The sequence below is a fragment of the Gallinula chloropus genome (assembly GCF_964237585.1).
Source record: "Gallinula chloropus genome assembly, chromosome: Z".
NCBI classification, from domain to species: domain Eukaryota; kingdom Metazoa; phylum Chordata; class Aves; order Gruiformes; family Rallidae; genus Gallinula; species Gallinula chloropus.
Genome location: NC_140089.1, coordinates 69,938,034 through 70,006,187, shown reverse-complemented (window position 1 = coordinate 70,006,187; position 68,154 = coordinate 69,938,034). Strand labels below are relative to the sequence as shown.

General features: G+C 42.5%; 2 protein-coding genes across 2 annotated transcripts in view; one reads left to right on the top strand and one right to left on the bottom strand.

Moving 5' to 3' along the window:
• The window catches only part of IL31RA (interleukin 31 receptor A), a gene marked incomplete at both ends in the record, with an annotated part of 24,044 nt that extends 22,343 nt beyond the window's left edge, over positions 1-1,701 (top strand). Inside the window, 2 exons of the mRNA XM_084278276.1 lie at positions 405-483; positions 1,105-1,701. Of these exons, the coding sequence (XP_084134402.1) occupies positions 405-483; positions 1,105-1,701 (676 nt within the window). The remainder of the gene's footprint in view (positions 1-404; positions 484-1,104) is intronic.
• A 19,545-nt stretch (positions 1,702-21,246) lies between these two features.
• On the bottom strand, positions 21,247-56,055 carry IL6ST (interleukin 6 cytokine family signal transducer). The gene is made up of 16 exons (XM_084277885.1): positions 56,017-56,055; positions 48,397-48,477; positions 45,568-45,873; positions 43,262-43,394; positions 41,864-42,024; positions 41,376-41,527; positions 39,810-39,969; positions 33,036-33,118; positions 30,943-31,162; positions 28,939-29,115; positions 28,187-28,288; positions 27,526-27,672; positions 25,937-26,077; positions 25,047-25,143; positions 23,623-23,704; positions 21,247-22,753 (listed from the first exon to the last, which is right to left on the bottom strand). The coding sequence occupies exons 2-16, from the start codon at positions 48,461-48,463 to the stop codon at positions 22,028-22,030; spliced, it is 2,754 nt and encodes a 917-aa protein (XP_084134011.1). The 5' UTR covers positions 48,464-48,477; positions 56,017-56,055; the 3' UTR covers positions 21,247-22,027.
• Between the last annotated feature and the right edge of the window lie 12,099 nt (positions 56,056-68,154).

Genomic DNA, 68,154 nt, shown 5'->3' with positions numbered 1-68,154 from the left:
AGTTTGGTGTGGAGATGGGGACACTTCCCTAGAGAAAGTTTTCCTGAGGTTGGTTTTCTCTGAACCATCCTGATACATGATCATAACAGGTTTTGCATACAGCCTTACTTTGGCATGTTACTCTCTGATCTACTAAATATTATTATTGCTGTTGTTGTTGCGCATTTGGTAAAGTTTTCTGTGATGTCTTTGTAGCCAAAGATTTTTACTTGCTGGGATATTTTGTAATAACAAGCAACATGATGGAAAACAGTTTTTGTTTAAAACCTGTGTTGATACAGGAAAGACTTCCTTTGTGAAAGTTGGGTATTCTAGCAGTATCTGGGTTTTCTGGAGATTTATTAATTTTATTTTTAATAATCTATTTTTCCATCATTTGACTAAAATTCCTTTCTCAATGATAGATTTAAAAAGGTATGCTGGCCTGATATACCCAATCCTGCAGAGAGCGTAGCAGTGGAATGGCCTCTTGATGCATCCATGGTAATTACTGCAATTTTATGTGTTAAAAAAGGGATCAAATGGAGAGAAGTCCTTCTCTGACAGTCATTTTATGACTTAATAAAATTCTTCTGCTTAAGTGCTATAAAATGTTCTTGATTTTATTCCAATCTAATAGAAAAGATGCATCTAGATTTGGTATGTTATTGTACTGACACTTCTGTATTTTTTTACTGTTGGGTGATACTTATTCCTTATCAAAGTTTTGATGTTTATATGAATGGAGTTGATCAGATTCCCATAGGAAGTGTAGACATGTTCAGAATGGGATTTAAAATTTTGTCTGAAAAATTGCTAGTCAGAGTGGGAAAGACAGACAGTCAGAGCTTGATTCCACACTTTCACTGAAAGTCTTATTTTATCAAGCTCAGAAAACCTAACAGGAAAGTGTGTAATGAATGGGCAGAATAACTGTCACTTTTAGTACTCACTCAAATATAACTGCATCCCCACTGAAACACAGATGAACTCTTTATTAATGACCTTTCAAAGAGTTAAAAGAATCAAACAGAGTGCAAATGGCAGTATTTTATATATTAAAGAAATAAACAATATATTATCCAAACCTATATAACTTTCTGATGTATCTCTTTGTACTGACAGAATAATTCATTTTTGAAGGGAGCAACATCTGAGGCTAAAAACTTAGATTTTGAAGACATAAGTGTTTTGGAAGATTGTTTTCCTGAAGAGAGCCAGGAAGAATCATTACTCGTGAATTGTGAAAACCGTGTTTCCGGATGTGCTGATATTAATACAAAAGGCATGATTAGTGGGGATAAAAAGATACTCTGCAATGAAGAAAATGAAGTTGCTAAATGTTTTTTGCCATCCATGCCTTATGTAATTAACGATCAAGATGTCAGTAGTCAAATGCCTTCAGCTTTGATGCCAGCAAAGGAAATCCAACCCACAGAAATGCTGGAAGATGATTTATGTGAATTGCAACAGACTTCGATTAAAAACGAAGAACACGATGATGAAGCTTTAAAGCTGGAAGATTTCAGTGGGAAAGCACTGTTCAATCCATACCTTAAAAACTCTGTAAAAACAAGGGAATTTCTCGTTTCTGAGAGTTTGCCAGAGCACAGTAAGACTGAACCCAAAAGCCAGTCAGCTCTCTTACCTCCTTTTCCACAAAATGTCTCAGGACAATCCTATGTAACACTGGACATGTTTGGACTGGCCTCAGCTCACTAGTGTGAGAAACCTTTTCTTTGTAAAGCCCCCTTGAGAGGTGTATCTTGGCACTGCTGCTCATGTGTATTTGTACAGTCTATCCAGGCTGATCTCACTTAGTTTGGATGAAAACACCCCGTTGTTTTGCAGAGCTGTGGAGCAGTGTTTTTGCACTGAGTTGATACCTGTCAGAGCACACTTGCAGTGTGGGGTGGGGTTGGTTTTTTCTGGGTTTTCTTTTGGTTTGTTTTTTTTTTTACCAGCTAATGTGTTGGTAGTGAGGCAAAGGAGACAGCTTTTCATATTTCTCCTTCCCTTTCGGTCTCTAAACCAAACGGATCTTTCCTGCAAGAGCATCCAGCAGTACAAGCAGCTCACTGCTTTCTCCCCATGCAACCACTTCCTACTGCTGAGCTCTGCTGGGAAATGTGGACTGACTTGAACAGAGCCAGGATCTGCTGAATCCTTCCTTACGTCACATGGAGTAGAGCTACTTTCCTGTTCTTATTTCCCTCGATTGTTTCGTATTTGGTTTTCTGTAGAGTGCTCCTCCTGTTTCACAACCACTTGGTAAATTTCAGTAATTGTCTATTTGCATCCTGAATCAGTGGTTTGGTTCATAGTTTGCCTTCAATTAAAGGGCATTTGCTGTGTATTGACTGATCTGCGTTTTGGATTATGGGTTATGCTCTCATTCCTGCTTCCTCCCTTTCTCCTGTGTTTTTAATCATGCTCTGCATTATGTGCTGCTTTTTCTCTCTGCTCCTTGTTTGCTGCTTTTTAAAACTCTCTGCTGCGGGGTATCTTCATACCTTCCTTGTCCTTTGTCTCTAATCTCTCCCAGTTTAAAAATGGTTTTGCAGTTATGTTTTGATATTTTGTACTGAAAAAAAATTCAGCTAAATATAGTATCTTGGCACTGATTTTATATTTAGGAAATTACTTTTCTGGGATGTACTGAAAAACACTAAGTCCACAAAATATCCTCAGATACCCTCTGGTAACCGATCAAGGATTAGAGATTTCCACACGAAGGCTGTAACTTCTGCAATTTGTTTTATGATTTTGATAATTCGTAAGACTACTTGTATTTTCCACTTCATAGAGCAGAAGTTAAGCAGGAAACTCCATCACTTTTTTTTTAATCAGGAAAGAAGCTGTTACTCTAAAATTCTTACTGACATATTTACTCTTTTAAATGACAAGTTAAATAAGAGAGATGGAGAGTCAGGTCTAAGTAAAATGTGTTAAAAGGGGGTTGTTCAGTATGGCACATAGGACATATAGTAATTTTAAGACTTTAAACCACATTCACTGTATTTAAAGGCTTGATGTCAACAGTCTTGTTTACGCATAAATATAGACTTCTCTGGGGATGAAAAAGATACAGGAGTCATGGGGATAGAAAAAGGAGAGACAAACGTGAATATGAATGGAAAGCCTTTCTCCTCTTTCTGTGCAGGAAGAGGAGCAAGAGAATGGAAAATGTATTGTTCAGCATGAATGAGGAGGCTAAGCCTTACCCTGCATGTACTGGCTATTACTTGTGTTGGGTAAGGCAGGGTAAAGTTTGTGTTTAGGCTTTTCATCTGTACTTTGGAACCTGCTTTTCTAATAGCAAAGTTTGTTGAGTTTGCAAGAAAGGATGAGAAAATGATTTCTGTAAATGTTCCTTGTACAGCAATGGTTCCTGCCCCCACCTGAGTTTGTTGGCTCACTTTCTCAACCGCGATGCTATACAATGCCAAATAAATGTGAGTTTATTCTTGGAAGCCCTTGCTTACTTAGTTAAGTCACATTCTGAAATGAGCATAGGACACAGCTTTGGCTGGGTCAGTGCTCCTGCTGCATCATTTGCTTCTGGACATCTCACAGCTACACTGCTGTTTCCCAGGGCTCAGAAGCCACTGACTCAGTACACCAGGACTTTTCCCCTTAAATTTCAGTATTTGTTTTAACATGAGTAGATTTAAAATAAACAGATATAGAGATAATTTGGGGCCTATCTAGGAATTTGTGGTGGTTTTGCCCCACCTGAGAGCCAGGCACCATACAACCGTTTGTTCTTTAAGGGGGGGACAGGATGGGACAAGGGGAATTGTGGGAGGGAGAAGAAAACCCAAGAAACCAAAACCTCACAGGTTGGGATAGGGATAGTTTACTGGTTTAGCAGAGAGATAGATACAATAATAATAACAGGACTTTATAGCAAAATATATGAAACTGGTGATAGACAATACATTTTCTCACTGAACTGCACAACTCAGACCATACAGACCAGAGCCATCCCGTACCTGGACCATCCCCAAAAAATCGTGTGTTCCTGGGGCTGCCTGCTCCTCCCCTCACCAGCCTCCCTTTATGCTGAGCATGATATAATTGGCATGGAATACCTTCTTGGGTCAGTTCAGGTCCCCTGTCCCTCCCAGCTTCCTGAGTGTGTGTCCCCCTCACCCGGCCTTAGCAGGGAAATAGGAACAACTGAAAAGTCCCTGATTGCTTGGCAACAACTGAAACAGCAGTGTGCTGTCTGCACAGCTCTCATCCCAACCCCCAAACACAGCATTCCACCAGCTGCTAGAAAGAAATTAACTCTATCCTAGCCAAAATCAGGACAGAACTGTTTAGCAGCCATATGAAAGCTGAGTTGTATGATTGAGTGCAGTGGAAAAAAATGTGACCTTTCAGAGAGTGGTTTGGGTAGGATCTCACAGTAACATCTCTTAGCTTTCCCCCTCATTTTATTTCCTTTTCTGTTACTATTCTGTGTTTCCTCAGTTCTAATTTCCTTGCCCATTATTTTCTCTGAGTAATGCAGTAAGTAGGCTCAGTATAAATTAGGGCTGCCTTTTGCCCATGCTTTGGGATACCAGGTTCTTGGACTTGATTTGTTTTGTATTCACAGTTGTACTCTTTCAAACCCTTTACAGTTTGTCTTTCAAACTAATGCTGTGAACCATGGAAAAAATAAAACTGAGAACATATGAAAAAGTTTTTATCAATTTATACAGACAGATTTTCATGTTAATTTAGAAATGTGATCCTGTTTTGAGAGGGATACACAAATAGGTGTTTTTCCACTTTTGCAATGTCAAGTGGCAATGACAAGTTGAACATCACAATACTTTAATATTTTTGGTACTTCTTAATAGAACAACTCGTGTTTTTCATTCCTACTAGATTTCATTTCATTTCACTATCTCTGATCTGTAAAAATCCCCATTTCTACAGTTCCTTAAAATGCCAAAAATTATTCTCTCAGATATATGGGTCTTTTCAAGGTTAATAGACATCAGCTTGTGGCATAATTTCAAGAAGATATTGATGCATCTTCACAGTTGTAATTCTTCTGTGTATTGCATAAGTAATTGCTTTCTGATGTTAAGGTTTATGGCCTACAAGTTATGAATAGGTCATGTTTTTCACTTACCAGATTTTTAGCTAAATTAAATGTCCAGTCTCTTGTTACTTCATTTGAACTTCCCCGAATTTTTAATTCTTTGAACAGGAATCCCATAAATGTTGATGTAACAAGAGTACTTTATCCAGCTCTGGGGTCCCCAGTACAAGAAAGACATGGAGCTGTTGAAAGGAGTCCAAAGGAGGGCTACAAAGATGATCAGGGGGCTGGAGCACTTCTCCTGTGAAGACAGGCTGGGAGAGTTGTGGTTGTTCAGCCTGGAGAAGGGAAACCTTATAGTGGCCTAACAGTACCCAAAGGGGCCTACAGGAAAGCTGGGGAGGAGTTGTTTACAAGGGCCTGGAGTAATAGGACAAGGGTAATGGGTTTAAACTGAAAGAGGGTAGGTTTAGGTTAGATATTAATAAGAAATTCTTTACTGTGAAGGTGGTGAGGCACTGGAACAGGCTGCACAAAGAAGTTGTGGAGGGCCCTTCTCCCCTACCTTCTTGAAGTCTTCAGGGCCAGGTCTTATTCATTCTGGACTCACTCCAAGAGGTCTGTGTCTTTGCTGTACTGAGGACCCCAGAGCTGGACACCATACTCTAAGTAGAGTCTCACCAGAGCAGGGCGGGGGGGCAGAATCACCTCTCTCAACCTGCTGCTCTCAATCCATTCCCCACCCAGCCTGTAGTTGTGCTTGGGATTGTCCTTTTGTTCAACTTCATGCAGTTCACATGGGCCCACCTGTCAAGGTCCCACTGGATGGCATCCCTTCCTTCCCGCGTGTTGACCGCACCTCACAGCTTGGTATCACTGGCAAACTTGCTGAGGGTGTACTTGATCCCACTGCCCATGTTGCATCTCTAACAAAGATGTTAAAAACACTGCTGGTCCCAATACTGACCCCTGAGGAACGCAACTCATCACTGGTCTCCACAGGGACATGCAGCTGTTGACCACAACCCTGTTGTTGAGCATGACGGTCCAGCCAACCTTACCTGGTGAGTTGTCTGTTGTCAAATCCATGTCTCTCCCATTCAGAGAGAAGGATATTGTGTGGTGCAGTGTCAAAGCTTTGCACAAATACAGATAGACAACATCATGTGCATTTCCTTTATCCAAACACTGTAGCCCTGTTACAGAAAGCCACCAAACTTGTTAGGCATGACTTACCCTTAGTGAAGCCGGTCACGAGTGGCGTCCCCCAGGGCTCAGTCCTGGGTCCAGTCTTGTTCAACATCTTTATCAGTGACCTCGATGAAGGGATTGAATGCTCCCTCAGTAAGTTTGCAGATGACACTAAACTAAGAGGAAGTGTTGATCTGCCTGAGGGTAGGAGGCTCTTCAGAGGGATCTGAACAGACTGGACCGATGGGCTGAGACCAACGGGATGAAGTTTAACATGGCCAAGTGTAGAGTGCTGCACATGGGACATAACAACCCCATGCAGCACTACAGGCTTGGGGGAGACTGGCTGGAGAGCTGTCAGAAAGAGAAGGACCTGGGGCTGTTGGTTGACTGCAGGATGAATATGAGCCAGCAGTGTGTCCAGGCAGCCAAGAAGGCCAATGGCATCTTGGCTTGTATCAAAAACAGTGTGGCCAGTAGGTCTAGGGAGGTAATTGTTCCCCTGTACTCAGCATTGGTGAGGCCACACCTTGAGTACTGTGTCCAGTTCTGGGCTCCTCACCATAAAAGGGACATTGAGGTCCTTGAGCAAGTGCAGAGAAGGGCAACCAGGCTGGTGAAGGGGCTGGAGGGCAAATCATATGAGGACTGGCTGAGGGAGCTGGGGCTGTTTAGCTTGGAGAAGAGGAGGCTGAGGGGAGACCTTATCACCACCTACAACTAACTGAAGGGAGGTTGTAGAGAGGTGGGCGATGGTCTCTTCAGCCAGGTGACAAGAGATAGGACAAGGGGAAATGGCATGAAGCTGTGCCAGGGCAGGTTTAGATTGAATATTAGAAAAAAGTTTTTTACTGAAAGAGTTGTCAGGGCCTGGAACAGGCTGCCCAGGGAGGTGGTGGAGTCACCTTCCCTGGATGTGTTGAAAAAAGGGTAGATGAGGTACTTAGGGATATGGTTTAGCTTAGGATGGGAATGGTTGGACTTGATGATCTTGGCGGTCTCTTCCAACCTTGTGATTCTGTGATATTTATAACAAAACATAAACCATACCCTTTTTTGTACATGTGCTTCCCTTTCTGATAACTTAGGAGGGAGGATCTAAGCAAAATACTATCTTTTAATTCTTCACATCTTTCAGTTTTCTTCACAGTTTTCCTACTTAGCAGAAAATCACTACTTTTTTTTCCAGAAAGTCACTATTTTTTCACTATTTGACAAAAATGTAACTATTCCTGTGAACTTGGATTGGTTGCTGACTTTTCCTGGACTTTCCTATGATTATTTTGTTTGCTCTTTTTTCCAAGAGTAAATAAAATTTTCATTCCCAGCTCCATTTTATGTAGATATTCTGGACTGAAAACATGAAGAATGACGATCCAAAAATTTGAACAGTTGTTTGATCAACGTTCTTCTGTGACATAGATGGTATTTTGACAGAATATCAAAACATGAACAGACACAGATGTGCATACATATGGTGTAAATTTTCTTGGGAAGTAAACATATGGTGGTTATTTGACGCTGCCCATTCCTATACTCTACTTTCTTCAGCTCTTAAAAGACAACAAATTTGTAGAAATAATCTCCCCAGTTGGAAAAGGGAATAGTTTCAAACCAGTCATGAATGTAAATGTGTTTGACAGGGCAGGCTGCCCTGAACTGCCCCAACTATAGCGTAGTAATGTCTGTTCCCAGGGTCCTGGATTATTTAGGTGAGTTTTGGGAGCGTGAGGGAGGGTGGAGGGTTACCCCACCGCTCGTTTGCTGTGGGATGAGGGTGCTGGGAGAGTCACTGCTGCCTGGTGGATGCTTGGTAACAGAGCAATTCATGTAAAACTGTGGGAGGCTTGTGTGTCCCATTTCTAACAGTCAAAGAAACTATGCTCTTACGTGGTGTTTTATATTTGAAAAGTGCTGTTTTAACATTGACTAGTCCTCCTCAGTAATGAGGTCAACACTTCCAGGTTTGAATGTCCACCACAAGCATTTTTCTCATTGTCCTGATTTTCAGGCATTGCTCAGCCCCTTGCTGGTGAGCTGCAAGTGGTCACCAATGCGAGTGAGCTCACCAGCCTGGGCTGCAGTGGTCATGCACTGGTGCAGTTCACCGTCCTAAGGCGTATGAACCAAATTACAAGTGTAGTCAGGAACCTGAATTTCAGGAAAGCTGACTTCCAGCTCTTCAAGGAGCTAATCAATAGGACCCCCTGGGAAATGGCCCACAAGGACAAAGGGCTGGCATAGAGCTGGCATCTTGAAAACATCTTTAAGGATGTTTTCAAGAGACTGCAAGAGCTTTCGATCCCCAGGTGTAAGAAGTCAGGCTAGGAAGGCAGGAGACTGGCATGGCTGAGTTGTGACCTACTGGTCAAACTAAAAGGTAAGATGGAACTACACAGGCAGTGGAAGCAGGGACAGGTATCCTGGGAAAGTACAAGGATGTTTCCTGGTTGTGTAGGGATAAGGTCAGAAATGCCAAGGCACTCTTGGAGCTGAACTTGGCAAGGGATGCCAAGAAAAACAAGAAGGGCTTCTACAAGTACATGAACCAGAAAAGAAAGGTTAAAGAAAATGTACTTCCCGATGAGTGGTAACAGTGAACTGGTGACAACACATGAGGAAAAGGCTGAGGTTCTCAACAACTTTTTTGCCTCCATCTTCACTGGCAACCTCTCCCCTCACCACTTTTGAGTTGATGGCTTGCAAGATGGGCACCAGAGTCCTTCCCATTGTTAAGTGAAGATAAGATTCATGACCTGGAACCTGAATGCACACAAGTCCATGGGACCTGGTAAGCTGCATCCCAGAGTCCTGAAGGAACTGGCTGGTGTAGTTTCCAAGCCACTCTCCATGATATTTGAAAAGTTGTGGCGGTCAGGTGTAGTCCCTAGTGACTGGAAGAAAGGAAACATCACAGCCATTTAAAAAAAGGGCAGGAAGGAGGACCCTGGGATCTACCAGCCTGTCAGCCTCACCTCTGTACCTGGGAAGATGAAGGAACAGATACTCGTAGAAGCTATGCTGAGGCACGTGGAGGACAGGGAGGTGATTCGAGATGGCCAGCATGGCTTTACTAGGGACAAGTCCTGCTTGACTAGAAATCTAGTGGCTTCCTACAGTGGAGTGACTGCATCAGTGGGCAAGGGAAGAGCTACAAGTGTCATCTCTCTGGATTTCTGCAAGGCCTTTCACACAGTTCCCTACAACATCCTTCTATCTAAGTTGGAGAGATATGGGTTTGATGGGTGCACTGTTCAGTGGATAAGGAATTGGCTGGAAGGTCACATCTGGAGGGTGGTGGTCAATGGCTCCAAGTCCATATGAAAGACTGTGACAAGTGGTGTTCCTCAGGGGTCTGTGCTGGGACTGGTGCTGTTTAATATCTTTATTAATGATATTAACAGTGGGATTGGGTGCACCATCAGAAAATCTGCTGATGACACCAAGCTGAGTGGTGAGGTTGATGTGCCAGAGGGATGGGATGTCACCCAGAGGGACTTGGACAGGCTGGAGAAGTGGGCCTAGGTGAACCTCATGAAGTTCAACAAAGCCAAATGCAGGGTCGTGCATGTGGGCCAGGACAGCCCCTGTTTGCCCATGCAGGTTAGGAGATGGTGTGCTGGAAAGCAGCCCTCAGGAAAAGGGCTTGGGAGTACTTGTGGTGGTTTGACACTGGCTGAAGGCCAGGCACCCACCAAAGTTGCTCTATTACTCCCCTTTTCAGCTGGACGGGGAGAAAATAGATATTGAGAGGCTTAGGAGTTGAGATAAGGACAGGGAGAGATCATTCCACAATCAGTGTCATGGGCAGAACAGACTCAACAGGGAACAAAGGAAAGAAAACTCTCTAATTCATTACACTGCACTGCACACCCAGTGACACCAGAGTGGGGTAATGAGAAGAGTGACCAGATCTTAAAGCATCTCCCCCCACCCCTCCCTTCTTCTCATCCTTTTCCATGGGCTGCGGGTGACACCTGCTCCACCATGGGTTTCTGGGCTGCTGGGGCAACTTTCTCTCTGGCACCTGGGGCACCTCCTCCCCCTCTCTTCACTGGTCTTGGTGTCTGCAGAGTGTCTTACACTTGGTCACTCCCTTCTCTGGTGGCAAAAAGTGTCTGCCAGCGGCTTTTTTCTCCTAAATATGATTCCCAGAGGCACTGTGACCATCGCTGATGGGCTGGGCCTTGGTCAGTGACAGGTCCAGCCTTGAGCCGGCTGGGGTTTGCTCTGTGGGGCCTGCAGAGAGCTTCTGGCTGCTGCTTGCAGAAGCCACCCCTGCAGCCCCCTCCTCCACCAGGACCCAGCCACGCAAAATTACACTACTTGAGGATAAGAAGCTGGACATGAGCAACCAATGTGTATCTGCAGCACAGAAGGCCAGTCAGATTCTGGTCTGCATCAAAAGAAGTGTGGCCAGCAGATCAAGAGAGGTGATTCTGTGCTGTGGTGAGACCTCACCTGGAGTAATGTGTCCAGCTTTGAAGCCCTCAACACAAGATGGACCTGGTAGAGTGTGTACAGAGGAGGCCACAAAAATGATCAAAGGGTTGGAGCACCTCTCCTATGAAGACAGGCTGAGAGAGTTGGTCTTGTTCAGCCTGGAGAAGAGAAGGCTCCTGGGGGACCTTACAGCCTTCCAGTACCTGAAAGGTGCTATCTATAAGAAAGCTGGGGAAGAACTGTCCTTGAGGGCATGTAGCAATAGGACAAGGGGTTATGGTTTTAATCTCAAAAAGAGGAGATTTAGGTTGGGTATTAGGAAAAAATTCTTCACTATGAGCATGGTGGATCACTGGAACAGGTTGCCCAGAGAGGTCGTGGAGGCCCCATCCCTGGAGATATTCAAGGTCAGGCTTGATGGGGCTCTGAGCAACCTGTGAAGATGTCCCTGCTTACTGCAGGGGAGTTGGACTGGATAACCTTTAAAGGCCCCTTCCAACCTTACACAGTCTATGATTCCAAGTGTTTTATCATTACTGAAAGCCTGCTCAGCCAAGTTTTGTATTGTCTAGATTCCAGTGTGTGGCTCAATCGAGCTGCAGCTCTGAACTGAGTACTTGTTTCTCAGAAAAGCAGTTTTAGATTTCCTGCTTCTGTCTTTGCTGTCCTCAGAGCACAGTGCTGACCTAACCCAGAGCAGCTTCTGCGGAATTTTCACCATTACATGAGCATGTATGTCTAACGGAGGTTGATGAATAACACATTTCAAAATCGTGGAAAGATTACTCAATAGTACTCAGGGATATCAGAAACAAAAAGCATAAGATCATAACAGAGGAAATGCTCTGGGATATCCACTTAGAACATCACATAGTTAAAACCAACAATTTTTTTCTGTGTCTGTGGGGGAGGGGGGAAGTTTGATAGGCTTTCTAGAATGATCCTATGGCAAATTATGTCCTAATGTAAGAGAATGAAAGAAATTTCTGCTTATCCTTAATTCTAACAAATGAGCACAGCACAGTTCTGAAACACATCTTCTCACAGTGAGTGTCTGATAAGTCTTGAGCATGGCTTATAGATTTTATCTCTGCTACCATCTTTAACTCAGTTAAACTGGGGGGGTGGAGGGGAGGGTAGTTGAGCTGGGAAGGGGTTTAGGTTTAGGTTCTTTTTCCTGGTTTTTAGTTTTGGGGTTTTCAGTCTCTCCCCCTCCCCCGCCTTCTTTTGAAGTAGAAATATATGCTAGCATCAATCGTTTCTGAACTCCAGATGGTTTTATTTACAAAATGTGTTTAAGAATTCTCTAAACACAGGAAGAATTAAACAGCGGGGGATAGTGTCTTTGCTTTTAATGTAAAATTTATAACTAGCACACTGCCTGGAAAAGCTGCTATGCAGCTGACTCAAGGCTTGCTGCCTTTGCTCTCTGTTGCCCTAAATGATCTTTTGAGGTCCCTTCCAACTCCTAATGTTCTGTGATTCTCTGATTCCCTCTCCCCTGAGCTTACAGCTCCTTCAGATATGTTCCCTGTGTTTGCTTTCATCATCAGTAATTATATTTTTTACATTTGTACAGGTTGGGTAACAAATAGCCCCTGAGTTTTGTTTGTCTTTAGGGACTGTGTCCTTCTCCTGGTTTTGCCTTTATTTTCAGAAGCGCTTAATTGCTTTTACACTTCTGATGGAGGTTATCTGCAGTTTATGAACCTAACAAGGTTTCACAGTGTCTGTGTTGAGAAAGGAAGGAAGCAGGCAAGCATTGAAGCATTTTGGGTGAAAATGGACATGCGGTAGTTTAGATTTTGCTAGTATTCACCTTTCTTCAAGCCCATAGGGCTGGTTCTCTGTAAATACTGTCTTTGTTAAGGATGATCCTGGTTTATAAACTGTGTACCACACTTCCTGATATACTGGGGTGTGAGGGAGGGGAGATGCTTGATCTCAAATAGAGACAACTCTATCCTTTTCCCCATCTCTCCTCTCCCTCCCTGTGCACATTCCCACTTCCCCATCCCCTGTCCCAAGGAACATCTAATTTCCTTGTGCCAGTGGTTAGTGTGACTGGTTCAATGCAAAACCACCAAAGTTGCTGTGAAGTTTCCTGAGCCCTGGATTTTAGTATCTATCTGGTCTGCTAGTGTGTAGACATGGCCCAGGTTCCTCATCTGAGTTTAAGGTCGGAGTGAGATAACTCACTTCTCAGTAAAGGTGAGTTGGTAAGGCTGCATCTAATAGATGTGCAGAGAAAACCCCTCACGTGCTCCTGCTTAGTTTGTGGTGAGTGGTTTTTGTAGCCATGTCCTCAGTTCAGTTTTTGGATTCGTTGTCTCCAGCTTTGTGGTTGTTCTGTTCCCACCGCTGAGGTTTTTGTCTTGAAAGAAGTGGGTTTGTTTCATTAATGTTAGGGCCAACTAACTTGAGTTTCTCTCTAGACAGAAACATGTTGCATGAGGTATCGCTATTCACTCCAGCTTTTATGGTTTAGTCTCGGTTTCACTGTCTTTAAAGGAGTTTGTGCTCGGCAATGTTTGTTCGGCAATGTTTGTTTACTTTTGGCGTTTCTATGTTGACATTCTTATTTAAGTTACTCCACACACTGCACTCTCACAGAGCCTGACCTCTTCCCTGCATTCCATTCAGGCTACTTTCAAAGGCTGATAAGATTTCCTTTATTTTTCACACATAATGTTTCAATTTGCTTTGTCTATCTATCTGTGCATTATCTACTTAAATGGCATTAATTTACGTTAATAAGTAAAATGAAAAGGCTACCTGACACAGACAGACAGGACTGTTGCTATTTTCAGTTAAGGAAGGTATGTCCAGCAAGCAGGTAAGTAAAAATGCATGCAGCAAACAGAGAAGAGCAGGGACTTGCTGAAAGAGCCGTGCCCTGAGCAGGCTCTGGAGGCATCTGCTTTTGCCCTGGGACTGACAGCAAGTGCTTGTCTAGATAAAAGGCTGGTAGAGGAAGCTGAGAAAGGAAGAAAGGAGAGTCGGAGCCTCTTTAGACCTCTCTGACTCAACATGTGGTAAGCTTTACATAAACCACTAGTAAATGGCAGCTGGAATATGCTTTAGGGAATACTAAAGTACCCTTATCTAGGAAAATTTGTCTTAGTACCAAAATAGCACCCTTGCCTCATCCATGCCCAAGTCTTGCAGTAGTGGTGGCAAGAGGCAGTCCGCATGGAGGGGAGGTCCCCGTGGCTCTTTGGTGCACATGCAGCCACACATGTTCTTTCTCCAGGGCGCAGTCTCCTCCAAACAGGGGAAAAAGGTGCATCCGTCCAAGCAGGAAGAGTTTCGCTGTCACAGGTCTGTCCAGCAATGGTCTTCAGGAGCCCCGTGCTTGTTCCCAAAGTGCATGGGAATGTATATTGGTAACAAACGAGGGTCAGCGGGGATTACTTATCTGGATGGTGCAGTGCAGTGATTCAGGCAGCAGCTATGCATGAGAACTGACTTCCTATTAGTAAATCCCAGCATGCTAGTCAGCCCGCAGGGACAAGGAGCCGGTAATCTGGGCCTGTTCCGTGTGGCCTGGCTATTATGGAGCCCAGCCAACAGGAATGAGTGCCAGAGGGCACAGGGTTGCTGACCCGCCTGGCAGCAGGCGGGCTCTGGGCCTGCTCACTGCTCTGGATTTAATGTCCCACACAGGATTGCTGGCCATGGAAGCCCGAAACCAGGGTCAGAGCTTGTGCTGCCAAAAGGAGCAGCAGGAGAAAAGCCAAGGGGACTTGCTAACCCATCAGAAAGTATTTAAAAAATACATGAGCAATTTGGCCACGTGTAGGAGCTGGGGTTGTGGTAGTGTGCTCGTCGAGGCGAGATGCTGCTGCCATCTCCTGGCGTGTCCCCGGTGGGCTGAACAGCCCTAGGGTGCTGGGCCCAGGAAGGGCTGCCCAGGACCTCCTAAAAACGTGCCTGGAAGGCAGGAGAGGGGCCAGGCCGAGCTGGTGAGAGCAACAGATCTGTGGTGCTCTGGGTCCTCCACTGATGGTCAGGTTGCTGCCCACAGCCATGTCACCAGGCTGTCCCTGGTTGGATGAGGTACTAAGGGACAAGGTTCAGCAAGTAATATAGACGCTAAGGGGATGGTTGGACTAGATGATCTTGGAGATCTTTTCCAACCTTAATGATTCTATGTGTTTCTGTGAGTCTCTGCTCCCAGTTAATTTTGCTGGCAGGTGTCTTGCTGCTGTTTCCTGGAGCCAGTGAGTGCCCCAGGCACTTGCAGCACTGAAGAGCATTTTCTGAGGAGCTTTACTTACGATTTTGCTGCCTCAAACTTGCTGCAGGGCATTGTGTGCTCAGGATAATGGACTGTGCCTCCACTTGCAAAGGTCCAGCTGAGTGCTGGTAGATGGCTTCCGTGGAGCTGTCCCCTCACCACATCTGTAGCTGGCCCCGACCCAGCTCAGTGCCCATAGCCTACTGCATGACTTGCCTGTGATTGTAAAAGGAAAGCCAGTGACATGCCTCCCACACCAGAGTGCAGTATGTTTCCATTTTATCGGCAAGCCTGGATTACTCTGAGTTTTGTCCTGTCCCGCCCCAAGGGGTCATCCGTGTTCAGAGACTCAGTAGCAGAGCCAGGAATTTCCTAGCTATTTGCAGGGGCTGGGAGGGATATTTTGGCTCTGCTAGTTAATGAGACTGCTGGGAAGACATGAAGGGTGTGGGCTGCTCTACCATGAACAGCACAAATGTCTGGAAAATACACGTAAGATGCAGTGTTTCTGTATCAGTGGTCGAGACAAAGCTGCAATCACCCAGCAGCCCTCCATGCACATCGTCCTGAGGTGCACAGGGCTGGCAGGGCTGTATCCATTTCTGCTGCTCCACGGCTGCGGTGCTGCTGCCCAGTGCCCATGCCAGCTGGACAAGCCTGGGCTGTCCCAGGGCAGCGGCGCATCCCCAGCTCATCTGCAGTGCTGCTGCCCAGCGCCCATGCCAGCTGGACAAGCCTGGGCTGTCCCAGGGCAGCGGTGCACCCCCAGCTCATCTGCAGGCCCTGCTGGGCCCGAGCCATGGGGAGAGATGGAGTTCCCAGGAGCCCGGCCGCTTCTGGCACTCTGCATGCACTGCACAAGTATGTGTTTCCTGTGGAGCGCAGGGCATTCCCGTCACTCGGCGTCCAGCTTTATTTCCTTTGTTTATTTTAACAGTTACAGGAAGGGATTTTGCTCTGCCAGCAGTCAGGCACTCTATGAAGCTGCTCTGCTACCTCCTTCTGCCTGCACTGTGTCCTGCAGTTGTGAAGCACACTTGTGCTGCTGCTCAGCAGCTGGGAGCCCAGGTGAAGAGAACACGAAGGTGTTAACTGCACAGTGTGTCTGGACTCACTCTTCTGTGCCAGTCCCAGAAACAAGTTTTGATGCTGGAGCTGATACATAATTTAACACCCTCATCCCTCCCCTATTCCTCCTTTTCTACGTGGGTCAAAACAAATTAGAATTTTAGCCAGGAAGAGGAAGCTGTCTTTCCTCAGCAGCTGCCTTTGAAGACCCAACTGTGCTTTTTCAGTACTGATATGGAAGTTGCCTGAAGGCCTGTGATGGTCCCCCACCCATGAGAAACAGAAGAACCAAACCCAGGGCAGTATCAGATGGAGGCACATCTGGGACTCCTTTGTTGGAAGTAAGCGTGAGTAGACAGGATTACACCCCATTCCTCATTTCCATGGTGTTCCTCAGAACTGGAGTTTAGGGCACTTTTTCCCATTTCCAACAAGCCTGCCTGGAGCACCAGTCCTACACGTTCAGTGCAGGAGCCACAGGCAGACACAGCCATCCCCTCCCTGATGAGATTGTGCAGCACAGAACCTGTGCACCCTGCTCCAGCAGTCGGAACAAAGCCAAGGTCAGGTAACACCTATTTACGGGTTCAGCTATGAAGGGAGGGTTAAAGAGCATTCACTAGCTGCTGAACTGGCCAGCAGACCCAACCAGGCAGCCTTCTGTCCTGGTATACCATGGCTGTGGCTCCTCAGGGAATGTCTCTCCCTTTCTTGCCTAGTGTCCAGACTTTTCTCCTTCTGTGGTTACTACAAAACACCGACTCCAGCACACAAGGTAAGTATGGAATTTTTTGTTTTCGTATATTATGTACTAGACAAGTGCAACATTCAGGCTCGGTTGGGTAACAAAAAGAAAGACATTCAAAACTAACCATAAAATAAATTGTAAAAGCAGAGTTTATATGACAATAAACATGCAGCTTGCAAGAGAATGAAGATAGTGTACTGGTATTAAAACACATTTCCATACAGAGACAGCTTATGCAGCAATTTACAAGTTTAACTGCTGGCTGGAGTATGCAAGCCCTTTAAAGCTGGCATTCAAACAACCAGTAGCTTAATCAGCCACACTTAAAGTACACAGTAAAATCTAACTTCATGTTTACATTCACTAGCCATCCAATCCAGCGTCAAGGCACTTTCCTTGTTAGTACATTGGTCTCCATGTCCAACGCCTCTGCTTACCTAGCGTGTGTACCGGCACAGCAACCTCTGTGACCAGTAACCTCAACCACAGACTCCTTCACCCCACATAGAAGCACGTGGTTACCAGACGATCCGTCGCTGCTGTGTCGCAGTGTCAGGCTGTACGTGACACTGGAAACAAAATTGCTGTTAAAAAGACACGGCAAGTTGACTGGGTCCATTAACAAGTGTGCTTTGATATGAAGAAAAGCATTGGGTGTTACAGTGTCAGCTCATCTGCCGCACCTACAGTCGCTGGGGCACACAGCTGGTGTGGGGTGCAGAGGACGCCTCAGTCTGAGCAGGAGGACACGGACCTTTCCAGCCATCTGTCGGCAGTTGTGCCATACGTGTTTTTCATCTGTTGTTACAGAAGTGTGCTTCTGCAGAGTATCAATGACTTTATTGCATATTATCTATCCCCTTTAAAGTTGTCTTTGCAAGTAAACACAAGCACTGGCTAAGGCTGCATCCTGGGAGGTACTTACTGCCCACCTTCTCTCTGCGCTAAAATTAAGAGCGGGGGGAAGTGGACAATTGTTGAGATCTGGCCCATAGTCAATAATTTGAATTTAGATCAAATCTTGTGGCCTTAAAAACCCATCTTTGTGCATTAAGTCAGTGCTGCTTTCATTTTTAGGAACGGCTCAGATTGCACAAGTACTACAAAGGAAACAACAGTGAAAGCAAACACATGCACGTGTTTTAACTTTGTCTTTTTCTTCTTTAAACTGATCCTTTCACTTCTAAGGAAGAGAAATGGGAGTTTTTAAGTTCAATACAAGATAAGTAACTTTACCCTTCTCCAGACTTTTGCACTCATACCCTTCACTTTACTGCAGTTTCCTGGATCAAGAGCTAAGATGAAGACTGTGGGGCCGGCGGTAATTCCTAAATGGCTATTTCATCACAAGACTCAACATTTTCGTTATAAACTGCTTTGAAACAGCATTGAGAGAAACTCTTGGAATTTAAAATGGCTAGATGTATCCATACCAGCAATCAGACAAGAGGTTACAGAGGACTGATGAAGTTTTACAATCCATCAATCAGGAGAACTTTTCAACATCATTAAAGGAATGTATCCAAATAAGTTAAATCTCAATTGCAAGAACTGTCTCAGCGAAATAAACTAGTATATTTAGTCCCATTTAATGCACATAAGTTACAATTTATAATGTGTATGTCCTGGAGCAGAGCTTACTATGAACAGTTTAGAGACCCTATGGAGTTGCAGATCCCATGGTGAAGGCATATGTTGCTATGGGTCTAGGGTACCCAAGATCTGGCACTAATCAAACAAATTTAGTTACTAAAGTTAAATGAGCATGGTGACTCTGACATATTGGGCACGCTAACGTAAGTTATAATCACCTGGCACTACTCATAATTTACAGTTGAAGCTGGAGCTACAAACCCCACCCAGGCCATGGGGCTTCTCCAAAGCCCAAGAATGGGACTCAGCCCTCGCACACAAACTCCCTCCTCCTCCCAGGGCCAAAGTTTTTTCCATCCCTGATAATCTGCGTTTTGCCAGGCTGCTATAGCACAGATAGGCGCGTGCTTCTCACAGACACTCCAGAACAAAGTCTAGAAAAATTTTTGCTCTGTTGTGCTTTGCACTGCCAGGCTAAGGCAGTTTAGTTTACTACAGTAGGACATAAGAAACTTCATCCCCAGAAACAACTCCAATAACCTCCAGTTGTAACAGAACCACCACAACAGCACTATGGAAAAAGTCACTTTTCTTGTAAACAGAGAAGCAGTTGGCCAGCCTGCACTTGAGACATGTTTCAAACGTGCTAATACAGGAAAAATATATTTCTACTAGTGTCCCTTCTCTGCCATTCAAGTAACAGGGTCTTTATAATGATTCTCTCACCCCTACCTGAAAAATTCCAGTCCAGGAAATCAAGGTGGACGTGGAAGTGTCAATATTGAAGTGTGATTTTATTTTAATAATGCCTTTATTTTGTAAAGTGCACCATAGTTAAGGTGAGGGGAAGGAGGGAAACAACTTTTTAGTTATGTTAGGGCCAAGTTAAGAGAATTTCATTGGACTGCTATATTGCAGACACTCTAAAAAACTGTATGCAATTAGATTGTTATAATCCAAAGTATAAAATCAAGTTAAAACCTGAACACTGCATAATACAATATTTGGCACATAGGCTTATGAACAAGCTGCAAATCTGTTATTCATATATATATATAGTGGCTTCTAGAAGCTGTTCAGCCACTGGTGCCTCCTGCTGAAACTTTATTATTTAGTATTTTACCCTAGATAAATGCAGAAGCCTGAAAAAGAAAATGTAACTGCCAGCCAGCCAGAACGCTCTCTAGGACAGACTCCTGTACAATTCTTTATTACCACTGGCCCATGAAGAGCAAAGAAAGAGATGCCAGAAGCAACAGGCCAGAGAACTTTATAGCACAGACCTTTAGAAATTAGAACCTCTTAGTCGCTGTTTGTTTAATGTTGGAAACAGTCCATGATTAACAGCACAAACCACCTTCTCTTTACACAACTGAAAGGCAAACAGCAACTGCAGGAATAACTGAAGCTGTCTCTCAAATACAATATGTGGTATCAGAAGTCTGTAACACTAGGTGACAAAACCACCAACAAACAGAAATCGCTACCATGCTTTTGAAAACATCCAGGCCTTTGAAGCAACTTTCAGACTAATTAGCCAGGACACAGCCAAGGATCTTTCAGAGATGAGCAGAAGGTGTTTTAGTTGCACGTGGTTGGAGAGCAGGTTTAATAAGCATCCATGCTGCTCAAACAGACTTTCCCTTTTGCTTGTGGTTTCTACAACCACTATGAGGTTTGCATAGAGAAGACAACCCATCCTCCTTTAAATTTCTGTTATTTTCAAAGAGGAATGTGTTCTGACAAAGGAATGCTCCTTCACCCTCTGGAAAAAACGAAGATGGTCTCTGCTGTCTCATGGCAGCAGAGGTTTCATTATGTGCTTGACCTCTGGGAAGGAGCTTGAAGGTGCTGAGGTGGAAAGTGGGGAGAAAAGGAAAGGGATTGGTCTGATGAAATGTGTAGTTCTAGTACGCTGCAACACAGCCTTTAGGTTAAGAAGTGCAAGGTACAAAAAAATACTATTGTGAGAGAGCAACAGCAGAATACTGAAATGTTGAAGATTCTGTATTCTTCATCTGCTTTAAATAGTCTGACTTTGAGACCTAATGGTAGGAATGTACTCTAGCACTGAATTACTTTGTAAAAAAAGCAGAAGACACATGTGAACATTTGAAGGTATACCTGCCCTTCCATGCAAGCTGTCAGACAAAAACAAGGGAATTGAAATGATACTGACACCTGCCTTCCCCAGGGCCTTTAGCAAGTGCTCTGCAGAACAGCAGCACCAGAGGTCACAGCACAAAAGGTTTCAGGGGGTCTTGAGTACATAGTTCTTTTGCTGAAGGAGAAATAAACTCCTTGTTTTATTCTCACAACACAGCATTTAGTGTTTTGAATTAAGGTTTATTAGTGTCTGATTAGAAAGCTGACTAGACTAAGGTAAAAAACCAAAACAACCCTACACGAGTGCCACAAAAATGATAGTTATCACTGGAGAAAGGGCTCATTTTAATGTGATTTCCTTTTTTCTTTAAGCCCTGGTAGAGACAGTCTCCAAGAAATGTATCTTCTGCAGTAAAATGAAAACTGTATGAACATGGGAAAAGAGATACCTAAGAAAAGTAACATGGAACTCTAATAACCATGCAAGTGTTATTTGTGGCTCATGACTGCTACTAGATACATACTAACAGTAACACTCAAGTTTTGGGTACTGGTTTTGTTTTTTCTTCCAAGAGCTTCAGCAACTTCAATGCTTTGGTTTTTGCTGCCTTCAGTTTCAAGGAGGTCCTGCAGCATTAGCAGTGAGGTTACAGCATATTAATCGTAGTCAATCAGGAAGAAGGTCATATTTCTTTTCTCCTGAGCAGTTAGAAAAATGGTAGAAACTTACGGCTTGTTACTTGCCTCCCAAGCTGTACAGGTGTACTTATTAAACAAAGCCAATTTATAAGACTAGAGAGGTACACTATAACTGGACAGTGATACAAAAACTTTAAATATGTGTTAATCTGTGTTTTAATCTGGATTTCAAAAATTTTGAACACAAGACTGAACTGCTGTGCATCAAGTTGCAAGGCACATTTTTAGGCCAAATTATTACATAGTTCATGTGCATGCATATCTAAATGTAGGCAGAATATCAATTACTATAGTAGCATTCAGAGTCAAGCAATCATGGTGTTTTCGTATTCGCACACCACAGCAAGTTGTATTTAATTTTTATAATTTTTAAACAGGATGAACATGATTTGCATGTCTGATAAGCTGAGACAAGTCAGAATTCAGAAAGTCAATCAAGCTACTGAAAAGTATATGACTCAAGCATTCTTCCATGTTAGAATACTGAGCTTCAGTCTTACTTTTGCACAAAGATGCTCCAAGCAACTAAAGCTGGCTTTTTAGGCTTGTACACTGTCACAAATCAAAATACTTCTTCCAGGAGGTCTATTGGCTGTTGTGATTAATTGGAACTTGCCATTTTCAATCATGTGTAAATCTGGTTATGACAAGACACAGAAAAAAGTAGGTAGCACAAAGGCTTGTTCAGCAATCCAGACCTAAGTTTTTATGTAGTGCATAAAAGAAAGTCCCCAATAGGTCTGGACCGCAAATTTTCCCCAAAACCACAGTCCCTATTATACTTTGTCAAATTACTCTTCACTTAATTTCAATATTTCTATCTGTATTCAGATAAAAATACCTAGCTTAATTTATCAGAAACACAGGCTAAAGTGTGAACAGGCACTAATGAAGGCCTAAATAGAGCCAGTCTCTTCTCTCACTGAGGCATATAGCCCCCCTGTCTCACAGTCTGTGGGAGGTAACTTTTTGGCATTTCATCAACTGACAGTGGACTTCCTTCCACTGCTTCAGGTCTCACAGTTTGTCCTTCAGTACTTGTTTGTAAAACATCTGACAGAGAAGCTTCCTGGGTATTTTTTTCCAGCCCAAGGCCCAACAGCTGTGAACTCTGACCTGAGATCTGCAGTTGTGCAAATCCAACAAGGTCCCCCTCATTAGCAGAAGTAATTTGCTTCGTTCTTTCAAAGCATGGCCTGTCTGTGTTGGTTTCATCATGACCACCATTTTGTTTGAAATACTGCTGCCTCTGTGCTGTATTGTCACCTCCTCCAGCGTGATCCTCTGATCTCTCTTCAGAATCGAGCAGTGGCTGAGTCGACTCAGACCTTGAGAAGACTTGTACAGGCGTTTGGTCTCTGTAGCCATTAAGTACTACAGTTGAATACTGTACAGTGCTTGAAGTGTTTTGTGTAGTTTCACCTTCATCGCTGTCAGAGACACTTTGCCTAGGAGAAGACATGCACGAGGATCCTCCAATACCACTGCTGTGCCCTTCTGAAGTACTTTTTTCCTTTTTAAGCAAGTCAAAGGGTTTTAGATCTTGTTCTGAAAAAGACTTCTTGTCATCAGCTTCTATTTCTACGACACTTACATCTGTAAAGCTGCCTTCTGGGTACATCTGATCTTTGGAACTAAAGTTATGCTGAAAGAGAGATGAATGTTGCCTAAGAAGGAGGTTATCTTACAAATCAAAAAACCACATTAAGTATCTGAATTCTTACTCTGTAATTGTTTCAAGTTTCTCCATATAAATGTTCTCTTTACTAAGTCTGACAGTATCTCCAATGTATCTTATAAAATGAAGGACATAGCTTTGTTTCCAACACAAAAGTCTTAATTATGCAGCTATTATAAAACTATAAGGGGTGTGCAAGCTTTGTTCTAAATTTAATTGTTCTTAGGATCTGTAAACATAGAACCGCGTGCAGTGCAGCACAGACACACTCTATACTGAGGCCATACACACATTACTTCCAGTAACGTGCTCAACATCACAGCGTTTCTTCACAGAAGTCACTCACAGTTTACTGAACAGCATTTGCTGCTGTGTCATTCACCCCACGTGGGGCTTAAAGGTTGTTGCCATCTCCTCAGCCAAGACGAACTCTTAGAGCGTTCTCTGCCACTCATTACTTAACTGTGCAAACAAGTCGCTTCAGGGTTTTAAGAATGGGAATCGTGAATTCTGTTTACTTAATCCTGATTTCCCATAAATGAGTAAATAACTAGGATCTGACCATTCCAACTTTTAAAATGAATATAATCCACAACGTTAAAGCCTGTTCTATGCTGTAAATCTGCTAAGGGCCATATATTTCCAACACTCAATCCACTGATTAAATAAATTCTTCTAACCATATTGTATCACAATGTCATGAAACTTAACATCCAGCTGTTTTTTTTCTTTTCTTTACAATGTCTGTGTGCTATAAGAAAGAAGGTTCCTTCTGGGTAGTTCACTTTAAACCTTGTGGACTAAGAAGATACAGGATATAGAAAGATGAGTTTTACCTTAGGCGGAACTTGAGGAGACCACTGAGCAATGTTACTCTTGGATGGATCAGGGACAATAGGCCAGATATGCTTTTTAATTCTGTAAAGGATTAAAACCAGATTAAAATGACAAGATGCACTCCCCAAATTCCTATGCTGATATCAAGTACTGCATAACCCAGGACACTATTCCCTTACAGAGAAATTATATGAGAGTATTTGTTTCCAAATAGGCATGCTTCCCACATGTCACATCTTTGTGGGAAGCTATACTACCTAGCAAAACACAGCACTGCACTTCTAACTTCTGCACACATTAGATACGGCCACCCAACAGAGGGTAAATCAATCAATGGACGCAGAGAGGGATTTCTTTAACTTACAGCACTTCAGAACATATTGCACAATTACTTAGGTGAAATCTATGATGCACATCAGTATAAAAAAAAAGACACAGTTGCTCCTTTGAGATAGCTATAACTGTCAAAATCTAAGCCAACTTCACAGCTAAAAATAAAGTGAAAATATTTGACAGATCTTGGTCTCTTGTAACTCTGAACTTGTTTAACAATGTAGTAACCCTTACTTAAAAGCTTTTGTAGATAAATCACCCTACTCCAGACTAACTTGTAAACTAATTCACCTATCCTATTCTTTATAAACAGGCTCCAACAATAGATCTTCTGTAGGAGAACTGTGAAAAACATTGAAAGATGGGCTTTTCAAACGATGTTAATTAAGGATCTATTTTAGAAGCAGCATTGAGGTCAGAAGCAAAAGGGCATAAAATGCTGTCTTCAATTAGAAAGAAAGGGCACTTGAGAGGAGACATGGAAGAGGTGGTGCTCCTTGCCAGGGAACAGCTTCAAGAAGCAGCTCTCTGCTAAAGCCACAGACAAGACCTCTCTGGTAGAGGGAGGGGTAGGAGGCAGGGTACTTCCCAGCATATAATAAATAGCCAGAGTTTGACTGAGGTTGTATAAGGTAGATAAAGAAGATATCACACCCATTTTTTTGGCTGTAAAGCTACAAGTTTGCTAACACCATAATTAAATAGCTCAAATACAGCCAGCAGACAGATCTTCTGGGCTTCACAAACCAGGCACCATCACTCACTCTCATATGATGACTAAGAAAACAACATAGTATCTCCTGATCAAAATCTAACAAAACTAATCCTGACCAACTCTAGCATGAAAAGCAAGAATTTTCTTGCAGGACAGTCACAGAACACCTAGTTTGTGTGCCAATTGTTAACAGTAAGAAATTTGTATTACAAGAGGCCCTGATTTCTCCAGGAAAACAGGAGTATTTTTCAGTAATGTATGCATGTTTTAACTTCTTTTTCTAACTGCAGACTATTTACTTGTTTGTACTGAACTACCACCATCTGTTATGCCCAGAAATACCAGAAGCAAGAGAAAAACTTTATTTATACTTACAAGTCACGCTTGTTGAAGCAAAACAAAACTCCAAGGAGCACAATCAAAAGGAATGCCAGACACACAGGTACTACTATGGCTTCAATTTCTCCTTTCCCTGAACAAAATGGAGAATAGTATTAATATTAAATAATTAATATTATTAATTCCTTCCAATTTTATGCACATTCTGAACTAAACCTTACAGAATGCTTAGGGAAGAACAACACTACAGAGAAAAATCCCCACAAAACAAGACCCTGCTAGATCTAAAGTGCTTTCCACAACTATGTTCAGTTAATGTTGTTGCTCCTACCATTGCAAATATGAAGGTCTCTAAAGCGGAACATACAATCAATCTAGCTCATAATAATGTGAAACCTGGGGAAGGGTTGTAAGAGTGGCATGTCCTGACTGGCATCTAGATTAACAGATCAAGATCCCAGCACACCTCTGCAGCTTCTCAGGACACCTGTGTCAGGACAGTAAAGGCCAACCTACTTTCAGATTAAAACAAAGACTCTAACAGCAAGGCAGTACCCATCAGACATCCCAACAGAAGACAAGGGCACTGAGTAAATCCTAAGGACTCACACAAAGTTGGGGCAAAAGAGTATTATAACCTGAAGTATACACAACATACATCCAAAACCAGCAGGTGTGCAACGAAAAAGCAATCCAGAGACTTGCAGAGGACAGCTTGTCCTCTGTACAATCAGAAGAAGTCCTGACTACACTACTCTTTGTGACTGACTACTAGGTAGGCAACCTGGGCATTACACCCCTTACAGGAGTATGACTGCAACTGGAACTTTCTTTTAAATAAATTCACCTTTCTGTCCTATCAGATCTTGCACAGAGCTCTGGCAATATTGCTTCCTACTTCTACTAATTGAGCCACTCTTCCTTACCAAATTTTTGTGTAGTAAATGTAAAATCAGGACCACTCCTGCCTCCTTCATCTGTGTATGCCATCATCCGCACAGTATACAGTGTGTCACTGGTTAGAGAAGAAAGGGTATACTCTGTCTTGGAAGGATCCACTGCCACAGCTAAAGAGAGGAAAAAAATTATACTAGTTTTCTGTACAGTTTATTAGATTTCCACAAACACAGTAGCATTAGGACATCATGTCTTCAGATGTACAAGACAGTTTTAGCAGAATGCATGGCTGTATGGCAAATACAACAGACACAGAAAGACTACATATTTGTACAAAAAATGCTGAGATTTGTTTGTTTCTGTTGAAGTATTTTGTCACAGTTTAACCCCAGCCAGTAACTAAGCACCACACAGCTGCTCACTCACCTACCCTTGCAGTGGGAACATTAAACAAGAAAGTGGGTTGAGAGAGAGCCCGTTTAAAAGGATAACAAAGGAAGAGAACAATAATAATACATATAAGTGTATGTAAAACAAGTGACACACAAATGCAATTGCTCACCGCCTGTGGACAACCCCCCACCCCCCTCCTCAATTGATGCCCAGCCTCCTTCTGAGTGGCAACTGTGCCTCCTTGCTAGCTTTCCCAGTTACATGCTGAGTATGACACCATATGTTATGGAATATCCTTTGGGTCAGTTGGTGTCAGTTGTCCTGGCTGTGTCCCCTCCCAACTCCTTGTGCACCCCCAGCCCATTACTGGTGGGGTAAGGTAAGAAGCTGAAAAGGCCTTGGCTCTGTGTGAGCACTGCTCAGCAACAACAAAAACACCTCTGTGCTATCAATACAGTTTTCAGCACAAAGTTACAACAGCCCCATACCAGCTACTATGAACACGCATGTTTGAATTCAGTGTCTTGATATTTTCTGTTTATTTCCTGTGGGATCCCCCACTCTGCCCTCAAATTCAGCTACAAAATAAACTGGTAGTAAAGCTGAAGGCTTAAGGACTTCTGGATAAGCAGAATACATGGCTACCTAGAAATGGCTAGTTATAATCAGAAAAAACATGGTTAACCAGAAATTACAAGTAGCATAGTTGGTAGAACTGGCCCTTCCAATTTAAGCAAATCTAAAAAAGCAACATTGATAATTCTCATTCCCTGTCTTATGCCTGCGGGTCACACACACTACTGAGAATTAAAATGCACTCCACACAAGATGTTTCCACATCAGTAATATATTGATCTAGAGCTCCAGAAGGATTACTTTTTCTTTTAAAGCTTTATCATAGTTAAATATCAACTCCTTTACATCTTCAATGGCCTAGCTTCATCTTGCTATACCATCTCACCCTGTATTTAAGTAGAAAGATTGAAGCACAATACCACAAATCAGCTTTCAGAAATTAAACTCTGTTATACACAGACTGAATGTTCTGAACAATTTAACAGGGACTTTTCTGTCTGGTATGGAGGACAGCCTCACACATCATCTTTATGTCGTCAGAACAGACTATCAATCACACTTGATTCTGTGTGTTTTTCACAAACATGTATTCGTGAGGAGACAGACAGAATACTTCAGTGCCACAAAGCACTTCCTCTCTTTCTGGTACCTGTTTCATTTCCATCGACAGTTTTGTAAAATATGGTGTAACTTCGGATAAATCCATTTTGTTCATCCACTGTGAGATGGTTCCATGTCAAAACAGCTTCAGCTTTTCCTACTTTTTTTGTTTGAATGGTTGGTCCTTTTGAAGGGCCTGTAATAGGGGATGAAGGTTAGTTCCTGTTGGACACCTTCACATCAACGGAAGCAGTGTATCAGTGAGAACTGAATTGCTACTGCATAAAAACTTCAATGGACTAGCTGCACTAACTCATCTGCAAAGCATTGATTTCAGACAACAGAGCAAATAGTAATCAGCAGATCACAGCAAATCTTCAACTGAAGTTAATTGTCTTGGCTTCATACTTTATATTTAAAAATAAATGATAGAATTACTATGCCAATAAAATAACAAGGTTGTGCCAAATTATCTGTCAAAGGTTGGAAGAAGGCAAGAAGTCAGCCACAAACATCTGTTTAATACCTAAATACTGAAAATAAAGAGGAACAGATGTTAATAGAAGGAACAAGATCAACTGTCAGATGACCCTCAAGTTTAGAATAATTTTTCATTTTCATTATGTAGCCCACAATAAAGTAAAGGTCTTGTTATTTTTAGTCAAGAAAAAATCAGTTTATGTGCTCCAAGATGACTATTTTGTACTCACGATCCTGTTGGAGATAAGCCTTCACAGACTGTCCGCTTCCCTGACCATCAGCATACAGAGGGTACACAGTTATCAAGTAACACTTGAATGGCTTTATATTGCCTAATAAAAAAAAAAAGTGTTGTTTCACAGTCAGTTAAATTCCCCACCACCCTTCTCATTTACTCCAGATAAGAGTTCTGAGCTTTGACTGTTTTATTAGATGGACTTGTATTTAATTCAGCTATTTTTTTCTAGAACTTTTTGATATGCTGCTCCAGAGTATTAACTAAAGGGACACTGGTTCACAGTTAAACGTTAAATTTAACAATCAGACTTCACAGAAGTCTGGTTGGGTTTTTTTTTTTTTTCATTTATTTTAAACAGAAGGCCTTTATCTGGTGCAGCACTGAACCAAAATTACTGACTTGAGCTACTAATCATAATCTGAAAAGAACTATAAAGCTGATCAAGTGTCATTGTTTGAATTGAAATAGGGATCAGAGAATTTGATTTTGAAGGAACTCAGACATTTCACTACTTTAATGGCTTCCAAGAACAAGAAGATTAAAACCAATCTTGACTTGTTCAAGGGGCAAGATTAGACACTGTGTTGTGCTTCACAAAAATACATATTTCTACAGTCATGATAAAGCCCTCAGCATTACCCCGGATTCCTGTCTACAATAAAAATTCTAGCCAGTATAAGGATGTTCCTCACTGAGAGTACTTATTAGGTTTATAGAGTTCTACAAAGTAGTTGAGCTAAATACCTTTTAAGTATGTTCCTTGAACATTTCCTGGTTCATTCTGCCATTCTATGATGCAGTCTGAGCTGTTGGACACCAGACACCATTCAATCACATACTTCAGAACGTAACTGTTAGGAGCAGTCCACCCTACCCACAACTTGCCATCTTTAGGTAGTGTTCTAACATTCTTCACAGGAGCTGTAATGAAAAAAATAGGAAAGTGATAACTATTGATGAACTTCCACTAGATACTAGTAGTTAAACACAGACACTTTATTGTAATCATGACTATTTAATGGAACCTAAGTAAATAAGCCATTTTCAGAAATGTGGAAGCCTACATCTAAATCTTTGTATAAAAAAAACCCCAAAATAAGCATAATTTGGCTATTTAATAACTGGAAATTAGATTCAGCTTCTCTGTTCTCAAAACACAGTTAAGTTGCCTCATTGTGCAGCAGAGAGATAATCACCAAATCACAAAATCATAGGGGCTGGAAGGGACCTTGAGAGATCATCGGGTCCAACCCCCCTGCCAAAGCAGCTCCCTAGGTCATATTGCACAGATAGGCGTCCAGACGGGTCTTGAATATCTCCAGAGATGGAGACTCCACCACCTCCCTGGGCAGCCTGTCCCAGGGCTCTGTCACCCTCACTGTGTAGAAGTTCTTCCGCATGTTGGTGTGGAACTTCCTGTGCTCCAACTTGCAGCCATTGCCCCTTGTCCTGTCTTCACAGACCACTGAAAAGGGGCTGGCCATTTCCCCCTGTGTTCTACACTTTAAATATTTATAAACATCAGTAAGATCCCCTCTTAGCCTTCTTTTCTCAAGGCTGAACAGCCCCAGTTCTTTCAGTCTATCATCATAGGGAGATGCTCCAGGCTTTTAATCATCTTCATAGCCCTCCTCTGGACTCTGGACTCTCTCCAGGAGATCCCTGTCTTTTTTTATAGCAGAGAGCCCAGAACTGGCCACAGTACTCCATGTACTGCCTGACCAGGGCAGAGCAGAGGGCGAGGATCACCTCCTTCAACCTGCTGGCCAACGCTCCTTTTGATGTGCCCCAGGATCCCACTGGCTCTCTTAACCTCCAATGCACACTGCTGGCTCATGGCCAACCTGTAATCAATGAGGACCCCCATGTCCTTCTCGGCAGAGCTCCTCTCCCATAGCCTGTATTGATACATGCAGTTATTCCTTTCCAGGTCCAAGACTCTACACTTGCTTTTATTAAGGTCTGTTTCAGAGACAAATCAAACTAAGTCACTTCTGAGTTACCATTCTAATCTTCATGCTCATGTACCATACCAACTACACCTGGCTGCAAGGCTACTCTGTTTGAAATGTTCCCTTAATTAGTCCACCTAATAGTTTTAGAACCTGTGGCTCTCTCTTGGTCTTTACACCAGAAGTAGCAGCTGCATGTATACTTATTTTTTGCTTTCCTTCTTGGCAGTGTTCAGATCATCTGAGGAGGCTGAAAGTACCAGCCTGTAGTTACTACTACTGCACAAAGAAAGGCACATAGTAAAAAGAAACATGAATAGTAGGGAAACAGTGGAAGGAAATGCCAGAATAACCTGGCAAAATATTGAATGTGTGGGTGGGTGAGACTGGGACAAGAGAAGAATGAAGTGAAGATGAGAAAGCAGAAGGACGTAGAATGGTGGTGGGATGGTATATACATGAAGTAATGAATCCTTGCTTCCCCAATCCTTTGATTAAAAAAATGGTGCCCAAAAAAGTGCCTATTATGCTAAGAAACAAACGGGGAATATAGTGCAGGGTAGCTCTAAGGATCAAAAAGCCCAGCACAATAGCATACAGCTTCAAATGAATCTGTCAGCATATAAATCCAGAAGTTCCCTAGGATATGAATGGTACCACAATTAAAAGGCATAAGACTCTAAGTACATTCAGTAATACTCTGTGTCCACATAAAACGTGTATTCACAATACCCAAGAGTTCATACAAGAAAAGGCATGCAGATGCATTTGAAAGAGATGTTACTAGGACACCAACCTTTTGAATTAGTCGCTGGGATAAGTAAAACTGACGGAGGGGATGCCCCGACTCTGTTATGGGCAATCACAGTCACTTCATAAGTTCCATTTGGCAGGTGTAATGTAAGGTTGGTGGTATTAACACTGTATTTCTCTGGTGGACGGGAGAGCGGTGATTTAGCTCTGATGGTTACTTCGTACCTCAGGATTACTCCATTGGCTTCAAATGGCTCCAACGCCTGTCAGAAATACATCTTTAATTAGACTGACATAGAACAAATGTGACAATCATTATTGGTTTTGATGCATAATTTAAACATCTGAGAGCAAGAGAAGCTATATAGATCAATATTTAGGGAAAGCACAAATAACCTGCATTCATTCCTGTAAAACAGTAACTTCCAGAACTACTTCTGGTTTAAATCCTCAGGTTTTTTTGGCTCACAATCCTATACAGTAGATTAATAAAAGTAATTAAGATTGCAGAACATGCGTTGATAAAACCTGCATTGTGTCTGACTTTACAATATAAAAAACTTAAGACAAAGAAGAGAAAGTGGTTGCAACTGAAAGCAGCATTACTTTTCCAATTCTAAGCTAAATAGTATGTTGTAGTTTTGCGTGTCTGGGTTCTGGTGGAGGAGGGGGCTGCCGGGGTGGCTTCTCCAAGGAGCAGTCAGAAGCTCTCTGCAGGCCCCACAGAGCAAACACCAGCTGGGTCACGGCCAGAGTCATCACTGACGAAGGCCAAGCCCATCAGTGATGGTCACAGCGCCTCTGGGAATCACATTTAGGAGAAAAAAAAAACACAAGCAGCCACCAGAGAAGGGACTGAGAAGTGTAAGAAACTGTGCAGACACCACAGCCAGGGAAGAGGGGGAGAAGGATGTGCCCCAGGTGCTGGAGAGAAAGATGCACTTGCAGCCTGTGGAGAAACACATGCTGAAGCAGGAGTACTGCTGCAGCCCACGGAAAAGGCTGAGACCCCACCTGCAGCCCATGGAGAGGCCCCACACTGGATGGAGCAGGTGGAGACATACAGGAGATGCTGTGACCCACGTTGGAGCAAGCCCCTGCCAGCACTTGCAGCCCATGGAGAGAGACAGAGACACACAGATGAGTGAGGGAGAGAGATCCATGACAGAGCAGGTTTGCTGGGGGCAGCTTATGACTTTGGGAGGGGCCAGGCTGGAGCAGTGTGGGCCTGAGAGACTGATTCTATGACTGTACCCCATATAAGTGACCCACACTGGGGCAGCTTGTGAAAAGCTGACACCCTGTGGGAAAGGAGTAATGTTGGGGAAGTTTGTGGGGGACTGTCTTCTGTCAGTGGAACCCCACGCTGCAGTAGGAGAAGGGTGTGAGGAATGCCCCCATGCCCTTAGCCCCTTCAGCTAAGAAGAAAAACCATCTCGTGAGAAACTGACTGAAAACCCCAGTCCCTGCCCCTCCCCATGCCACAATGTGGGGAAGAAGAGAGTGAAATCATGACTAAAGGGAAGCCTGCTGAGAAGGGAGGGGTTGGGGGAGGTGCTTTAAGATCTGGTCACTCTTCTCATTACCGCACTCTGGTGTCACTGGGTGTGCAGTGCAGTGTAACGAATTAGAGAGTTTTCTTTCCTTCATTCCCTGTCGAGTCTGTCCTGCCCGTGACGCTGATTGCAGAATGATCTCTCCCTGTCCTTATCTCGACTCCTGAGCTTCCCAATATCTATTTTCTCCCCTGTCCAGCTGAAAAGGGGAGTGACAGAGTGACTTTGGTGGCCATCTGGCCTCCAGCCAGGGTCAAATAACCACATAATGTCAGAAGAATGTGGTATACAAGTTACATCAGAAAATGATGCCATATCAATGGACAAGTAACTTTACATGTTACTTAGTAATAGGGAAAGGTAATAATAGAAAGACAGCTAGATCAAATGTGACAAAGTTTCCAGACATAAAAAAGCCTTAGATGGAAACTGACCATAATTGCATTCACTCTCTCTGCATTGTACTAATCAGCAGTTTGGTACATGGAGATATGCAGCACTGTATTCAGAAGTTTTGGCACTTAAAACCTCATGCTTTCAAAAGAATATTCATTTCTTTAAGTTTATCATGTTGCTTTACCTTCCACATCAGATGCACAGTCCAGGAAGCTGGTGAGCGAGATGCATCAACAATCCTCCATAAGGGTGGTCCTTTAGATGGTTCTGATGAAAGAAACAACATTTAATAGCAGAAATATTTTTATTAAATCTGTTTTAATTAATCCTTTGACTATCATGAGATGCTTAGTTCCCCCACCTTTTTAAATAAAGGGTTCCTCAGATCCTTAAAGATGGTAATGCTTGGTATATTAAACAATATATATTTGTGATACTTGTTTAGCTGCTTCTTAAAATCATACCTCTATAGAAAGATTTCCTAAAGAGATGAGACAAACACCAGTTCTGCTCTAAGTGTACTGTACCAACATAGCCAAGTCACTATCTGCAACCAAGAGCATCTGCAACAATGGGCCAAAGATGAGAGCACTGAGTGAGGCATGACCAAACCTGTAGAGTTGTGCCTGTGTCCACAGGCACAGCCCTACCTACGTCTGTATACTGTAAACCTTGCTATGGTATGTAGCTGCAAGACTCTCCCTACCCCCTAAAAAAGGAAAGTGTAGACAAGTTAACAAGAATTCTAAAAGTTTCCTGTATTCTTTATGCCAATGAATATAACAGAACTGCAGTACTTTTGCACAATACTATATTTTCTGGTATCAGCACTGTAAAAAACCAAAAATTCAAGTATTTCCACTACATATTTAATTTCAAAGTAGAACAGGTCAAGCTATTACAGTGCATAAAGCAATTAGAAGTGGCCAATCATTTCTTAGGGCCTTAGCCCTAATACAAAGATGATCTTATAATGCAGTTACATTTATAATGTTCCTAGACTGTATTTTCACTGGGAGTTCTTTCATTCCATTTTTATATTAATCATTATGAGGTTTTGGTTGTTTTATCTCCAGAAAACATTATCAAGTCTACAGTGTGCATCTTGGTTCTTAGTAAGAACGGGGAACTGAGACAAAAGGAGTTCTTTTCTTAACAGTCTTACTCGAGTACCCTGATTTGATTCACATGAAATGGAGCAACGGTACATCTTGTCTAGGATAAATCATGAATGCAACACAACCTGACTCATGTTCATTTCCTATTATAACACCTTTGTTCTGTGGCTAAAATAAATCATAGGTACTTAATCACTAAATGCAGTATTTTTGCATAGCCAGTCACCACAGCAGAACAGCAACGCAGACTAAATAGGCAGGTAGTCCTAAAATTGCTTAGGTTGAGATGGTAACCACAGAAAACAAAACCATATTGCCTTTAGGTTTTAAGAATCTTTAAAGTATCTCCCCAAGGGAAAGAACATATCATGCAGAGCTGAAGCAACGTCATTATGTACACATACACTCCATTTTGTTTAAACAAGATGGGTATAAAGTACTTGTTTGTTTTTACTTCCACAAAATAAGATATGTCAAAACTCATTATTGGGAGCTCAATCAGGAGAAATGGGGATGCATTTCTGACCCTTACAGCAGCCTTCCAGTACCTGAAGTGGCCCACAGAAAAGATGGAGAGGGACTCTTTATAAGGGCATCTACTGACAGGACAAGGGGCAGTGAATGCAAACTGAAGGAAGGTAGATATATATTAGACATTAAGAAAAAAAATTCTTCCCTGTGAGGGTGGTGAGGCACAGAGAAGCTGTGGCTGCCCCTTCTCTGGCAGCGTTCAAGGCCAGGCTGGATGAGGCTTTAGGCACCCTTGGCTAGTGGAGGGTATCCCTGCTCACAACAGTGGATGGGAACTGGATGGGCCTTGAGGTCCCTTCCAACTGAAACTTTCTATGATTTTATGATCCAGTGCAACTAAACTCCAAGCACAGGTGTTTTAACAATGAAACCTGTACTGGTTTAACTGTTTAAAGACATGTACTAAATGCTGCACTGAACTATTTAAGAAGAGGGCATCTTGGAAAGCACTAAGGACCAGATAGCATACTACAGAAAAGAGACTAGGAAGTTTGCAAGGAGGAAAGGCTAAAGCATATTAAAAAAAATCAATGAAGTTGACTTCAAAGCTACACAGTTACCTTGACTACTACATAGTACCTATAGTAGTCAAGCAGTCAGAGGGAAGAATAGATTCCATACTGGGTATAAAGCATGCAACCAGAAGGTGCATTCACTGGCTTCATATAGACTAAGTTTAGGCCAGAAACAAAGCCTATCTTGTGGGCTAGCAAAGTAAAAATGAAATGCAAACAGGACCCTGTTAAAGTAATTTAATTCCTCACAATCCTAGAATTGGAAGTATTTATGACTGATAATAACAAAGTCCCTCCAAAAAACCCAGACATAAAATCCTTATATCATTTAATTATTTTTAAAGTCAGAAATGCTGCTACTGATGATTGAGGAGGAAACCAAACAAGCTTTTAAAAAAATCAAATTCCTTTGAGAGTGAATTACCACTTCTAGAATCCTCAGAAATCACATGGCGTATTATTGTAATACACACAGCAGTGCAGCGAATCTGCTCTGCCAGGCAGAAAGACCGTTGGCTATAGTCACTGTTTGGAGGTGAAAGTAAATATTTCCAGGTAAGGATGAGGTAGTAAAATGATTGCCAAAAATTCAAAGTTGCTTGTGTTACTCTCCAGCATCGTGACTCTACTTGTGCCTCTGCACTTCGGAATTCCACTGAAATGTCACGGGATAGTTACAGCACTCGACTTTGGAAACACAGCACTTGGGTGAAATGATATGGCAATAAAGAAGAGTGTCTTCCTCGATCTAATAGTGGTAAAGGCACCTTGCTACTTTGACAAACGCCAAATCTTTTGAATGCAGAAAGCAAGCAGATATGCAATATTCTGATCAAAGCACAGACACAGCACAGGATCTAAAAGCCAGTTTTATAATTTGATTGAGGGCAACAGTTATGGTGTAAGTAACAGAAGTGTCCAATGTCTGCTTCTTTCATTTTCAACAAGCAACTGTACAGTAAAGTTGATCAACAGAGTTTTGGTATGTATTATGCCAAAATTGCAACCTGAAGTCCCTTATCTAAGCCCAAGACTTGACAGAAGAAGATCAGGAAACTACAGACCTCATCAGTTCTATTGCAACTTAACTTATCACCCTCTCCTACAAATTTGCAAGGACATGGAAGCATTTGCAAGAGGTGACCACAGCACTGAAGTTACTGGTAAGCTAGAATCGGAAATTTTACTGCCAATTTATTGCTACAGTACATACTAATCAGTGTTTTTTTGCTACTGTAGGACAAAGCACAGCTTCACTGTTGTTGTCAGGAAGGGCAGGCAAAACAGTGTTAAAATGCTGTTCTACCAGAAAAGCCAGACTGTGTTTACATTTGCCATCACAACCAATAGGACAGGTATTCCTCAACAGGTTACTACACACTGAAACTAGTTCATTTTACCTTTAACAAGAAGCAAGACACTAATGTAAAGCGTTCTGACACCAACAGAGGTTCAGATTCAAGAAGGTACCACTCAGCACCTCTGAAGCATCTATTAAAGGCATTAAGTTTGTTCCAGTTTATTCTATGTGGGCTATTCAGGTCAAAACCAAAAGGAAACCAGACCACAGAAAGGCAAGTTACACATCAAAGACTCGGACTTTTATTTAGAGAGCAAATTAAAGGGCCAAAGACATAGGTTGAGGCTGTGTTTGTATATACACTCCATGTGATTTTGTTCTGTTAATGGAAAGCAATCAGCTATTTGAGAGCAGGATATTTTAATGCTGTAACAAATGCATAGGTGTGATTTCAATGTCAGTGAAATCTGCTGATTTTACTGCTATTACTGTTGCGCAACTTTATTTTGCATGAGTTCACAGATACTGCAACTGCTAAGTCATGAAACAATGTGATACAAATCAGTAACAGAAAACACTAGAATTACTCAACAAATGATTTTGGCACAACTCAGTGGCAGAAGGCACAGTCTCTGGATGTAAAACTTGCAGGACGGTGTCTCTAGAGTGGAAATACTGCAATGAACATTTGCTGTGATGCATATTAATTTGCAACACAATGGACTGTTGTTAGTTTAATGCCACAGTACCAAGCAATGCATGTGCTCATGAGCAAGCAGAAGCAGTCAATGAAGCTAGAAAACGTGCTGTGGAATGAAGCAGACAAATCTCAGACAACACTGAGTCCACCAACAGCCTCAGTTCTGCTGAATGCGCCCAGGGCAGCGCCGCACAGCCCAGATGGTGCAGGGCAATGGAAATGGACATCGCAACAGCTGATTGGAAGTCACAAGCAGCTGAAAGGCCAGCCAGGCTGATGAGCTGGTTGTTGACACGTAAAGATTTGGTGTATGTCAGCAGCTTGGCAATGCTGAGAATTTGTTCCAAAAAGCAGTGGAAGCTAGTTGACTCTTTAGTTTGTGGGTTTTTTTCCCCTCCCAGGGCTGTAACCTTAAAGCTTAACTGACTAGTTTGCAACTTTGGTGTATCTTTAATGCTTGGCTTATACTTTGAAGTTGTATCTATCCTGCTTGCAAAAACACGTTGCGCAAGACTAAACATGATACAAATGCAGCCACCAGAGAGTTGATGTGGGTAAGTTTTCCTCATTAAATCATGTAATTCAGTGCTCAGTTCTACTGCAAAGGGACAGGATATTACAAGTCCAGATTTACAAGATAACTCTAATAATTGTGTAATCAGGAAGGGAAATAAAAGTAACAGTTACTTTTGTGTTTAAGTATAGCCATCTTATCTTCTTGCTTAAAACCAGCAGTTTATATTTTATATTCTCTTTCTTACAGCTCCCACAGTGGCAATCATATCAGTGATGAGCAGCAAGTCAAGATCCTGATTACTGTGCACAGAATTTGTTAAAAAAAAAAGGGTACAAGACAGTGCAAAAGTAACTCTTAAGTGGCTTGGGTCTTTTAGCCTAGAGAAGACTGACAGGGGATCTCATCGATGCCTATAAACAGTTGAGGGGTAGGTGTCAGGAGGCTGGGCTCAAGTCTTTTATAGTGGTGTCCTGTGACAGGACAAGAGACAATGGGCATAAACTTGAATGTAAGGAATTCCTCCCAAACAGGAGGAAAATCTTCTTCTCTGTGAGAGTGGCAGAGCACTGGGACAGGCTGTCCATACAGATTGTGGTGTCTCCATCTCCACAGACATTCAAAACCCACCTGGACACTCTTGTGCAGCTTGCTCTAGGTCATCTTGCTCTATTAGGGCAGTTGGACCAGATGATCACCAAAGGCCCCTTCTAACCCCTACTGTTCTGTGATTTTGTGAAATGACTGACAAGCAAGAAAGTGTTGTGTGCAGAATATGTTGGGAAAAGTTAAGAGCAACCAGAGTGTTTCATTTAGATGAGTTGGTGCATAAGAGGCTACACTTCCAATACGCATGTGTAGCTTCACGTGGCTGGGTCCTTGGGGGTGTGAGGGCTGCAGGGGTGGCTCAAAGCTGGACCCACTCACTGCCAACCTAGGCAAAGCCCATCAGTGACAGTCACAGCACCTCTGGGAATCACATACTTAAGAAAAAGTCACAAGCAGATTCTTTTTGTCACTAGAGAATGGAGTGAGAAGACGGAAGAAACTTTGCAGACATACCAAGGTCAGACACAGGGAGAGACACACATCCACACTAAAGCAGGTTTGCTGGGGCAGGGAGTTTGTGACTCCATGGAGAACCAGGCTGGAGGTGCAGTCTGGGCCTGAGAGACTTCTGATTCTATGACTGCACCCCATAGAAGTGACCCATGCTGGGGCAGCTTGTGAAGAGCTGACACCCTGTGGGAAAGGAGTCATGTTGTGGAAGGAGGACTGTCTCCTGTCAGTGGGACCCCCACAGTGCAGCAGGGGAAGGGTGTGAGGAATGCCCCCTCCCCAGCTTCTCACAAAGGAAAATAATTCATGAGGAACTGACCGAAACCCCCAGTCCCTGCCCCTTCCCCTGCCACAATGGCGGGGGGAAAGAAAAGAGTAAAATCATGACTAAAGGGAAGCCTGCTGAGAAGGGAGGGGTGGGGGGAGGTGCTTTAAGATCTGGTCACACTTCTCATTACCCCACTCTGGTGTCACTGGGTGTGCAGTGCTGTGTAATGAATTAGAGAGTTTTCTTTCCTTTGTTCCCTGTTGAGTCTGTTCTGCCTGTGACGCTGATTGCAGAATGATCTCTCCCTGTCCTTATCTCGACTCCTGAGCTTCTCAATATCTATTTTCTCCCCTGTCCAGCTGAAAAGGGGAATGACAGAGCAGCTTTGGTGGGCGTTTGGCCTCTAGCCAGGGTCAAATAACCACATATTATTTCTTATCATTGTTTTACCAAGTTTGAAGAAGTTTAAGTACTCTATGACTAAAATAGGCAGTTTCACTTTCTGATGCTTGTTCATTTATGACTTTACCTATGAACAACTTGTTGTTTAGAAGACCATTAAACAAACACAGTCTGTCTACCAAAAAACCCAACAAAACCTTCAAACAAGCAGAATACCTTCTCTTACAGAGAACAGCCTTCAGAATAGAAAAAGAGCATGAAGGCTTGAAGAATTAGAGAATACAGCTTTCTATTAAGAAAGCTTCTCTTCCCTACTTCACATTTTAGCTGTTTTCAGGGAGCACCTCTAGGCTAGCTTTATGGGAATCTATTCTAATACTCCTCAGAATGCATAGGTCAAGTCAGTCAGTAGTAAGAGTAACTCAGGAGAGCCTTCTTGCATATATAATCATACCACTCAAGCAAGGACACTGAATTTCAGCTGGCTATTGTCAAGCTACCGAGCAGTTACAGACTGGAAAGTCAGTGACCTACTTTCATACATTACTTACTGTCTTCAGTGGTGACTCCAGTTTTCTCTTCACTCCAGTCACTCCAGTATCCGACTCCATCTTCCTTCATGCAACGAATTGAAAAGACATACTCTGTACAGGGTTTGAGACCTTGAACACTGAATGAAGTTCTTGGTGAAGCTGTATCTTCTGGAGGAACCTATAAATAGAAGATTTGAGAGGCACTGATCAGAAGTACAGAGATGAGCTCTGTGCTACAACGGCTCCCATTCAAGAGAGCTCCCCACCACATACACATCAATACAGACAACGTAGCTTTCCTCACCTCTTATTTCCAAAAGCTTCAATTATCAAGGGTCAGTCATAACTGTATATACATTTGCCAAGTGTAATATGATACACACACTAGCATAGTTAAACAGCTACCTGAGGACAACTGAGCTTTTTTAGTTAGCTTCTTTATCTCTCTCCTTCCCATACAATTCCTCCGCTTACTGATCTGTAATATCCTGCCTCACATTTCAGAGTTTTGCTGCATTATCTGTCTGATGACTGATGGCAAACTACCTGTACTAGACACCTCTTCAAAAGCCAGAGAATCCGGGATCGTTGCTTTCACTGATACAGAACAGTATTTCTTAACTGGCATTGAAAATTCTTTGTTTTATAGTAGTTTATACCTTTGCTAAGTTTATTTTTCGTAATCTCTTTCCTTTATCTTAGATTAGCAACAGCCATCACTATAGCCTCCTTTGAGGTAGCTGAGAGTCATAAGGTCTCCCTTCAGCCTCCTTTTCTCCAGGCTGAACAACCCCAGTTCCCTCAGCCACTCCTCACAGGACTTCTGGTTTAGATCCTCCACCAGCTTCACTGCCCTTGTCTGGACACGCAGCAGCACCTCAATGTCTGTCTTGGGTAGTGAGAAGACCAAAACAGACCATAGTATTTGAGGTGTGGCCTCACCAGGGCTGAGTACAGGTATATACGATCACTTCTCTGGTCCTGCCAGCCACATTATTTCTTATACAAGTCAGGATGCTGTTGGCCTTCTTGGCCACCTGAGCACACTGCTGGCTTGTGTGCAGCTGGCTGTTGACCAAGACGCCCCAGGTCCTTTTTCTGCTGGGCAGCTTTCCAGGCACTCTTTAGCCAAGACTCCAGCATTGCATGGGGTTGTTGTGACCCACTCAAGTCTATGTATAGCAAGTTCAAAAAGGCATCCCAGCACTGCACAGTGCTTGCCCAAGCTTTCAGTAACATTTAGATCAGTAGTTTTGCATGTGCATAAGAAGGTGAAAGTTCACGAATGTTCTAGAAATTGCATATATAGAATAAAAATTCAAAATTCATAATACTGCAACATGGTGGGGAGGACAACAGAGAGGTCCACAAAGAAAAGACAAAGTCTCTCTACTCAAGATTCTGCCAAAACCTCTAGATCATAGCCTTTGTATACAGACCAGATAACCACCATGGGGGGGTCAAATAAGACCGAACAATAATTAAGTGAATCCTCTAAATTGCAGCAGTGAGGGAAAAACTTCTGTGGTTCGACAAATGGTTGAGTTACAGCAGAAGACTGACAAGGGACATTACTGGTATTACCTGCATCCAGTCCGTGCTGCCCATGATCCTGTACCGAATATTGAATTTCAGCTTCATCAGAGCTGCTGAAATCCGATTCTCCCAGGAAAGCTTCAGAACAGTAGGCAGTATTCCTGAGTTGACTGTTAAGTTGTGTGGAGGCAGTGGTTTAACTAGAAGAGAAGGAGTTAAAGTTATCTCTACAGCTCTATTTTATCATGCCTCAAGCAATCGGAATACTATGGTGGAACTCTGCCATTAAAGCCTTCCATAACTCAAACTCCTGCTACTTCACACGAATTTCTAAAGATTACTGAACAAGAGCTTGCTACCTGAATTGTGCTCAAATCTCTCTCCTTCCCTACCTTTGTCCAGCACAGTTCTAGTCAGCACTACTATGGCAGTGTTAATTTTTATAGTGAAGAAGCATTAATTCAAACTCAATTCAGCAATATGCACAGAAGCAGCAGTTATGTACTACTAAAGCTTTATTAAGAGGCAATAGTTACCAATCTCAATGGGATCAAGAACAAGAGGATCAGATTCAGCCTTCCCAAGAGCATTTTCTGCTTCTACCCAGACCTCCAGGTTAACAAAGAACTGAACATCACTAATGGTACAAGAATTGTTTACATCTTTTGGTATACAGTCAGGAAAGTTCTCTTGTGGCCTAAATAAAAGAGAAGGAAAAACAAGGTATAAAGCAGTAAGTTTGGTATACTTAAAAATATTCTCTAAAGGAAACCAAAGTGATCAGATTAGCTCATATGTTTCCCCTTTGCCATTATTTTTGTACTAAGAGAGGCAGGAAGAAAAAGCAAAGAGACTAGAACAGCTTGTTCAGCCACAAATGCACAATCGCATTAGAACAGAAGGAAGAATAAAATCACTTGACTTCAAGACACGTATCCTCAAGAGCACTGCAATTATAAAGACACATAAAAATCTGAGTGAGTGCAAAAAACTACGATCAAGAATTGATACATTTCACCAAAACTGGGATGGCCAGTAACTAAAAGCATACTCATGCCTGAAAAGGTGTAGTCAATATTATCTACATCCCTTCCAGAGTACAGTGGCACACCTACAACACATTCATCATTTCTGTTCACCATCTTCAATTACACTAACAACATGGTTCTGAGGGCATCGGGAGATTTCCAGGGCATCAAGGTTTTCTGTCTATCCATACTTTCTATTACGCTCATTACCAAAACACTTCAGAGGAATGGTGTAGGTAGAAAGCTGTGGGCAGTCCTTCCCGCTTCCACAGTGGCACAATAATTCTCTCAACCCCATTTTAAACAACAAAAAACTATTTGAAGGGTTTGAAAAATATGTAAGCTTTCACAGCAGAAATACTTCTGCTGATTGTGGACAACCACCATTCTGAGTTCTTAGGAGGTACTGAGTAGCTAACACCTCCTCAGAATCCAGTTGGTCTGTGTTGGCTTCCCTACTTAGAACTGAAATGGTATGGGTTGGAAGGGGACTATTAAAGGCCATCTAATCTGAACCTCCCACAATGACCAGGGACATCATCTTGTTTAGAATGGGACAGAACAGTCACCACAGAAAAGTGTAAAATACATAATACGGGCCAAACCGCCTAATGATTAGGTGTGTTGTACTTAAGCCACATGAATCTTATCTGAAAAATGGAGAAATAGGAGATAGCATTTACTACAAAATAAATGCAAAAATCAAAATTTCAAGTATGACATAGAATTACTTTAAATGTGAACTTCTTTAACATTTCCATTCCTCTCCAAAACAGACAGAAATGCTTCAGGAAACCATATTTAAATTAAGAACTCTCCAAAAGGGTCAAAGAATTTCAAGGAAGTTTCCTTTAGCCTACAAATACTCTTAAAAATTATTCAGATATTCTACTGAGAGCTACTTACCATCTGTATTTCAACCTAAAGGAAGTGTCCAAGAATGTATACCTTCCAGGGTTCCAGGTACAAGTCATAGGATATGTGAGCTTTGATACCTGATGCACAATGCAACTTAAGTTCTTGGGCTTCTCTGGGGGCACTGTAAAGAAAAAATTAGCAGTAATTAATCTATATACACATTTAAATCCAATAAGCATCATGCTAAGTGTCCCTTTAGAGAAGTTTCAATGAACATAAGTACTATTTATGGACAAATTTATTTTTACAAAATGGGGCAAAAGTGGCGATACCCTAGAGCAATCAAAGTTAAAAAGCTTAACCAGTTGCTCTGAGAACAAGCATCTGACAGTAAGGATTTTTCATTTTTTGATGCAGAATTCACACAGAAAAAATTCTAATGAACACTACAGCTGAATTGGCCTATGTTGACTTTGCCAACAACCTGAGCTCTACTGCAATAGAGATTGGTCTATACTCCCCAAGATACAAAAGGAGGATACTTTAGCTGCAAACTTCTACAAGATAATGGAGCTTCATCAATGCACTTTAACATGTAAGAGGCTTTTTCTGAGTGCAGCTGAACTATTTACTTTTCCTACTTATATTACAATCATAGCATACAAAGTTTGTTTCTAGCTGTCAGAACACCACTATTTGCAACAGTGTGATCCTTTCAAACAAAATGCTACTTTAAGCAGAACTGCCTTACAAACTACATTGCAGCAATTCAGGAACAAAGCTTTCTCAAACCTGTTATTGTTTACAGATTTTCTGTTTAACTGACAGTATGAAAATACAGTAGCTATAAAAACAAATGCATTCTACAACTGTAGAACGGGACCTGTACCCTCATTCTGTTCATATTAAGATAGTGTATCTGTCCTCACATTTCTATGTATTGTACCTATCACATCTTTTCTGACAAGAAATTTACTCCTCAGAAGTTAAAATAGAAAACAGTGCTTTTCTGGGACAGCATTTTGTAACTCAGGCTAGAACGATGTTAAACAGAGGCCATGCAACCACTGCAATACCTTTTCCCTACACTAGGAGGCAACAGGATTCATCAGCCATTCATACTTCGCTGTGAAGGGCACATCAACACTTTGTCGAGGGTCCACCAGTTAATTAGGAAGCAGTATATTATGTTATTCATGTTACTTTCTCAAGACCTTAGCTTTGTCTCAGAGAGCACTTGATTATATCAATGCAAGTGCTATCATGCTTGCACAAGGGAAGTTTATAATTAGTGAAAAGTATTTTCTTATGTATAGATGTAAAGCAATCCAAGTGGTATGCTCCATCCTTAAGGCAGTTCTGATTAGCTTTAGTAATACTGATGGACTAAATATTTCTCAGTCCATTAATGAGGTAAACATTCATTTCATAGTGAACATGAGACCTTACTGTGTTTTCTTCAACACAAACAGAGGGGTGCAGTAAGGAAAGTTAGTTTATTTCCTATGAGCTGTTTCAGTTAAATTCATGTATTTCTGTAATTCAGATCTTCCTGCATCAAGATTTTTTTCCTGTTTTGTATTTTTCCTATTTCAGCACAGAAATACCCCAGAGTATTTTCTATTTTTAGAAACTTTATTCTGTGCATATATATCAGCTTTGATCAGACAACTACACAGCCATCCACCTACTTCACACACGCCACTGCCCCTCTCCCCCCCCTCCCCCCAGCAGGATGAGGAAATTGGAAAAAAGATAACGCACAGTTTGAGATAAAGATGGTTTAATATGACAAAGTGAAGACAAGTAATACAAAACAAGCGATGCACAGCACAACTGTTCACCACTCACACACCACCAATACCTATCTAGTTCCCAACTGCAGTCCAGCCCCCAGCCATCTTCCCCCAAGATATATACTGAACATGGCATCATATGGTATGAAACATCCCTTTGGTCAGTTTGGGTCTGCTGTCCTGGCAGTGTCCCCTCCCAGCTTCTCATGAAGCCTCAGCCTCCTTGCTGGCCAGGCAGTATGTGAAGGTGTTAAGTTCTTGACTTAGTGTAAACACTGTCCAGCAAAACCTGAAACATTAGTGTGTTATCAACATTACTCTCATCCTAAATCTGAAACAGTTCTATACCCACACTAGGAAGAAAATTAACTCTACCCCAGCCAAAAGAGCAGATGGCATGCAATGACAATACTTTTATAGAGTTATGCAGGAACTGAGGGAATGGGAATAAGTATCTCAATGTACACACTTTCTATTGTTTGCATTCTCCTCCCTGTTTCTCAGAAGCAGTTTTCTTATGACCAGACAAGAATAAAGGACAAGAAAAACAGTACTTACAGCCTACTGTAACTGTGATTCCGTAAATGTTCTGCTCAATCTGTCCATCTGCTAAAATGTTGCATGTCAGAGGAGTTGCTAGAGAAGAAGTGTCATTAAATGTGACACTAGAAACTGTCCTGTTTATTTCATGATATTGTTCTTTAGGTACCACTGTATTTTTAATTTTCCAGATAATTTGATTAGCATATATATTGCCAAAGTCAAGGCAGCTCTCATTCAAAATGCATAGTGCTGTGAAATTGGAACCAAGGGCCAATACAGGAGACTCTGGGATGATGTGACCACATGACAGTACAAGTCCCCCTGAAAATAAAAAGAATTGCATCTTTATTAATAACTACAGAGCATTCCATAACCAATACTGCTGATACAACACTAGTCTAATGTTAAAATACCATCTGTCCAAGCAGGAAATGAATTAGGTACTTGACAGATATAAAACTGAAATGAATTAGTGGATGATAAAGCAGATTTAAGGGGCAAAACCAGTGCAACGTTACCTAGACTTTGCAAAAACATTTTACCAAGCAAGAAAAGCTCTAATAAAAATAAGGGCCTTTAGAGAGAAAGGAGAGTCAAGGATTGAATGTTTAGTATGTTTTGAAGGAGGAAGGTAATATACTTGAGGTTACTCTTGCAGTTAAAGTATCTTCTGTTGAGAAAGTTAACAAAAAATTGGGATAAGTGTGCATCTTTGTTATGTTAGGCTAGTTTAACTGCCATCAGTTAAATACTTGAGTTGTCGATTTCAGAAGCTTTAGTATACATGCTGTAAGAGTATTTGGGAATTATAGTGAACTCTGCACATTTGATAGTACTCTATTTACAAGGGAACTTCCAACACAATAAAGTTGTGTCTATTGCTATGGAGGCACACAAAGAGAAAAGCATCAAGTTTAAAAGAACATAAAATCATAGAATGGTCTGGGTGGGAAGGGACCTCAAGGATCATAGAGCTCCAACCCCCCTGCCACAGGCAGGGACACCAACCTCCAGGCCTGGATCTACACAAGGCTGCCCAGGGCCCCATCCAACCTGGCCTTGAACACCTCCAGGGACGGGGCATCCACCACTTCTCTGGGCAGCCTGTTCCAGCACCTCACCACTCTTTCTGTAAAAAACTTCCCCCTAATATCTAATCTAAACCTTCCCTCCTTTAGCTTTAGTCCATTCCCCCTTGTCCTGCCATTATCTGCTCTTTTAAAAAGTTGAATCCCCTCCTGCTTATAAGCTCCCTTCAGGTACTGGAAGGCTGCAATGAGGTCCCCCCGCAGCCTTCTCTTCTCCAGGCTGAACAAGCCCAGTTCCCTCAGCCTCTCTTTGTAGGGCAGGTGCTCCAGCCCTCTAATCATCCTTGTGGCCCTCCCCTGAACCCTCTCCAACAGTTCCACATCCTTCTTGTATTGGGGGCCCCAGATCTGGACACAGTACTCCAGATAGGGCCTCACAAGGGCAGAGTAGAGAGGGACAATCACCTCCCTGTCCCTGCTGGCCACCCCTCTTCTGATGGAGCCCAGGATACCATTGGCCTTGCAAGCTGCAAGAGCACACTGCTGGCTCATGTTAAGTTTCTCATCCACCACAATCCCCAAGTCCTTCTCAGCAGGGCTACTCTCAAGGAGCTCTTCTCCCAGTCTGTATCTGTGTCTGGGATTCTTCTGTCCCAAGTTCAACACCTTACACTTGGCAGTGTTGAACCTCATTAGGTTCCCCCGAGCCCACCTTTCCAGCCTGTCCAGATCCCTCTGGATGGCTTCCGTGCCTTCTGGGGTGTCAACCACACCACTCAGCTTGGTGTCATCCGCAAACTTGCTGAGGGTGCACTCAATTCCATCATCGATGTCATTGATAAAGATGTTAAAGAGCACCGGTCCCAAGACAGACCCCTGGGGGACCCCGCTTGTCACCGGCCTCCACCTGGACATAGACCCATTGACCACCACCCTTCGGCTACGGTCTGTTAACCAGTTTCTTATCCACTGGATGGTCCACCCATCAAATCCACATCTCTCCAATTCAGAGATAAGGATGTGGTGGGGGACTGTGTCAAAGGCCCTGCACAAGTCCAGGTAGATGACATCGGTCACCTTCCCTTTATCTACCGATGCTGTCACTGCATCATAGAAGGTCACCAGATTGGTAAGGCACGACCTTCCCTTGGTGAAGCCGTGCTGGCTATCCCAGATCACTCACTCATCCCTCATGTGCTCCAACATGTCATCCAGGAGGATCTGTTCCATGATCTTCCCAGACACAGAGGTGAGGCTCACCGGCCTGTAATTCCCTGGGTCTTCCTTGCTCCCTTTTTTATAAATGGGAGTGACAGATGACAGAAATACCACCTTGACTCAACAGCTTTACTAAACATCTTGGGGGATGATAATTTGCTACATAATAGCAGTCCCTGATGGCTCTGGCTTGATCATAGAGACTACTACACTAGTTCACTAGAGGCTTATTGCTTTAAGAGCATTTAGTCTGACCAAGATATGCTTTAATTTAGATACCACTTGGCACAATCAGAATTAAACTTGTTTGCTACAGTGACCAGCTCCAGCAATGTCATTTGAACCAAGTGAACCTTCCACTGAAAAAACTTGGCCTTCACTATATCTGCATACAGATGAACAATGAAAAGAAGTTGAGCGAATATTCGTTTAACAGGCCATTTCATAGTATTAAGAGCACAGATTAGGTCTCTCTACTCTCATAAAATGTACGCTTTTTGCCCACAAGTATCTAGACAAAAAACAAGTACGTGCTTCAAGCATCTGATTAAAAAAGTTCTACAATTTTCTTGTGTTTGAGATACAGAAAAAGTCTTACCTTCAACAGAACAAATGCTCAAGAGTAGATATAAGCCATGGGCTACCCAGTTCCACACAGAAAACATGTTGCACAGAATACCTGTAATAGAGAAAGATTTTTTTAAAACTAAAATATTCCTCTTCACTTCAGATCATTGTGAAACTCAATTTTATTTGATCTATGACAATTTCTCAGCTGTGCACATTTATTTTCCTAAAAGAGTATCTCCTCACTCTTGAGAGAATGGACATACTATTTCCATTTTAGTCACTGCTAGAAGAAAATCCAATGTCTCCTCAAAACAACCAATACAGTTTTAAGCCTCTTTGGTTACAAATGTAAGAAATACAACAGCTTAAGATTTTAGTGGTGTACATGGAAACAAACTTCACTATTACTTCTGTGGGAGGTTCAGTCAGAATATAGAACATCACACTTTGGCTTAGATATTTAAAATAGAACCCTATGAATTTGATTACAGTTAAGTTACAATACTTACCTAGCTTTCAGAACACTGATATAAGTGCTTTGCACAAGGTTCAGACCACCACCAGAAAAACCACAATTCTCACTCACAAGAGTGACTTAAAATACAATTAAGAACAGAACTGCTGTACATTGTACCATCAGGGATTGTTGACTACTGTAGAAAAAGCATTATCTACTTATTCAAAGCTTTCCAAGGGAATCCATAATTCCTCAAAAGTTAGAGAGTTTTGTTTTTTTTTTTTTAAACTCTTCTGGTTTTTATTTCTTTATTGCAGCAGAGATCACCTGTTCTCCATTTTAAGAATTCTACAAAACAGTTTAGAGAAACTGGCTAGCTTTCACTCTAGTTGTTTTGAAGACACAAAGAATCTTCTGGATTTCTCTCAACTTGCAGTTATAAAGCAGACCTGAATTAGTAGGAGCAAGTAACCATTCTCTAGTAAGCATATGAGCTATATTATTTTTTAGTTACATTTATGCATCTTTACAGGAAAAGCTGGATTGACTTAGTTAAATAAAGAACTTAGCCCATAACCTGATTCTAAAAGCAAACTTAGAGCAGTTCTTACAGCTAGAGCCTCTACACGGAATTTCTAGGTTTAAGATCCGAGATGAGACTGCCTGTGCTTCAGAATTTTTATTTTCACTAGCCTGCCAAAACTTACTTCAGAACTTCATTCCTTAGGCATCAGCACATCTAAGTTTTTCTTCCTCTCTTCTAATTGTTTTACAAATAAAGGTAAAAAGTATAATGTACAGAAAATGTCTATTCGCAGTAATTGGAAACAAACAACTAAACTAAAGCCAATCTCAAATCTTTACAGCAGAGTCTTTGTAGGGGTCACCAACATAGATGTGTTTCAGTCAGGACTACAATAATTTTAATCAGAATTGCTCAGCAGTATTTTTATGTCTGTCTATAGTCATGAGTTCACTACTCAAAGCCTATCAAAGTTTTCTTTTATGCTAGAAATACTGCCATTTAGAACACCTGACAGTTACATTACCAAGCATTTGTTTAAAAAACTCAAGGTTGTGGGGTTTTTTTTTAGCTTAAAAACAACACTTTATTAACAATCAGACTGTAGTTATATGGGGGTTTTAACAAAAAAGCTATTAATTTTTTTCCACGTTATTTACACTCAGGTACTCTCACTGGGCTGGACATGAAAAACCATTGTACAATTTTAGGTGCAATGCATCTTTACACATTTATGACCAGCATAGAGTAGAAAAACTAAACCAATTTATTTTTGCTTATTACCGATGTAAAGTCTTCCAATAGGTGAAAAATAAGGTTTCTACCTACCTATGCCTTTCTGTGTTTTAAAATCCAAATTGGTTTCACAAATATTAGTAAATTCATATGGTGAATAAAATCAAGCTCAGAGGAGCATTCTACTTTGATTTAGGTCTTTAGACACTAAAAAGTAAAATGAGAAAAAAACCACCACACAAGAATCTATTTTAGAGTCTTGACTCTTTATTAGTAATACTGCCTGTTACCTAAAGCTTACTGCACTCTAAGGATAGACCTTAAGAGTTGTTATTTTAAGCAAGATTCATTTAAAGCTACTGAAGTTGAACAATTTGAGCTGCAGAAGATCTGAAACCCCGAGGGCAACTGCAAGCTAAGTGGAAAGATGTAGGAGCTTTGCTTCCCTGCTAATTACCCAAAACTACAGAACAAGAGCAGAAGCAGCTTCCACACTGAAGGGGAAAGAGTGTGACAGATGAAGAAAGGAAAGTGGAAAGTTTTTTAAAGAATGTTCAAGGTCGCATTTATCTCATTTGCTATCATGCTTAGAATAATGGTAGTGCGAGCTAAGCTAAGTATTACATGACAAAGTTACTGGTTTTCTTTTTGGTCATAAAGTGTTTCAGGTTAAACAGTATTTTCACCAAACTACTGAAGAACTGTTGCTGTTGAAGTCATATTAAGTACAGCTCAGGTTTATAAAAAAAAATACTGTGAAGTTCTTGAAGGAATGTATAAGCCAACACTTAATAACCAACTTAAAGCAAGCAATAATACAGAATTACCACATTTTGCTCTAAGGTATATTAAAAAAACCCAAACCAAAATAAGACGACTTCATAATTTCAAATAAATGCCCTTTCTATATTCAACTGTATTCCAGACTTGGAATGCAACATTTTAGTTGTCCTGAGCAGAACGGTACAGGATCACACAGAATTGGTTGGGTTGGAAGGGACCTCAAAGACCACCTAGTCCCAACTCCCTGCCATGGGCAGGGACACCCTCCACTAGCCCAGGGTGCCCAAAGCCCCATCCAGCCTGGCCTTGAACACTGCCAGGGAGGGGACAGCCACAGCTCCTCTGGGCAGCCTGTGCCAGGGCCTCACCGCCCTCACAGGGAAGAATTTCTTCCTAATACCTGTTCTAAATCTGTCCTCTTAGTTTAAAGCCATTAGTCCTTGTGCTATCACTACACTCCCTGATAAACAGTCCCTTTCCAGCAGATCTACTTCAGGTACTGGAAAGCTGCAATTATGTCTCCCTGGAGCCTACTCCAAGCTGAAAAATCATAACTCTCAGCCAGTTTCACAGGAGAGGTGCTCCGGCCTCTGATAATTTTTGTGGCCCTCCTCTGAACTCACTCAAACAGCAGCATATTTGCTTCCTACTGGAGACCCCAGAGCTGGACAGTACTCCAGGTGGGGTCTTCGCAGAGCATAGCGGAGGGGCTGAATCACCTCCCTTGACCTGCTGGTCATGCTACTTTTGATGCAGCCCAGGATACTGCTGGATTTCTGGGCCACAAGTGCACACTGCCAGCTGATGTCAACTTTATCAATCAACACTACCAAGTCACCTTCAGGAAGCTGAAGTTCAAATTTCTACTTTCCAGTTTGGAAGGCTCAGCATCAGTTTTGACAGAGCAAAGAAAGCCTCCACAGCCTACAGTACTTATTCCACCACACTGAGTTCCTGATAGCCAAGGACTCATACTCCATGACCTACAAGAGGAAGTGGAAAGCCCACCGACCCATAGTACAGGAAATCAGCAGCTGTGACTATACAGTGTCAGAATCATGCTACATTTCAGCATATATCTGCTTTTAGGCTGCTCCGATTTTACTTCTGTCCCCTACTGATCAATGTACTTTTGAAGACTGAAGCTACACACATCTAAGCTCACAAAGGAGCTATTGCAATTGCCTCTGATGTGTGCTATTTTAAAAAACATTAGATCTCTGGCTTTTACAAGATTAACTCTTAACTTAAATTTAGTTCTATCAGAAAAATGATACACCTACTTGAACTAGGCATTTCTATCCATCTTGCTTAGATGAAAGCCATAAAAAGAAAAATATGGTGAGACTGCAAACTACAAGGAGACATATTTCAGAATAAAGTGAGGGAGACACATAAGAAAACCTCAGTTTTCATGGAAGTGAGCATATAAATACACTCAGGTGCAGAAACCCTTCATATAAGCTGTACCAAAACTTAAAAATGTAGTGCATTAATTCAAAAGAATTGCTGCTAAACATCAATTGTCCACCAGTAGCTATTATAAGTCAGGCTAAGTTGCAAGTCTGGACAACAGAAACTGAATAGTTTCTGCAATTATGCAGCACAGCCCAAAGTCTTCTGTTTTATAGACTGGTATTCGGAGTCTAAATTGAAAGTTCAGCCTGCTGCTAAACTAACACGGAAGCACCTAGTTAGTTCATAGGTTTCTTTTTAAAAAAAGCCACATCAACATTTTACCTATGTAGTTGTTGTGGACTACTACATGAAGATAAAAGCGAAAGAGTGAAAGAAACTGGTTATTAGAAGTTTGTCAGGTTTCTTTCACAGTGAACTCTGCCAAAGTGGCAGAGAATCAGTCCATCAAAATTCTACATAGTAAAAACATGGTAAATTTACAACTGCTGCTGGTGACAGCCCTTAACTTACAGTACATAAATTACCTCAAAGAGGGAAAAACGTGTGAAAATGCTGCAGTTACTTCAAGTAACGACAGACATATAAAACTCGTATGCCATGAGATCATGCCATTTACTCTCTAAATCATATGGGACTTCTATTATTCTTCACATCCTGCTACCATCTTGAAAGCACTAACACTTTATGCCTGAACCTTAAACTCATGCTTCAGGCAGTGTCCTCTGAGAAGCTAGTAATGGCCCTAAAGTCAAGCTTTATTCCAAAGTAGCAACAACACTGATTTTTAAGAATAACCTGTCAATAGCATTTTTTGAAGAAACATCATGTAAAACAGGTATAATTGATTATTCCAATCAGAGGTAAGTCTTACAAATTAATCTTATTTCATACATCATGAGCACTACCTGAAATAGAGTACAGGTATATTTCACACGATGAGTTATCACAAGATCATTTCTGGTGACAATTACTGTCAATGGGACTTACATATTATAATTTCAGTTAAAGCACTAACAAGTACTTTCCAGCAAAACCAGCTTTCAAATATAGGTAACACCACAGGAAGGTTTTAGGTCTATTAAGGTTCATCATCATATAAATCAGAAAAGCCAAAAGGGTTCTGGTAAACGTATTTCCAGAAGTTCCTCAAAAAAAAAAAAAAAGCTACATATACAGCTTCAAGGGGTAATCTTTAAGAATCCACGAGCTCAGGTAGGTAGAGCAAGGAAGCAATGCACAGAAGCGATACCACACATAGCGGCTACTGATTGAGGCTTAGTTACAAGCCAAGTAGTACTTAAAGTCCCACTAAAAGCTGTAACTTTCCTCAAGGAATTTTGATTATTCAAACTGTAACTACATTCTAGTAAGGAGTATTTAAACTGCAAGCATTGTTCCCTCTTCCAAGCTTACTTCCTTCTTGGAAATATTCATGAGACTAAAAAAATCCCAAATACCTCTAATACCTCTAAAAGAATCACTTGAAACGTACCACATTATATGAAAAAGCATTTATTATATAAATATTAAAAAGTTTTCAAATTTCATTTTCATATTTAAAATACTTATACACAAAACATTTCTCTTCTACCAAACAGGCAAGCAACTTCACATTCCTCCTTCCTTTGCACTAGAAGGAGGCCTCTCCCTACTTCAGGGGTTTTAATATAGCACTCAATAAAAAACACAAAGAAGCACAGATTAAAATGACTGAAATACCTCATTAGAGGCAGCAAATATTTGCTTGCAAGAATAAAGTTCTTCTCTCTGGTACCTTCTTAAACTGCAGACCACTTTCTCGGAAATACTTCAGCAAGCAACTTTAGTCTAGCAAGCAAATTAATTTATACAAAATAATGTTGTAGCATTCCATGTTCTCATCTTCAAGTCAAACCTTCAAGACTGACAACCACCAATGTTGGTTCCCTAATTTAGACAGTCCTTCCTAATACATGACTGATTCTTAAAAAAATGGCCAAGAGGTTTATTGATTTTCACATAACTGTGATGGTGCTAATCCTCCAGAGGAGCAGCACAGGAGACTGCATCTCTGTGTTGCATACAGAGTTTTAAGTGTGCGTGTATCTTTTCTCCTCCCTGCCCCACCAAATGTATATATAGGCTTTACAGGATGAGATCATATTTTCAGACCTATTTAAAAGATCTAAATATTTATGTTTAATGCTTAACTCCCAGGAAGTAATTTCAAGTTTTCACCATCCTCTCCTACTTTCCCAGTGCACCAACATACAGATGTTGAAGTTCGAGTTAAGATGTTGCATGCTTTTAGCAGATACCTTTTACAGATAACTATATTTTGGAAGAAAAGTATAAACTTTATGTTCTATAAGGGAAAAAAGCATGTAAGAAAAAAACCTGTAACTCCTAAACTACTGACTTGGGGATTCTCCCCTTTTTTCCCCCCTTCTCAGTGACAAGGCAGATTGCTAATGACAAAACTGTAACCACACAAATCATTCTGTTACCAGATTCCTCCTTCAGAAATGCCTCAAAAGTAACAAGCAGCCACCAGCTGGCAATCACCTAGTCAGCCTAGAACAAGGATGAAAAATGAGACGGGGATTTATTCTCCTCTCCACAGCCAGCATATTTGGCAGACTGCTTTCCTTTGTGACTTGATTTCGTCATCTTAAAGATGAAAGTAATGACACCCTTTTTCTTTACGAAGGGCATCAGAGACCCACTGCGAGGATGTCAGGAGCCCGGGACCCGGCTGAAGTTAGCAGATGACCCAGGCTGCTCACTGCACCCACTCCTCCCCAGTTTCTCAGGGAATCCCTCCGGGAGTTGGGCGAGTGTAAAACAAAGCGTGCCTTTCTTTCAAAGCTAGCAGTTTTCCACGGGCAACGAGAACTGACCACTCGCGCTGAGGGCAACAAAACGCAACGCTTTTCAACGACGAAAGGCCTGCCGATGATATCGCTACGCAGAGCTGAAATTGCCCGAAAAATACGAGCCCCAGCGCGGGGAGCAGCGCCTTTATTAATAACGACTGCCGGCATTAACCACCGCCGCAGGGAAAAATCCGGATAATCTTTAGTCTTACCCCGCGCTCCACGCCAGCACGACAGTAAAACCGCACCACGGCAGGGACGCGTTGCGGATGGGGTGCTCCCCGCAAACGGTGCTACCTGCGCCGGCCAGAGAAGGGACCCGACAGCCCCTCGGGCTGCCAAACCGAGCAGGCCCCAGACGGCCCGGCCGCGAGCGAGGCCATATTGCATTTTAAGCGCCGTCGCCGGACCCGCTCCGCCAGCACCCGCCGAGAAGAGGCCAGACAGCGCTGCGGGGAGCGGGCGGCGGCACCGCGCCCCCTCACCGAGCGCTGCGCCGGGCCGGGCCTCGCCTCACACAGGAGGGCTGCTCACGGCCGCGGGCTACGAAGGCTGCGGCAGGACGCCCCCGCCCCCGGGAGGGACAGGCTCGGGAAGCGAGTGGCGCAAGGCTGCCATCCTGCCCCGGACTGCCAGTCACCCCTGGCCGAACGCCCACCCGGCCGCCACGGCTTCCCCACCCGCGGCGCACGGCCCACTCACCGAGCCCAGCTGCGGCCCGTAGCGAAAGAACGGGCCAACCCGGTCCCCACCGTCCGGCTCCCCTCAGGGGTGGGCGGGGGGAGGGGGGGTAGAAGGGCGGCGAGGAAGCCGAGGGGGGGCGAAGAGGAAAACCGCCTACGGCCCGAAGCCTCGCGGGCCTGGCCTTGGCCTTACCTGCCGCTGCGGCACCGCCACTCCACGGCACCCGGCGTCCCGCCGACAGCCCCTAAATAACGGCTCCACCGAGGCGCGCCATCGCGCCGCCGTCTCGCACGCGCGGCCCCACGCCCGGTCACACTCCCTCCCCCGCACCCCCCCGCGCTCTGCCCTCCTCGACTCGCTCCGCCATTGGCGCGCGGGCACCGTGACGTCGCCGAAAGGGGGCGGCGGGCGGAGCTTCCCGTAACGCGCCGGCCCGTGCCAGGATCCTGGGCGCGAGGGGCGCGCGCGGCGGGCCGGGCGGGCTGGGAGGGGAAGGGCGGCGGCCCGCGAGGGGAGACGGGCGCCCACCTCCCCTCCCGGCCACCGCCCTGCGCCCGGCGGCCCTCGCCCCTCCGCCGGAGAAACGCTCCCCGCAGGGTTTTTTCCTCAGAATCTGTAGGAACAGAGGAGGGGCGCCCCGCTTCCCGCCGAGGGGGGAGAGCGCAGTCGCCTTCGTCGCCCGCTGCGGCTCCTACCTGCGCGGTGGGCGGCAGCCGCGGTACTGGTGGCTGAGGCGAGCCGGCCTCTGTCCGCGCCGCCGCCGGCCGGGCCTCTGGAAGTTTCTACCGGCTCTTAGCTGGACGGGCCTGCGGTGCTGGCGCGGCGGGGGTGTCTTCCCGGGCAGGCCTGAGGAGCGAGCAGCCTTCCAGAGTTTCGCAAGGCTCCCCTGGGAGCACGGGCGGCTGGAGAGTGCTGGTAGCGGCGGCGGCCGTGTGAGCAGACCGTGGTTACCGAGAGCAGTCCCCAGTAAAGGTGTTTGAAAGGGACCTTCACAGAGATAATTGATGAGCATCCCGTGAAGTCCCTGGGTTCCCTCGATGGCTGTCCGTTCTTAACTCACTAGCCCTGAAAAATGACTTTTCTAAATGGGGGAAGAGTCATGTGCTCAAAGATGCTCTCTTCATGCCAGACGTTTTTTTCCAATTCACGAGTGAGGAGGGAAGGAGCACAGTTCTGTACCACATCCACAAACTTAACGCTGCATGAGGGTGTCAAAGCAGGCTGGCTTTTTTCTGGGAAATACCAGACACCACTGATGTGTGCCCAAGTTGCTTTCTGTAGTATGCTTCACACTTTTGCCCATTTACTTATTAGTTTATCTTTGGGCTCAAGTGGGATATGAGCTATGTTATATTTTTAGTTACGTCTTTAGAGGAGCAGGAGATTGGCTAAACAAATAGGGCATCTAGTCCAGTATCCTGCTTCAAACCCTGGCAAGAGCTGCAAATGAGAAAAGACTTTCGGAAAAAGTGGAAGATAACCTTTTACTCATGTGTTTAGTATCAGTTTCTGATTATGTTTGGTTTATTTTGGTTTTTTTTTAGTTGGGTTGGGTTGGAAGGGACCTCAAAGTCCATCCAGTTCCACGCCGCCTGCCATGGGCAGGGACACCCTCCACTAGCCAAGGCTGCCCAAAGCCCCATCCAACCTGGCCTTGAACACTGCCAGGGAGGGGGCAGCCACAGCTTCTCTGGGCAGCCTGTGCCAGGGCCTCACCACCCTCACAGGGAAGAATTTCTTCTTAATGTCTAACATAAATCTGCCCTTTTTTAGTTTAAACCTATTACCCCTTTGTAAACAGTTTGTCTCCAGCTCTTTGTGAGATGGCTTAATATCCCCAACAAAAATACTGTTACCAACTCTGAGAATATTGCGTACTTTATACTTAACAGAGTGGATGGGCACTTCAGAGGTCATTTAGTTCCTCTGGTTTTCTCAAGAAAAAAAATTGCTATATACTTAAATAGGTCAGGTAGGTATTTATCTAACATGCAGATTAAATATTACTTCATGCCCCTACTCACAGCAGATTCACTTTCTGGCAACCACAGACACTTGTAGTATTGCTGTTTCTTCCATTGGTGCTCTCTACATTTAGTGGACCCAGTCCTTTCAATCTGATGCCAGTGGGTTTGTGGTGTTGAAACCCTTCTTCAAGTAGGGGGACAACTCACCTCTGGGTGAGCTTTCCCTTCAGATAAAGGTTGATGTGTATGTACTTACATTGACATAGGACCGCAGTTTGAGAAACTTGTATAATTAGTGGATTTTCAGCCTATAAGGATATCACAGGAAGTGGCTGGACATCACCTACTGATGGGAAGTAGAGAATATATGTTCTGTTTTCCTTTGCTTTTGTGTGTGACCTTTGGTTTTGCTTTATTAAACCACCTTTATCTTGACCCATGAGGGTTTTTTTTCATCTTATTTTTCTCCCCTCCCTGCCCTGCTGAGGACTGGAGTTGTAGAGGGGCTTGGTGGGCATCTGGTGTCCAGCCAAAGTCAACCCAGCACAGTACCCTCAAAAAAACCTGTGTTTAGCACCAAAAGGTTAAGTGGCAGCAGGGTCAAAATAGTGGGTATACAAAATTAATGTGGTCATTTCCTTCTTGTTTTAGTGTATCTTCTGTGACTTGTAAGATCCTTAGAGTTCTGCTGCTAAATGGTCATCCCAGGAGCAGACACAGAACTCTGCTCCCCTCCCCCCACCCAACAGAAAGCCTCTTGTGACATTCTCATTCCGAAATCCGATAGCCTGGAGCGGTTCCTGGTTTATTGCCAGAACTTGTAGAACAACACCCCCCCTTCAAAACCAATCCCAGCTTAGGCCCCACTTAGATATGGCATGTATTGTAACCCTTCAAATAAGCAAGAGCTCTTGTGTTTCACAGACTATTTATAGACTCAATGTAAAACTATGTCCACATAGCTGAAGTTGCACAAAAGAACAACATTATTTGCAATTGCAGTTAATTTTTCTGTACTGGCACCAATTGTCATTAATACAGTAATTTACTCAGCATTGTGAGAGCTCTTCTGTGATTATAGGTTTTCCCAGAGGTTTTTCCTAGGTTTGGAAAGTGATGATAGCATGCTTGCCTATGTACCTTATCTCCCCTCCAGAACCTTTCACAAGCTAGAGGCATGGAAAGGATACACTCAAAAGTGTAAAGAAACAGCTTTATAAACAGAGTCTTGTTTCTCTTTGGTATCAGTCATCGGACTCAAAGTCAGTACTGTATTTTCCAGCAGCCCTAACTGCAATGGTGACGTGGATGGTGGAGTGGTCACCCGCTATCCTTGTGGGTGACCTGAAGACAGTTGTAGTAGCTCCTGTTGATCACACAGTTGATTTTGTTAGTCCAGTAATCAAGGCTCAGTCAGGGCTGCTGTTTGGCTTGCCTTGTGCTGTTCAGAGGAAACAATCTGAAATCTGTGTTGCAAATGGGAGTTAGATGGAGTTAAATGTAAGATATCTATTTCTGAAATGATCACCATCTACCCCAAATGTGGTTCGTATTAATCTTTTCCTTCTTTCATGGGCAGGCCTGAATGTTTTGGGGAATTATGCTACATCAGTCAGTTGAGTTTTGTTTTTATTCTTACGAAACCTAAGGTTTTAGTCTGACAGGAAGATTGGGTATGTTGCAGTGATTTCTAGTTCTGTGTCAGCATCTTCTCTAGTAGTAACAGCTTCATTTTGAATCTTGTTGGTGAAGGTGAAACTCAGCTGTGGTCACAAACACTGGGCCAAAACCTCTGATGGTGTGTAAACAGCATGGTCCACAGGAGCTGTAAATGCTTACATTCTGGGTCTTGTAGCCTGGAGTATAAAACAAATTGTCTGGACTGTGGTCTTTCAAAATATACAGACTGTACTTTCAACAACACACCGGAAATCTGGCTGTTCTTACGTCATTAGACATTTTCTGCTGTAAGCAGGTAAAAAGAAGCTAATAACATTATGGCTGCCATGTGTTAGATTCAGGACATTTGTGATCCCAGGTAAAGAAAACCATTAAGCCCTTGAAGCATGTTGTGAAGTGACTTTTCCACAGGTGGACTATTTCCTGAAAGACTCTTTAGTTTACTGCCCTGTATTCTTCCCTACTGATTCACATTATACTGCTGTATACTGTACTGTCAGTGCAGTGTAGTACTGATATATAGGTATTATAAGCACCAGTAATTTAAAGTTTCAAATACCCAGATAAATTAAAAAATCTAGACACAATTTAAAAATGTTCCTGCAAACCATCATTTTAATATGCACATTGAATTAAGCCTTATATGAAATAGGTTAATCTGTTGAGCTCACTCAATATATGAGGGAAGAGTAAAAGGAAGTTAATTATCAGGAATTTGAAGGTCTTTGTGATGAATTACCTATCTGCACATTTACACTGCAATTTGTGTTCCAGCACAGTGCCCAGATCAGGGCTATATAGGACATTTCCAAGCTTCTATCATCCACAGCTAGGACAGAAGGAGGTGGAGCATGTGTTTTCAACCTCAAGAAGAAGGGTGTTGCCTGGATATATGGAAATGGACAGTAACACTTGAAAAAACATGCAGTGATTGGTGGAGGTTTCTGGGTAGCTACTTGGCTGTGGGAGCAGAGTTATTTTTAGAGATGCTGTTAAAGATTGTCTAGGAACAAACTTCTAAAACTCTTTAGGGATCCTTTCAGCAGTTTTGTAGCAAGCTGTGACAAAGTCTGCAGTCAGTGCAAAATCTACTGAGTCCTTCTGTAGATGGGCTACAAAGAGGAAAAGCTTGTTTTAGAATGTGGTGTTGTCTTGGTATAAGGACATGAAACATCCCGTAGATACATCAGGAGTGTGAAAAGATTCCTTTGTCCTGGATATATTTGATTTTGTTGGAGATGGGTTGCTCTCAAAACAGGGGTTGAGAGATATTTTTGAAGTCGTGGAGAAGCTGAACAACAAGAACCTTTAATGGCAGTGTTCTGGCCCATGGCAAGTCAAAGGCATTTTCTGAGTGTTGGGTGACTCACTATTTGTCTGGGAGGTTCAGTGACACATCCAAACCTCTTGCTGAAGTGATGATGTTATCTTGTATCACTGTCCTGAACTTGAACTTACAAATGTGGGTGTTCAGCGTCCCTAGACTTAAGATGGATCTCCATCTCCTGACATTCTTTAACCATCGGAAGAGTAACTTCTTTTTTTTTTTCCCTCCTAAGAGCGGAGAGGCTTAGTCCTTTTGTTGAGGTGGCCTGACCAGTAGCAAGATTTTATGTTTCATGTTTTGTGAAACCATAGTCTTGTAGGTCATGATTTAATGGTAAAAGGTCCCCTGAAGAAGGGACAAAGCAGCAACAAGGAAAAAAACATGTAACTATGAGGGTTATAGCATTTCTTAGCTTTATAACTTAACAAGCATGAGCTACTCAATGGCAGCAAAAAACCCCCAGGGTTTGTAATTCATTGCATCCTATGGGGAGAGTTTGGAGATACTGTTTTTTCCCTAGTTGATGTCTGTGATCCTTGTAACAAAGGAGTGAAAGTTCTCAGCCAAGCAGCCACTATTGCAACCAACCAGATATATACAACCTGGGAAAAAGTAAGTCGGCCTGATGCTTGATGGCACATGTTGCACCAAGCAATGAGTGATGCATATGGCAACAGAGCTATCCTCATTCTTTAGAACTGCTGTACACAGTATCTTGCTAAAATCTTGTGATCTTTGGATGAAGTTAAAAGTGGGGATAGTTGACTCCACACATGACAAGCTTGACAGAGAAGCTTTAAGTTACTGAAGAGACCTTGACCTGATTCTTTTGTTGTGATTCTTAGGAAGGGGAATGGCAACACTCTAAAGCTGTAGCAAGGAATGTGGGATAGAAAGAAGACTGGTCATGGCCCACTGAAAAATAATGGCACATCTGACAGAGTGGGGTGGAACCTAGCAATGTGCTTGTTATTTGGGGTGGAAATTGTACAGCTGATGTTATTTTAGGCCTAAGATGGAAGCTTGGACTAATGGAACATGTTACTAGGTGGTGCTTTTTTTCCCAAAAGATAGTGGGAAGGACAATCAGAAAAAAAGGGGTCTGACCTTCACTGGAGGAACAAGGCCAAAAGTGAGACCAGAAAAATGAAAAGACTTCTAAATCAAAGTCATCAAATTAAAATATGAAAAAGGATTAAATTAATCAAACATAGAAGATGCTTAAATTGGTATGAGTAATACAGTGAAATTGCAGTTCACTGCAAGGAAGTGCTGATTCAGATGTGTAGCTAAGATGAGCAGAAGGTGTTATGACATACTACAGTCACCTATACCACATGTGTGAGCTGCTCATGAATTTAGTATGCTTTTGGCAGCTGCTAGAGCTGAAAACTCTGTGGAGTGATTTTGCACACACAGCACAAAATGTAGATGTGTCCTTGGACAAACGCTTAAGGCAGAAGTCTGGGACGGTGAACAAAAAGAGCCAACTAGGAGTTGTAGAAAATGAAAAAGGAGAGATGATGTCCTCAGACTGTGTGGGATTGTCTTTCCTACTTGACCACAAAGACTTTCAGGACCAATACATCAATAACAACTATGCCACAAAATGTCAGTCAGTCCCTCATTACCAAGGTAATGCAGTATTTGGACAAAATGAGGTCATGTGTGAAGATCAGCTGAGCTAAGACTGAATATGGGCTGATAGATGTGATACTAGCAATAGAAAAAGGCCTTCTGAAAACTCAAGGCCATGGTTCAGTCTCCTTTGTTTTAGGGTGTATGTGCACAGCAAATCTGTGTTACATAGATGAAATTGTGGATTCCTTTCTGATGTCAACCTTTTATAAAACATTTTAAGTAGCAGTTTCTGTCCCTTCCAGTGAGCAAAGAACAGTCCTAATCAAATTGTATCTTGCCACGGTTATACAGGTGTTCCTTATGTTTTAGGCAGGCTGTAGCAGTGTTATATTTATGTTCTAATTAGTGCAGAACAAAATCACGCCAGGCCTCTTCAGGTTGTGTGATGATTGGCTTACAAGGCACAGAACTTCCCATGGTGCACATGGTCTTGGTCCTTGGCTGCACAGTGTAGCAAGGACAATTCAGGTGGTGCCCAATTCTGGACTCCATGCAGCAGCTGCTCCATGAGACAGTGGAGCTCTCCACGCTAAGCCTAAAACTTGTCTGTATGAGGTAGCAGAATCTCTCTTAAGTAGCAGATTCTAACTGTATAGACAAAGAGCTACTGCTGACCTTTTCATCATTCCTATAAGTGCCAGGTTATTTCTTAATTTACATAGAGAAAACAGGTTCACAGAACAGCACAACACTGCCGTAACTGTCCCAAGCTAGCCCATTCCTGTGCACAAAGGGAAGACAAAATAACAAATGGCAACATTATACTTTTAAGTTGCTGTGTTTCGTAACTACTAGTCATGCTGATACTGGAAAGTACTCAGCAGGGTGCTTGTGGTATGCAGTAAAAACAGTTCATCTTGACTTTCTTCAATAACCATACATTTGCTTCCTGTGAGTTCACAGTTCAGAGTGACATACAGTATCTGGAGACCTGCTGTGTTGTACCATGCTGTATGAATTAACCCGTTGTTGCTGTTTGAAACACTGGCTTTCTGATACTACAAATGGCAACTTCTCCGAGTAAGATGGTAGAAATTTGGTAAAAAATAGTGTATGTGGAGTTTACCAGAGAGGAAATCTGCTACAGGCAAACTGCTGACAAACCCGTCTCGTATTTTTCCATGCTATACCTACTGTTAGACAGAAATCAATACAGTGAGATACCACTTGATTTCCAGGAAGAGAACTATTAGCAATGATATATAGTTAATTGCCTTGAAGTGACACGTTTTATAAAAGGAGTCTTGACAGCTTTGTGCTTGAAGCTTTCTGCTTGAGCTGTTGCAAAACGCAAAAGGCTGGAACCTGTTGCTACAAGTAACGGCCGTGGGACAGTCTTGTCAGTAAAGCTGAAGCTCAGTTCTGTGTTAGAGAACCCCTCATTCACTGCTCCCTTATGGTTAAATAATGCTGGTGCTATTCAGAGCAGCTAAGGTTATGCATAGAAAAATATAGTAAGTTCCGAGTATTTTACTTACAGTGCACCAAGTGAGTGCATTCATGACAAAGAGTAACCAACCACTTTGTATGATGGAATGAAGACTTGGGAATAGGAACAATTCAAAAAACAGCAACAAAATTCAGCATGCCAGGTGTATTAGTGTGTCACTATGTAATCAAGAGATAAAGGAAGGTGTGTAGGAATTTGTACTTGAAATTGTGGGACAAAAAGGTTGTATATAGAATGAAATAAGCAACAGAATGAGAGAGAACAAAAGAGAATTAAGTCTTCTGGTAATAATTTCCCATTGCTAAGACATACTAGATGGTGGTATAGCTTCCATCAACTACAGGTCTTAAATATCTGGGATAAACAGTATAATTAGGTACCTAGGAAATTTATGCATTTTCTGGAAAAGAAAAGAACCAACAGTGATTTGTATTAGCCAATTCATACTGCAACTTCTTGTATGGTACAAAGATACAGATAAAGATCTTCACCCCATATACTTCACTGCCTTTGGGGATCTGCTTTACATTTTACATCTCCAATCTCACTGATCTATCTTCTCTTCCCTTTCCTGTACTTTACCATTATTATTTACTATTTATTAAGATTTCCTCCTTTCTTTTATTTCCTTCTGCTCTTTTTCTCCTCTTCCATTGCCAACACTGCTTTCACACCTTTTTCTCTTTTCACTGCTCCATTTATTATTACCTGAATAGAGCTGTTGCATTCACAACTGGATCCAGAATCAGTCCATCAGAATAATTCTTTGTAAGGGTCATCTTAGGGAGAAGGTTAATTTGATTAAAGTAGTTCTCAGCCATATTTATACTATCACTCAACTATATAAGTTACTGAATTCTGCCAAAAATCTGAAATTACACAGAGTTCCTAATCCTCTTGTCTCACCATCTGCGGGAAGTGCATTGCAGAATTTAGAAAAAAAAAAACCCAAAGATGGTGGTCATGCATAAGGCATAGCAAAATCAAGCCAAATTTCTCAGTACTGAAACTCCTCTGCAGTGCCAACAGCAGTAAAAGCTTACTTTAAGAGATAAGCCAGAGAGATATGAGTCATAGCCTGAAAGCATCTCTGTCACTGAGCTGTGAAGCATTGTTTCTAAGGCCAGGGCCCCAGTTTAGAAATTGTCATTGTTACTTGAAATTCTGGTATTAATATTTGTAATCACACTTTAACTTCCAAGAACAGAATTTGGTCAGGTTTTAAAATTATGTTTGTTTGTTTCTTTGCAGCACTTAGATTTCGCAGACTGGACTAGGAGCTCATTGTGTTGCTGTGTGTGGAAAAATGTGACCCTTTTCCCAGGATCAAGGATCCTAAAACTTTAAAAAAAAGGTCAGAAAAGTGTTGGTGTTAATTAATGTAACATACCAACTGAATTGCTACTGTAATTGTAGACCAGTGCTCCCTCACTCTTTAGGTTATAATTTTCTACTTCTTTCTCACTTTCTTGCTTCTTTTGCCCTTCCTTTCCTCTGTGATTTGGGCCACTTGTCATTCAGCCTGTAAAAGATTGACTTAAACATATTTCATCTGTAGTTAAGCAGCAAGAGAATCTTCTTGGACATGTGTACGTACTCAAGATTGGGTTGAAGTCATGTCAATATCAGTACATCATAAAACACATAGACTGCTTCTGTTTGTATTTTAGTACCTTTTCTGAATAGAACCTTTATAAAACTGCTTGCTAGTATTTGCTTCAAAGTTTCTCACTTCATAAAGTGTATTTAAATTTCATTATATGACTGTTGGTGATAAACAACATCAACTGAAAGAATAATTTGTTCACCAATGGTAGTTTGTTGAACAAGAGGCATTATAATTTTCACTATCCTGATATCTTATATGGAGTCGTTATCAATGTGAATAAATGTATTTCAGAAATACTTACAAATTCTTTTCCTACTCATTAATTGCCTGGTAAGCTTGAGGCAAAAGGAACTATTAACATGTTACTTTAAATACACTGGATTTGTTGACAATTTCTGAGATTATGTTGACAGTGTCCTGGTAGGTTCCTGTTGGCAACTTCATGCTGCATATTACATGCATGTCAACATGTAGCAGCAATAGTACGTGCAGGTTCTTTAAAATTAAATGTTTGAAAAACATTGGTGTGGAGTTGGTCAATCTCATCTTTGGATCTCTTGAGTGCACTGTTCTGCCATGAGATGATGGTGGGTAACAGGAGCCTTGAGAGAACGATTGGACCACGGTGCCTTCAGACCTTTCTAAACTGAATTACTTTACAGTTCTATGGTAATCATTAGCTCATCACTGAAGATTGGGCTATCAGTCCAGGTACTGTCCAATGCACAGTACTTATAAGGTCACTGGAATATATTCAACAGGTCTTTTTAATTTTTTTCTTTTTAATGTTAGTTTTATGCATATGCATACCTTATTATAAGTTTAATTGTTCATCACTGAGCATATGCAGAAGGTGATTGGTGACAGCCAGCATGGCTTCACTATGGGCAAATCATGCCTAACAAATTTGGTGGCATACTATGGCAGGCTTACAGCACTAGAGGATAAGGGAAGAGTGACAAACGTAATCTACCTGTACTTGTACAGAGCCTTTGACACTGTACCACACATCAATCATTGTCTCTAAATTGGAGAGACATGGATTTGATGGATGGACCGCTTAGTGAATAAGAAATTGGGTGGACTTGTTGCACTCAGAGGGTTGTGGTCAATGGCTCAATGTCCCAGAGCATACCAGTGATAAGCAGCATTATGCAGGGGTCAGTACTGGGACTGGCACTGTTTAACATCTTTGTTGGAGACATGGACAGCGGGATTGAGTGTGCCCTCGCCAAATTTGTCAACTAACCAAGCTGGGTGGTGTGGTTGACATGCTGGAGGGCAGGAATGCCATCCAGAGGGACCCTGATAGGCTTGAGAGGCAGGCCCATGTGAACTGCATGAAGTTCATAGGCAAGTGCAAGCTTCCTGCACATGGGTTGGTACACTCCCAAGCACAAATACAGGCTGGGCAGAGAATGGATTGAGAGCAACCTGAAGGAGAAGGACTTTAGGGTGTTGATTGATGTAAAGCTCAACATGAGCTGTCAGTGTGCCCTTGCAGGGCAGAAAGCCAACTGTGTGCTGGCCTGCATCAAGAACAGCATGGCCAGCAGGTCAAATTCTGTCCCTCTGCTCTGCTCTGGTGAGACAAACGTGCTGCTGTTTGAGTGAGTTCAGAGGAGGGCTACAAAATGATCAGAGGGCTGGAGCACCTCTTCTGTGAGAGAGGTTGAGACAGTTTGACTTCTTCAGCTTGGAGCAGAGAAGGCTCTGGTGAGATATTATAGCACCCTTCCAGTGCCTGAAGGGGCCTACAGGAAAGCTGTAAAGGGTCTGTTTATCAGGGAGTGTAGTGATAACACAAGGGGTAACGGGTTTAAACTAAAAGAGGGCACATGTAGCTTACAGGTTAAGAAGAAATTCTTTCACATCCTGAGGGCATTGAGGCCCTGGCACAGGCTGCCCAGAGAAGCTGTGGTTGCCCCCTCCCTGGCAGTGTTCAAGACCAGGTTGGATGGGGCTTCGGGGCACCTGGGTTAGTGAAGGGTGTCCTTGCCCATGGCAGGGGGTTGGAATGAGAAGGGCTTTGAGATCTCTTCTAACCCAAATCAGTCTGTGATTCTATACATAGTTATAGAGACTCAGAAGACCATTAATGCCTGAAAATACAGCAAATATGTTCACAATGTATTGCTGCTATCTACTTTGGACCCATGAAGTTTAGTGTAAAGATCTAATCTGTATCTCATTTTGTAAAATGCTGGCCAATAGTGCCTTTGTGTACCACTTCCACCCCTGGGAAAGCTCCTCAAATGTTGTCTAAGTTATAGTCTAAAGTTCATTTGCAGGTTATTTGTAGTCCAAGGTTCTCAGGAATGACCTTGTAGTTGGTAGTTGCTGTTTTTGTGCTGTCTTGCAATGTTTTAGGTGTCAGGTTTTCCTTTTCCTGCCTTGACTTCCTTTGGAGCATTTTTTTTTAATTTCTTTTTTTCTTGCTTACCCACTACATTTGCTTCTCCTCACGTTTACATCTGACTTTATTTAATGTCATCCAGGGCATATTTCAGTGTCAGGATACAAATTTGGTAATGTAGGCTGGTATCACAGCCTGTGATTTATGGGAACCCTTGCCACAGATGGAAGTACTAGGAGCAGAACCAGACATAGAAGAAAACGGAGAGTTGATTAACGAGCTACTGCCTGAGTTAAGATT

Excerpts from the sequence above, each read along its gene's own strand:
- IL6ST (XM_084277885.1), bottom strand. The coding sequence starts at position 48,463 with ATGTTTTCTGTGTGGAACTGGGTAGCCCATGGCTTATATCTACTCTTG. Across the intron at positions 39,970-41,375 it reads GCAGCACGGACTGGATGCAG|GTTCCTCCAGAAGATACAGC; the intron begins GTAATACCAGTA and ends TTCTATTTATAG. Across the intron at positions 28,289-28,938 it reads TCAAGGAACATACTTAAAAG|GCAATATAAAGCCATTCAAG; the intron begins GTATTTAGCTCA and ends TTTTTTTATTAG.